Source organism: Moschus berezovskii, chromosome 16, assembly GCF_049115385.1.
Source record: "Moschus berezovskii isolate FMDL1 chromosome 16, NW_MosBer_1.0, whole genome shotgun sequence".
Classification (NCBI taxonomy): domain Eukaryota; kingdom Metazoa; phylum Chordata; class Mammalia; order Artiodactyla; family Moschidae; genus Moschus; species Moschus berezovskii.
This window is the reverse complement of record NC_142475.1, coordinates 2,854,765-2,926,853: the sequence shown is the minus strand read 5'-3', so window position 1 is coordinate 2,926,853 and position 72,089 is coordinate 2,854,765. Positions and strand designations below refer to the sequence as shown.

The window sequence follows — 72,089 nt, the reverse complement described above, 5'->3', positions numbered from 1 at the left end:
TGGAGGCCTTTGGTGCCCGCTTGCCCAGTTCGGTTGTAAACTGGTCAGAGTCAGGCTTCAGGGAGAGTGAGAGACCACGTATCTTAGGCCTGAACAGGGACAGGGCTCTAGGTCATTCTGCCTTGTACACCACCTGGTCCGGCAGGCGTGCTGGAAGACATTTAGGGCCATCTGGGATGGGTAACAGAGAACAGAGAGGATGCTTATCTGCTGAGGTCTCAAGTCTGGGAGAACAGGTACGGGCTGAAGTTCACTTACAGAGTTCCTTAAGAAAAGTTTTTCACTAGAGTATGAAAGAGATGATCTTAGAATGTAAACGAAAGTAAGGAATAACTGAGCACATCAAAATCTGTTGAAGAGTGGGTATCTGCTCTACGCAACGTAGATTTCTCTTTCAGGACAGAAGGCCCTATCCATTCAGCTGCTGGTACATTTTCCTGTCTAACGATGTTTGTGAGTCAGATTTCTACAGCATGTGCCTCAACTGAAGAGGACTGCTTCACTCACCGTCACACTCTTTTCGAGAGGTATCCTGCATCCACTGGCTGGCTACTGAGGGAAGATAAAGCAGGTCCTCTGCAGTGGGGGACCATTCCGGCGGTCTGTCTATTTCCAGCTCTGTCCAAGGCAGGCTAAACCCCTCTGGTGACTGCTCCATGCCCTAACTTCTGCACAATTCCCATTTGTCACTTAATACAGATCCTTATATTGAGAACATTACCTTATTAACATCTGCCTCCATTTCCGTTTTATTTCCAGGGAGCTCAGCCCGTGGCAAAGTCACACTCTACACACGAGTATTTTTCAGCTCTCTCCCTCCTGTGTGCTTTGCCCCAGCTCACTGTCCTTCTCCCTTGCCCTTCCGGAAGCAAGCTAGTTCCACTTCAGGCTTTGTCAGTGCCTTTATGAAGATCTGAGGAGATACTGCTCTTCCAGTATCACTGGGCTTCTAACTGCCTCCTTATCTTTAATCAAATTGTAAAATTCTCTAGTAGGTCTGTTCTGACTATGCTGCACAAACACACACACACACCCCAAAAACACACACCGCAAGCACGTACTCCTAATTCCTTTTTAATTTTCTCTCCGTGTCTCTCTCTTATTTCCATAGCATTTACTATCTTTTAAACACATAGTATAATCCATAATGCATTATTGATTTCTTGTATTTACTGTTCACTGTTTGTTTCCATTCAAAAAAAAAAAAAAAAATATATATATATATAAGCCAAGATAGGGAATGATCTTTGGTTGCTACATTTTTCCTCATTACTGTATTTAAGCACACCAAAATGAGTCCAGGCACACACTGGCACCCAGTACATATTTGTAAAATAAATGGAATCCACTTAGAAATTTCACAAACATTTCCTAATTTACTGGTTCAGATTATCACCCATGAACAAGTTCTCATATGTTCTGCTCCTTTCTTCCTTCTTATACATTAATAATGTGCTAACAAGTGAAAAGGTTGGCTTGAAGCTCAACATTCAGAAAACAAAGATCATGGCATCTGGTCCCATCACTTCATGGGAAATAGATGGGGAAACAGTGGAAACAGTGTCAGACTTTATTTTTTGGGGCTCCAAAATCACTGCAGATGCTGATTGCAGCCATGAAATTAAAAGACACTTACTCCTTGGAAGGAAAGTTATGACCAACCTAGACAGCATATTAAAAAGCAGAGACATTACTTTGCCAACAAAGGTCCATCTAGTCAAGGCTATGGTTTTTCCCGTGGTCATGTATGGATGTGAGAGTTGCACAAGCTGATTGCCGAAGAATTGATGCTTTTGAACTGTGGTTCTGGAGAAGACTCTTGAGAGTCCCTTGGACTGCAAGGAGATCCAACCAGTCCATTCTAAAGGAGATCAATCCTGGGTGTTCATTGGAAGGACTGATGCTAAAGCTGAAACTCCAATACTTTGGCCACTTCATGCAATGAGCTGACTCACTGGAAAAGAGTCTGATGCTGGGAGGGATTGGGGCCGGGAGAAGGGGACGACAGAGAATGAGATGGCTGGATGGCATCACCAACTCGATGGACATGAATTTGGATAAACTCCAGGAGTTGGTGATGGACAGAGAGGCCTGGTGTGCTGTGATTCATGGGGTCGCAAAGAGTCAGACACGACTGAGCGACTGAACTGAACTGAACTGAAAATATCTAGAAATTAGGCAGCTATTCTAGGGGCATATTTGTTTACCTCAATTGCCTTTCCAAATTATTCTCAAATTCTTGTCTATTCCACAGCTATTTCTTTAACCTTGGTTCTCCTGTCTTCCAGGATTAAACATAGTCCAGTTGCTTCCTGTGAAATTGACTTCAAATCTTTACTAATTCTTCTTCTGCAAATAGAACAAAGTTTTCAATGTGTGAGTTTTTAATTTTCTTCTTAATACTCACATCAACATGAATTTCTTATATTTCTAAATCATCCCCTGCCCCCCAAAATAGCATGTACCCTTACAGTCTATCAGTTAAGATGCTTTTGGCTCCCAGAAATCGAATGACAGCCAAATGCAGCTTAAAAGCTAGACATTTGATTGTCTCTCATAATGACCATTTGGAGATGGACAATTCCAAGTTTAGTGCAGCAGTTCCAAAATACCACCGATGACCCAGGTGCTTCATAGCTTCCAGCTTTAATGTTCTTAGTATGCTGGCTTTTGTTCTTGTTCATCCATCCCCAGGCAAGGATGAGTCACATCTTTATGGAAATATCCCATGCGGGAAGGAGTGAATGAAGCATAAATATAGGGCTCCTCCATTTTACCAGAAAATTTAATCTTTCTTAGTAGGCATGTCGTCTCCCTTACATTTTATAAAGTCTTCATCTAAACAAATCATGCACGATAAAGATCAAGCTTACTAAAACCTGCTTAATTAGAAACTTTCAAAATATTTTTATCATAAACTTTAGAAGGAAATTTATTCTCCATATTTACCTTCAAAAAGATATGTTTTAATATTATTGATGTATCTGAGAGGTTCTATGGTATATATATTACTTTATATTTATATATAATATTGACACATACAGATATGAAGAAATAGAATATCAATATTATATTGCTGATGCAATATTACTATAGATTAAAATCTATATTGTACATGATATGATTATAACACGCACATATATATAATTATAAAATATAACTCTAATTGATAAATTCTATCTGATTTTTTCATTGTTGATGAAGGTCAAATCTATTGTTTTAACAATTTGCTGAGTAGAAACTTGTCCTTTTTTTACTTACAGTGGGCAAGAACCAATTGGATTATTTCTAGGGTGGTTTGAGTGGAAGAAAAATTTCTTTCTGCTTGCCCTCATGCATTTTGTTGCTTGAGTGGTATCTGAAAGAAATTTGCAATTCTTTGAGCAATAAAACGGACTGTTGACTCTTTGATAAGAAAATAATCTTGTATACAAAACAAGGCATTTTTTGCATGTACATAATCCGTGGAGAAGGAAATGGCAACCCACTCCAGTGTTCTTGCCTGGAGAATCCCAGGGACGGGGGAGCCTGGTGGGCTGCCGTCTATGGGGTCGCACAGAGTCGGACACGACTGAAGAGACTTAGCAGTAGCAGCAATCCATTTTTAAACCATTTCTTGGTCTAACTGCTAAAACTGTTTCAAAGTCTGGAAGCACTCCATTCTATAAGACTTGATAACCACAAAATGTGTTAACTGTCTTTCTCGTGGTCTCTCACAGTAAATTTTCCTTACTTTTAGGAGTTTAGTGTAACTTATCCTAAGGTCATACTTTTTTCCTTTTTTTAAACCAGACTGTGAGCTTCCTGTGGCTTGACTTATTATTCAATCACTTCTATCTACTCCTCTCTAAACAGAGTGTCTGACATATATATTTAATGTGTTTCATGAGTGTCTGAATTGATACATTTTGGGTGAACTTTTGACATGAAAGTTATTAATATTCCATGATTTTCCATAGTGTAGTGGTGCATACATGTTTTATACTTTGATATACTAAAAAGTGAATTGAATGGAGCAGTTCCCACGGAAGCCCTTCTGATTTAAAAAGTGAACTAGCCCAAACAATTGCCGAAGAATTGATGCTTTTGAACTGTGGTGCTGGAGAAGACTCTTGAGAGTCCTTGGACTGCAAGGAGATCCAACCAGTCCATTCTAAAGGAGATCAGTCCTGGGTGTTCATTGGAAGGACTGATGCTAAAGCTGAAACTCCAACACTTTGGCCACCTCATACGACGAGCTGACTCACTGGAAAAAGAGTCTGATGCTGGGAAGGGTTGGGGGCAGGAGGAGAAGGGGACGACAGAGAATGAGACGGCTGGATGGCATCACTGACTTGATGGACATGAGTTTGAGTGAACTCCGGGATTTGGTGATGGACAGGGAGGCCTGGCGTGCTGTGATTCATGGAGTCACAAAGAGTCAGACACGACTGAGCAACTGAACTGAATTGAACTGAACTGAGCCCAAACGTGTGGCCTCTCAGCTGCATTTTTCTTACCATGGCCTCTAAATTTGGCAAGCACTTCCTTGTTGGTTCAGATGGTAAAGAATCCACCTGCAGCGTGGGAGACCTGGGTTGGATCCCTGGATCAGAAAGATCTCTTGGAATAGGAAATGATAACCCACTCCAGCATTCTTGGCTAGAGAATTCCATAGACAGAGGAGCCCAGCAGGATACAGTCCATGGGGTCCCAAAGAATCAGTCACGACTGAGTGACTTTCACACACACATAAGGAAGGAACAAGTAAAGTTATTGTTTTTAAGTAAGGTACTTAGACATTATGAAGAATAGAAGGATGGATGTAATGCTATTTCATCTATATCACAATTACATACTATGAAACCACTGGCAATCTCAGTATATTGCAATTTGAATACTTATTGATGAGATTTGCTTTTTTGTTTGTTCTAAATAAAATATTAATAAATGTATAGCATCACTTTATGGAATAAATTATATTTTATTTATAATAAAATACTAATGCACACATCTACACACACACACATGCACATTTATAACTAACGCTATATGTTGAAAATAACATGCACTCATAAACAGTGCAAAAAAGGACAGCTAATTGATTGGCCTTGACGTACCCTTTTTTCCCTGAGGGCAGGAAGAGAAGGAGACGACAGAGGATGAGATGGTTGCATGGCATCCCCGAGTCAATGAACATGGGTTTGGGTGGACTCTGGGAGTTGGTGATGGACAGGGAGGCCTGGCGTGCTGCGGTTCATGGGGTCACAAAGAGTTGGACATGACTGAGAGACTGAACTGAACTGAATTGATTGGCATTTTGTGGCATTTGAAGCTATGAAAATAAGGCAACTATTTCTGCCTTCGTAATGTCTAACACAATTGTATTGTTTTTGTTAGTTAAATCAGTATTAAATAGAAAAATTAAAATGGTTGCCTATGTCTAAGTATCTAAGCACTCCAGGGAGTTGAGGTAGATGATAAAGAAGATAATTGGTCTTCATTACATCCAGAATTCCCTAAAAAAATTGGTGTCTTATGCCAATTCTGTTTTGTTCAAAGGTAGGAAATAAAATCATACACATTATTGAATTTCTTTCCAATGGAATTTTTCCTCCCACAAAGGGAAAATAGAAAAAATTCAACCATTTTTTTTAAAGACTTAATGTGTAATTGTTTACTTCATTAAATACTTGTATGCATATTGTTTTATTCAACACAAGCAGTATTTAATTTGTAGACAAGTTGTAATTGCCAAACTATTTCCATGTATGAAATTAGATAATAATAGATAATAAAAGATTATTGTATCTCAATGTGAAGACAAAAATCTCTATTTTGCCAAAAAGCCTGTGGTGACACCTTATAAAATATATGACATGTCTAATCTCACAATAATATATTACTTTACTTCATATTTTCCCCTGCATAATGGTTTAATAACTCTATCAAGGAAATGGAATAAGTCAATGCTTCTCAGAGTTTTGGATTTCCAAAAGATTATAAAGAAATTAAGGGAGTATATAATATAATTGCTAAATTTCCCTTTATTAGGTCAAAGTACTAAAAGTAAGTCAAATATGAAACTCAAAGAAGGAAGAGGAGGAAGAGAAAGATAAGGAAGAGGAGAAAAAAGAAAATAAAAAGAAAAATGTTCACATACCAGCTTTTAAATTGCTAGCCAAGTAATTTGTTGGCATTTTAAGCCTTTTATTTCGGGGGGAAGGGATATGCATTCAAAATACCTCCTCCATTTGGCACTTTTGCTAAACAATGACAGCAAATTCCATCTCCAAAACAAGAAAACACAAAAGCAGACCTTTAAGAGAGCATTTATGACTTGCAGACTCTTTGATGATGGTCAGTCTGACAGGTATGTGGTGATACCTCATTACAGTTTTGATTTACATTTCTCCAGTAATTAGTGATGTTCCGCATCTTTTCACATGCCTGTTGGCCATCTATGTCTGCTTTGGAGAAATGTCTATTTATATCATATTGCTTAGCTGTAAGAAAGAATGAAATAATACCATTAAAAGAACACAGATAGACCTGGAGATCATCACACCAAGTGAAGTAAGACAGATAGTCATTTCATGTGATATCACTCATATGTGGGATCTAGAAAGATGGTAGAAATGAACTTATTTATGAAACAGAAACAGATTCACAGACAGGGAACATAAAATTATGGTTATCAAAGGGAGAAGGAGGGATAAATTAGGAGTTTGGGATTAAAATATACATAGTGACATATATAGGAGAAGGCAATGGCAACCCACTCCAGTACTCCTGCCTAGAAAATCCCTTGGATGGAGGAGCCTGGCAAGCTGCAGTCAATGGGGTCACTATGAGTCGGATGCTACTGAGCGACTTCACTTTCACTTTACACTTTCACGCACTGGAGAAGGAAACGGCAACCCACTCCAGTGTTCTTGCCTGGAGAATCCCAGGGACAGGGGAGCCTGTTGGGTTGCCGTCTATGGGGTCGCACAGAGTTGGACACGACTGAAGCGACTTAGCAGCAGCAGCAGCAGTGACATATATAAAATAAATAACCCACAAGGACTTCCCTGTATTGCACAGAGAAACATGCTCAATATCTTGTAATAACCTATAATGGAAAAGAACCTTTCAAGGAATATATATGTGAAAAAAAAGGAACAGCATCTGGAGAAGTGAACATTTGGAATAAAATGATAAAAATTATGCAAATGGTACATGGGGAGGTTATGTATCAAGAACTCTTTGTATCTCCAGATCACCAAGTGTGAAGTGTCTCTAATGAAGGTTTCTAAAGAAACTGTTCCTTTTCTGCTTTATGCCCATAAATAGCACTGCCACTTCAGGCTATCATAACAATACTGAAGATGATCTAATTATTTCTTTTGTTATGATTTGTTGCAAAGTAATAAACTTTCTGATTATAGCTTATCTTCTGGTATATTCTACAGGAAAAAATGCACAAAGTAATTAGAACTATCTTGTAATCATTCAAACATTTGGAGCTCTCATTGGAAAAAATAAAAGTAAACTTGTTTAATTTGTATCTTGATAGTCGAACATGATCTTCTTTGCCTAGTAAGAAAAACAATTTTTTTTTTCTGGTTGGTGTAAATAACATTTAGAACACATCTGTGTGATAGATACTTCGCAATTTTTATTACACTCTATCTCCTAACTGAAATTTTAATTAGCACCATTATTTTATGTTTGGGAAATGCAAGCTCAGAGGTGTTAAGGTACTGTTTAACAGACAAAAAAATAGGTGGAAGAGCTATAAACTGAAACTTATTCTTTATTATTTACAAGTTTTCTTCTTGTTTAACTTTACACAGGCTGTCTTCCTATCATATTTGTGGCACTATTTATTGGCATCTTCTATAAATTAAGGTGAGCAGTATGTTATTTAACCATTTTATTACTTTTATATGTTTCATTATTTTTTCAGGTAAATAGTTTTCAAGAGGGCAAGAAGCATGTTAAATATATTTTCCTCATGTGGACTTAGACAAGTTCTCATGACCTAATCTGTATCAATTAACTATGATTTTCTGTGATTTGGGGAAGGCCAAATTAATATTAAGTAATGTAATTGAGCTTAATCACAAGCCTATCCATTTTGTTTTGGTAGGCTGTACTGCCAAGTAATCTTTTGCCTAAAACTTTTCACTTATAAACTAGCTATTTTTAGCAACTTTAATTGTAATTTAAAGAGTGAAAGAAAAAAAAAATCACAGATGGTAATTTACAATGAAAGCCATTTATCATTATGGGGTAATTAAAAAATAGCAGCTTTTTCTCATTAGTCTTCTCCCTCAACTTAGTTTCTATTGATTTCTTTGTCTCGAATAGTTGAGAGAAAATTATTACAAATTGTATGCACTCTTGAATGCTTATCTTAAACCAAAGCCTAATTGCTAAATTTTAGCTCTATATACATCAAATTCCACCTGTGCTTGCCAGTTTTTTCTCTCTTGTAATTAGACTCTGTCCAATATCATCAACTCTTCTAAAAGTCTTGAGGAATGTTCTTGGGCTACTTTCTTTTTTAGTTCTCCATTAGGTAAGTGAAGATAGCCTTTAAAAACAAAATAAAAAATCACTGACGTGAGTTTGAGTGTACTCCGGGAGTTGGTGATGGACAGGGAGGCCTGGCGTGCTGTGATTCATGGGGTCGCGGAGAGTCGGACACGACTGAGCGACTGAACTGAACTGAACTGAACTTAAAAAAATCTGATAATAATCTAATATTTTGTACAAATAATTATGTGAACCATGAACTTCCAGATGTTCAAGCAGGTTTTAGAAAAGGCAGAGGCACCAGAGATCAAATTGCCAACATCCGCTGGATCATGGAGAAAGCAAGAGAGTTCCAGAAAAACATCTATTTCTGCTTCATTGACTATGCCAAAGCCTTTGACTGTGTGGATCACAATAAACTGTGGAACATTCTGAAAGAGATGGGAATACCAGACCACCTGACCTGCCTCTTGAGAAACCTGTATGCAGGTCAGGAAGCAACTGTCAGAACTGGCCATGGAACAACAGACTGGTTCCAAATAGGAAAAGGAGTGCATCAAGGTTGTATATTGTCACCCTGCTTATTTAACTTATATGCAGAGTACATCATGAGGAACGCTGGGCTGGAAGAAGCACAAGCTGGAATCAAGATTGCCGGGAGAAATATCAATAACCTCAGACATGCAGGTGACACCACCCTTATGGCAGAAAGTGAAGAGGACCTCAAAAGCCTCTTGATAAAAGTGAAAAAGGAGAGTGAAAAGGTTGGCTTGAAGCTCAACATTCAGAAAACAAAGCTCATGGCCTCTGTTCCCATCACTTCATGGGAAATAGATGGGGAAACAGTGGAAACAGTGTTCGATTTTATTTTTGGGGGCTCCAAAATCACTGCAGATGATGATTGCAGCCATGAAATTAAAAGACGCTTGCTCTTTGGAAGGAAAGTTATGACCAACCTTGATAGTATATTAAAAAGCAGAGACATTACTTTGCAAACAAAGGTCCGTCTAGTCAAGGCTATGGTTTTTCCCGTAGTCATGTATGGATGTGAGAGTTGGACTGTGAAGAAAGATGATCGCTGAAGAATTGATGCTTTTGAACTGTGGTGTTGGAGAAGACTCTTGAGAGTCCCTTGTACCGCAAGGAGATCCAACCAGTCCATTCTAAAGGAGATCAGTCCTGGGTGTTCATTGGAAGGACTGATGCTAAAGCTGAAACTCCAATACTTTGCCCACCTCATGCGACAAGTTGACTCACTGGAATAGACTCTGATGCTGGGAGGGATTGGGGGCAGTAGGGGAAGGGGACGACAGAGAATGAGATGGCTGGATGGCATCACCAACTCGATGGACATGAGTTTGAGTGAACTCCGGGAGTTGGTGATGGACAGGGAGGCCTGGCGTGCTGTGATTCATGGGGTCGCAAAGAGTCAGACACGACTGAATGACTGAACTGAACTGAACTGATCACTATGATTCATAGTAGACTTGTAAATATTATAGAACACTAATGGTGCAAGTGATGGTGACTGCAGCCATGACATAAAAGACACTTGCTCCTTGGAAGAAAAGCTATGACCAACCTAGACAGTGTATTAAAAGGCAGAGACATCACACTGACAATGTCTGTCTAGTCAAGGCTATGGTTTTTCCAGTAGTCATGTACTGACGTGAGAGTTGGACCATAAAGAAAACTGAGCACCAAAGAATTGACACCACCAACTGTGGTGCTGAAGATGAGGCTTGAGAGTCCCTTGGACAGCAAGGAGATCCAACCAGTCCTGAATATTCATTGGACGGACTGATGCTGAAGCTGAAACTCCAATACTTTGGTCATCTGATGTGAAGAACTGACTCATCTGAAAAGACCCTGATGCTGGGAAAGATACAGGAGGAGAAGGGGATGACAGAGGGTGAGATGGTTGAATGGCATCAGTAACTCAATGGACATGAGTTTGAGCAGACTGGGAAATGGTGGACAGGGAAGCCTGGTGTGCTGCTGTCCATGGGGCCACAAAGAACTGGACATGACTGAGTGACTGAACAACAATGTTTCAAGGACATTTAAATATCATCTAGTACAATTGCACATCTAGTACTGGATGCCCTTCTTCACAGTTTCTAAGCCTCCCGTTTGATTCCTAGTCCACTTCTATTGCCCAGGAAGAAAGTACTTCCAGAAAATATTATTATAGTATCTTGTAGCATTTCCACCTATTGTGTGCATGTTAATTTGCTTCTGTTGTGTCTGACTCTTTGCGACCCTATGGACTGTAGCCCTCAAGTTTCCTCAGTCCATGAGATTCTCCAGGCAAGAATACTGGAGTGGGTTGCCATGCCCTTGTCCAGGAGATCTTCCTGACCCAGGGGTTGAACTTGCTCCTCTTGGGTCTCCTGCTTGGCAGGTGTGTTCGTTACTGCTTGCGCCACCTTACCACCTGTTCAGTTCAGTTCAGTTCAGTTCAGTCGCTCAGTCGTGTCCGACTCTCTGCGACCGCATGAATCACAGCACGCCAGGTTAGGCTATAACAAATAAATATAGTATAAATCATTGTTTTCTATTTTATGGTTTCTAGTCAAATAATAAACTTCAAAATAATTGTTAAACAGATTAGCAGCCTTCCTCTTTATATTACAATGGGTAAGTCCAAATTTGAGTTACAATTATCTTCCTTTAGATAAAATGACATATACTATTGCATCCATCGAATATTTATTGATGTTTCCAAAAAAAAAGCATGCATGGTTGGATGACATTTCTGTGTCTTTCAACAGACTTCTAAAATGGCTTAGAAGAGATTGTACATCTTCCGTTGCTTGTTGCAACATCAAGAAAAAAATCCGGTTTGCATCAATACATATAGAAAACAAAACTGGACTCTCACAAGCTTGACATAAAAATTCTGCACGTGTGTGTGTGTGTGCATGCATGCACGCACTGTCAGGAGAATCTAAAGTGTGAAGTTTTATTTCCATTTTTGTCCACACCTTCCCCCCACTTAGTATTTCTTTTTATGGTGGTCAGAAGATAAAAAAGATATAAAATCTGTTTGTCTATGAAATCTCCAGTAGAGTTTCTGATGAGGGAAGGAAACGTACTTAACAAAGGTTTAAATTATTCATGTGTGTGTATGAATATGTGTGTGCCCGTGTTTTGACAAAATGTGTCTCGGTTTGTTGTTCAGAAATTGCTTGCAAACTTTAGGAGTAAAGAATAAAGGAGCGTTCATCTGGTTTGTCAAAGTACAAAACTGGCAGGAATTTGGATAAAATGCTCCTAGGGGATCAAATGGGCTTCCCTGATAGCTCAGTTGGTAAAGAATCCACCTGCAATGCAGGAGACCCTGGTTTGATTCCTGGGTAGGGAAGATCTGCTGGAGAAGGGATAGGCTACCCACTCCAGTATTCTTGTGGCTCAGCTGGTAAAGAATCTGCCTGCAATGAGGGAGACCTGGGTTTGATCCCTGGGTTGGGAAGACTCTCTGGAGAAGGGAAAGGCTTCTTCACTCCAGTATTCTGGCCTGGAAAATTCCATGGACTGCATAGTCCATGGGGTCACAAAGAGTCAGACACGACTGAACGACTTTCACTTCAGGGCAACAAGAATGTATGCATTTACCATGTCTTATAATTTATCTTTTCAAAAAGGTTTAAGTGCAAAAAAAAATACTGAAAAAATATGAAATTTAGGTTTCCAAAATTATGATTTAAAAAACAAAAAGTATCACATAATGGTTCACACAGAGTTTTACAGCATTTTCCACATTCAGTGTTACTGATAATAAAAAAAAAAATCCTGCATTATGAGCTCCTTGAGACTTAAAATTCCCCTTTGTCCTATTATTTTGTGCTCTCCTCAGCCTAAAGTTCTTGATGAGAATAGATCTAAAGACTCTATACAGCCAATACACCTGAGTGACCAGAAACACAAATTTGCTTTCAAAATCAGTCAATCATTTGCCCTATTTTGAAACTAAAATGCTTGGAATATATAAATATGGCATGCTCACATATAATGTCAACTCCTTAAAAATGTAATTTTGCACACATTCAGATAAGGGGCATTTGTGTACTTACGTCTGATTTACATTGTTGTATGGCAGAGGCCAACACAGTATGGTGAAGCAATTATCCTCCAATTAAAAGTAAATTAGAAAAGAAGCAACATTAGAGTACTATGGCATCAAACACAATCCTGAATTGGCTTAATGTTTTAGTTGCATTTTTGATTAGGTATTGTTAATGTGCAAAGGAAAATATTTGAAATCATCATTTCTCTCCAAAATAATGTATTTAGCAAAAGAAGTGAAAGGAAAGAATGGTTTTTATATTGGTTTTTATAATTATTTACACAAATGAATAGAGACTCTAATATTACACAGCAAGACAATGATGACAGCTTGTAAACCACTTTATTTGGATATTTCCCTGTGAGATCCTTTATAAATGCTAGCTGTGGGAAGTTTAAACCTGACTGAATATCGTATGTCCAGGGTGCTGCTGACACAGTGATTGCTAGAATTTTGGGGAAAATATTAGGTTGAATGATAACATGAGGAAAGTTAAGTGCATTCTCTCTCATGTTTTGCATACTAATATTCAGCTGAAGATAGGAAACAAGGTACCCTGTCATTTGCTGCAACTCAAGGAGACCTAGTTTTCTTCTTAAATGAAAGTTGCATTAGCATACACAAAAGACTTCTAGATTTTTCAGTTATTACATCCATTTTAAAAATTAATTTTTTTCTCAGAACACGCTCAGAGAATACAAAATTTGAAAGTACTTACTATTGAAAGAATTTAAGACATTACTACAATTTTTTAGTATTGACTAAAATTATATTTCATTTTGTCTCATTGGTGAATGACAAGCATTTTTTGGATGTTACATTTCTAGAATGACCTTGAATATTTAACATTTTAATATGGAAACATATATTTTAGAGAATGATATGTGATTGGGCTTATATGATTTATTATAAATCATTTACAAAATATTTATAAATGAGTTTGTACTTATTTGGAATTATAGCACAAAACAAAGTTTTAGACCATCTGTATGGCTCTATAAATGGATTATAATTTTGTTTAATAATATATAAACTAAAATCCACCTGTACATAATTTCTGCATATGTTTATTTTCTTTTTGCTAATATAAACCTTGGCAACACTATCTTTAAGTGATTACATACAACAGAAATTAGAAAAATACAACATCAAAATGTTATAACTTTCCAATGTCATATAATTGATCCTTTTTGTTGAAATAAAAAATATTATGCTAAAGACAGCTCAATATCAGAAAAGCAAACAGCTACTCAAAAATAAGCAGGTGAACTTATCAGACAGTTCTTTAAAGAAGAGAGACAGATGGAAAATAAACACATGAAAAAAATGCTCAAAATCATTAATTATTACAGAAATGCAAGTCAAAACTACAATGAGGTATCACTTCGTATAAGTCAGAATGGCAATCATCAAAGAAATCTACAAGCAATAAATGCTGGAGAGGAGGTGGAGAAAAGGGAACCCTCTTGTACTACTGGTGGAAATGCAAGTTGATAAAGCTACTGTGGAGAACGATGCAGAAATTCCTTCAAAACTAGGAATAAAACTGCCATATGACCCAGCAATACCACTACTGGGCATAAAACCCGGAATGAAAGAAAGTGAAGTTGCTCAGTCATGTTTGACTCTTGGTGACCCCACGGACTGTAGCCCGCCAGGCTCCTCTGTCCACGGGATTTTCCAGGCAAGAATACTGGAGTGGGGTGCCGTTGCCTTTTCCAGGGGATATTTCTGACCCAGGGATCGACCCCAAGTCTTCTGCAATGCAGGCAGACTCTTTACTATCTAAACCACCAGGGAAGCCCACAAAATACCCTGAGGAAACCATAATTGAAAAAAGTGCATGTATCCCAGTATTTATAGGAGCACTATTTACAACAGCAAGGATGTGGAAGCAAGCTGGTTGTCTATCAACAGATGAATGGATAAAGAAAATGTGGTACATATATGTTGTACATAAATGTACATATTAGCCTTAAAAAGTACAAATTTCAGTCAATCCTAGTGAGGTGGATGAACTGAGAGCTTCTTTGTTATATAGGGTAAAGTAAGTCCGAAAGAGAAAAACAAATATGATATATTAATGCATATATATGGAATACGCCAAAGCCTTTGACTGTGCGGATTACAACAAACTGTGGAAAATTCTTAAAGAGATGGAATACCAGACCACCTGATCTGCCTCCTGAGAAATCTATATGCAGGTCAGGAAGCAACAGCTAGAACTGGACATGGAACAACAGACTGGTTCCAAATAGGAAAAGGAGTACGTCAAGGCTGTATCTTGTCACCCTGCTTATTTAACTTATATGCAGAGTACATCATGAGGAACACTGGGCTGGAAGAAGCACAAGCTGGAATCAAGATTGCCAGGAGAAATATCAATAACCTCAGATATGCAGATGACACCACCCTTATGGCAGAAAGTGAAGAGGAACTCAAAAGCCTCTTGATGAAAGTGAAAGAGGAGAGTGAAAACGTTGGCTTGAAGCTCAACATTCAGAAAACAAAGATCAAGGCATCTGGTCCCATCATTTCATGGGAAATAGATGGGGAAACAGTGGAAGCAGTGTCAGACTTTGTTTTTTGGGGCTCCAAAATCACTGCAGATGCTGATTGCAGCCAGGAAATTAAAAGATGCTTACTCCTTGGAAGGAAAGTTATGACCAACTTAGACAGCATATGAAAAAGCAGAGACATTACTTTGCCAACAAATGTCCGTCTAGTCAAAGCTATGGGTTTTCCTGTAGTCATGTATGGATGTGAGAGTTGGACCATAAAAAGGCTGAGTGTCGAAGAACTGATGCTTTTGAACTGTGGTGTTGGAGAAGCCTCTAGAGAGTCACTTAGACAGCAAGGAGACCAAGCCAGTCCATCCTAAAGGAAATCAGTCCTGAATATTCATTGGAAGGAGTGACGCTGAAGCTGAAACTCCAATACTTTGGCCACCTGATGCGAAGAAACAACTCACTGGAAAAGACCCTGATGCTGGGAGGGATTGGGGGCAGGAGGAGAAGGGGACGACAGAGGATGAGATGACTGGATGGCATTACCGACTCAGTGGACGTGAGTTTGAGTGAACTCTGGAAATTGGTGATGGACAGGGAGACCTGGCTGCAGTCCATGGGGTCGCAAAGAGTCGGACATGGCTGAGCGACTGAACTGATCCATGGAATCTGGAAAGTTGGTGTTGATGAACCCATTTGCAGAGAAGGAATGGAGATGCAGATAATAAAGAAGGGACTTGTGGATATAGTGGCCAAAGGAAACAGTGGGACGAGCGGAGAAAGAAGCCTCGACATATAATCCCTACCATGTGTGAAAGAGAGCTGATGCGAAGTCACTGTATAACACAGGGAGTCCAGCCTGGTGCCTGGCCATGACCTAGTGGGGCTGGAGGGGGTCATGGAGGGGGGCTCAGGGGCAGGTGACGTTTGTAACAAGGGCTGATTTGCATGGTTGCACAGCAGAAACCAACACAGCATTGTGAAGCGATTTTCTTCCAGTTAAAAAATAAACAAAAATGAATTCAAAAGATACATGTTCAGTTCCGTTCAGTTGCTCAGTCGTGTCCGACTCTCCGTGACCCCATGAATCACCGCACGCCAGGCCTCCCTGTCCATCACCAACTCCCGGAGTTCACTCGAACTCATGTCAACAGAGTCAGTGATGCCATCCAGCCATCTCATTCTCTGTCGTCCCCTTCTCCTCCCGCCCCCAAAAAGGTACATGTAGGCCAAACACAATTAGTGGCAGAGTCCTTTATGGGTATTCCTCTGCAGATAAATGGTCCATGAGTTGTGAGTTTTCCAGGTTATCTGCTGCTGTCCTTCTTTCCAACAGGCCTGTGAAGCTGAACCCTGCCATGAGTTACAATGTATTTGTCAATATTTCTCATCACTTAATTTCACAAACACTCCTCTAAGCTGCTTTTTCCTTGTCACCATCAGGTGTTTAGTGAATAAGGGACTACTTTCTCTACAGTTTTCATAAACATTTGTTTTCTAAGTATTTAGCAAGACTGTTTAGCAATGGCTTCCTGGAGTAATTCTCCAATAAGAGCTCAAAAGCATATTTCCCTGAGGAAAATATCAAACTGCTCAGCTGTTTGACATTCTCGGTTATCATTTTATGTTTAGAATGCTTCTATGCATTAAGACTTCTAAAATAAATTAAATGATTGTCCCCATTAATCACGTCTATGCTCCATTTAAAGACATTATTTATGGCTTGAGTTTGAGTGTTTTCTTAGCATTTCACTAAATATTTATTGTGAAGCATCTGAAAACAGCTTTCCTTTAGGGATTATCGACACTTTTCCTCTTCCCTGTCAGCGAGAGATTTAGCTTTCAAAGTATATTTTCATGCAACCACCTCCTCAGGGTCAAAATTTACAGTTTATCTAAGAATGCTGCAGATTTAATAGGATGTTTTCCTGGGGAATTCTACCCTTTTTCTACTGGAGACAATGTAGCCTTGTTCACAAAGGACGCTAAGCAGTTTACACAAGTGAGAGAAGACATTTGAGAACAAACTCTCATTATAGATTGTGAAAAAGGTTTAACTCAAGTTATGATAAATTTTTCATTAGGAAAAATATAGAGAACCTCTAGAACATTTTAGCGTTGTCTGAAATACATTCAAATATAACTATTACATGTATGAGGTGAGTTCTGCTTCCTTAGATTTATGCTTTTTAATGTTCAGGGCTGTATCCAATTCAGAACCTCAAAGTTTTCACCTCACACCCCACCACACCCCTCGCCTGATCACTCTGGGTTTCTGTTTGTTGGATTTGCTATTCTTGTTTTTCTGTTTTTAGTCTCAGAAATGTCTTAATTTATGGAAGGTTGCTCTATTTTTTCATTATTCTTTTTACAGACATTCACAAATTTACTGAATCTTTTCTCTATTAACTGGATTCATTTCCCAGGATCACAAGAAATATCCTAAATAATTGGGAACTTTGATGTATGTTCTCATAAAACATATAGTTACTTTTATTTATTTACTCTTATGGAAAATAACAAACATACAGAAAGGTGCACTTATCAACATATCCATTTAATCTGCCCCCAGATGAAGAAATAAGGTATCAGCTGATGCTCAGAATCTCCCATATTTCCCATTTCAGCCAATATCCCCAAGAGTAACGTCAATATCAATGTTTACTGGCACAAATTAGTTTTGCAACTTATGTAAATAAAATCATACAACATATACATTTTCTGGCTAGTGTCTTTCTCTTATTATGGGCATATGTACGATGATATTTATCACAGCACTATATGTACCAGCAGATAGAAGTGAATAATCAAAGTGTTCATGATGTGGCCAACCTAGGGAATATTATATAGTTATAAATAGAATGCTAAATCTATATTTTTTCCTGTAAGAAATCTGTTACATACAGTTTTAAATTGGTGTTCAGTCACTAAGTCGTGTCTGACTCTGTGAATCCATGGACTTCAGCACGCCAGGCTTCCCTGTCCTTCACTATCTCCCCAAGTTTGTTCAAATTCACTTCCATTGAGTCAGTGATGCCATCCAACCAGCTCATCTTCTGCAGCTCCCTTCTCCTATGGACTTCAATATTTCCCAGCAACAGGGTCTTTTCCAATGAGTTGGCTCTTTGCCAAATAGTTTTAATATATACTTTCAAATTACTAATTATACTGTGATTCTATTTTTAAGATAACTACATATCTGTATGAATTTTTTACATTTCTATTTGAATAAGTGCATACAATATATGACAGAATGTTAAAATGTCTCAACTCAGAGCAATAGGTTTGGGGAAGTTGTTGGAAGATTATTATCTTTTTAATAAAATTCTATAAATATCTGGCTTGCTAATGTAAACAAGTAGCCATTGTGTGATTTTAAAAACAGCAAATTAATCAAACACACTATTTGCTAAGAATGAAAGAAAAAATAAACTTGGAATATTCCGCATGGAAAAATTGAAATATGAATGGATGACAAAAAAAAATGAAATGATAATCTGGCTTGCTTTGTTTATACTACAAAGACAACCTTAATCAAATTAAAACTAAGACATGAAATAATTAAAAGTGAAACAGTGAAACATGTTTCCATTTTAAGTTTATTATATTTTCTATGATCAGAAAATTGCATTCCAGTAATCTGAAATATTTTACAGTTATGTTGGTATCAAATTTGACAGAATGCAAAATATAAACAAGTATTTAAAAAGACTTAAGGCTATTCTAATTTCCCAAAGATAAAAATTAATTACTAAAATTTCAGAACAAAGAAATCAGTCTCCCCTAAAATCACAAAACCATCGTTGAAAAGATGTTTTACGAGCATTAGAAAGGGGAGTGGTCATCAAGAGTCAGTGTAGATTCAGGAGCAAATTTGCCATGTTAGTCTCCTTTCACCCTAAAGGACTTCCCTGATGGCTCAGATGGTAAAGGATCTGCCTGCAATGCAGGTTCAGACCCAGGTTCAATCCCTGGGTCAGGAAGATTCCCCAGGAGAAGGGATTGGCAACCCACTCCAGTATTCTTGCCTGGAGAATTCCATGGGCAGAGGAGCCTGGAGAGCTATAGGCCAGGGAATTGCAAGAGTTGGACAAAATTGAGCAACTAACACTTTCACTTTCATCCTAAATAACTTCTCTAGTGACATTTTATAGATTCAGTGTGTCTGAATTTCATTATGTTAGTTAGAACAGTCTTTTATAATATCCAAACAGGGTGAGATGAAGACTGTATAATGATTAAGTCAAATTGTTGAACAATTATCTACTCATTGACCAGAAGAGTGGCATGTCACAAGGACAGACATTGGATAGGCTCATTAATTTTTGTAATGACAGCTTGAATGAGAACGTGTATCTGCAGCATCTTTTTTAAATTGAATTTTCTCCTGTTGAAAATCCATGTATCATATTTGCTGGTAAGATCACAGAGCGTGTATGGTTAAATATAACCCAGATTTAAAGTCTCTTATGTAAACAATTGCTCTGCAAGTATTTCTCAATTATTTAGTTCAGTTCAGTCAGTTCAGTTCAGTCGCTCAGTCGTGTCCGACTCTCCGCGACCCCATGAATCACAGCACGCCAGGCCTCCCTGTCCATCACCAACTCCCGAAGTTCACTCAAACTCATGTCCACAGAGTCGGTGATGCCATTAACCCTAACCCTAACCCTAACCCTAACCCTAATTATTTAACATACATTCATTTGCTCAAAACTTTCTATATATTTTCGTGGCAAATCCAACAAAGGATAGGTTTTGCATTTTTATGGTATGAGCATTTGACTAAATTTTTCAAGCCTATAAAGTAGAATTTTGAGTGATTTTTAATAAAGATGAAAGAGGTTTTTAAGTATATATATATTTAGATACCATTATTCTATGCTCTAGAATAAAATAATAATAATAACTTTTAAAAGTTTGAAACTGAACCAAAAACTTCAGATTTTATTAAATAAAATTTAAATGGCTATAGAGTATAAAAAAGATTTATAACAGGAAAATTGTTTATTAAAATCAGGAGGATAATTACCTTGGTAATATAAACAACTATCCAGAAGATAGAATTCAATTCATCACAGATCTCAGTAAGTAAAGTATGGTCCTAGAACTATGTGATATACAAGTACAACAACTTATCTAACCAATATGGCCATAAATAGTGAATTGTGCACATAAATTTTGGTACCAAAACTCAGTAAAATTTATACCACTATTTATACCACTCAATAAAATGTATACCACTGTTGAAGCTAAGGAATAATTCTGTATGTTCTCTTGCTATAAAACAAAAAAGTATGTTTCCACATGTATAGATGTTCAGTTGTATATTCCTGGAATATGTTACATAACAAATGATTGACAGTTTTAATTTCTGGGGACCATACGTTAAGCATTTTGAGTGCACACTTTTTTTTTAACTAATCTACTATCTACCCTATATCGGTTACAGGGTAGACAGGATATTCAGTTTCCATTGAATATCATCCTGTATTGCTTGACTATTTGAAAATGACTTATCTTGTTATCAAATAGGTATAAAACAAAATAAAAATATATACAAAGTACTTTAAGCTTATCCCTGAGGTCTAATGCAGTTCCAAAGTTCTGTGATCACCTAATAATGAAGTGCTAACATACTCATATTATGCAGATTAAAGATGCCTTATCCTCTCTAGTAAGGCCTTGTCTTATCTATATCCATCTTCTGCCCAATTTTCTTATTTCTAATCCAATTTGAGTATTTTATATAAACTGCTGTCTATATATTCCTAAAGCTTAATGAATGGAGATTGATTCTGAAATTTACTTTTACTGATTGATAAAAGGCTTTGTAATTTTGAAGACAGTTATTTAAAACAAGACTCCATTGACTTGTGTTTGTCTCTCAGATGATGAAAAATGTCTGTGAACTCAGGATACTCATAAATGTTACTGTCTTGCTTTCTATGCTATCCACAGCAATTTTTATATTTTGAACAATAGGTCTAAAAACTGATCTTCATAAAATGCATATGGTATTTTATGAATATTTTTTATACCAAGTAATCTCTAGTAAACTCTGCTGTTCATTGTATGTTTATCCGAAATTATAGTTCTCATATCATTTATCTTGCTTAAGGAAACTCAGACCATATTCTAGGGAAATAAGTGAAAGATGTCAACTTTTGGGTAGCTTTTTAAAAAAGATAGAGATCATCATACTATTTACTCTATACACCATACAGTAAGCATTTTGAATGTGTATAGTTTTTTAAATATTCAATTTACTATACATACAATATATTAAGCATTGTTAATAATATTATAAAATGTCACATTTCAAAAGGCAAGCAATATATTGTCCCTTGGTTTGAGTAGCACATTTTTTTAAGCCTAAACCCATATTTAAGGCAAAATATTATTATTTACTTCTCAGTCATTTTCTAAATGACCATTTGTGTAACTTTGTCATCTGAGATAAAGGAAACAAGGACAAAATTATTAAAAAGTAATTACATAAAGATACACAGAAAAAATAAAATATGTCCTTTTGGTAGAAAGTAATGAAAACGTAAGCAATGAAATTCTATGGGATAAGAATATGCCCAAATTCCTACTGGAGGGAAGATGGACAAAACACAGAGTGGGTAGACACCACATTGCTTGGTGCAGGTTTAAACAGACTGACCATCAGAAACTTCACTTTTTAAAAGGACTTTTAAAATTTTACCGAAGAATTGAAACGGCTGAAGGAACTGATGAAATTTCTCACGTGTACATCTAGAGAAAGACTCGTTCTACACCTGGGAGAGGAAACTGGAAATGGACAAGTTTTGAATTGAAAGTGTGTCTAGACTGGAATGTTTAAGAAAGAGCCAAAGGCTGGTCTGGCTACAATTTGTCAAGCCAGAAAGGCAGGCATAGAAGTAGCTACTGGAAAGACTCCAGCTGTACTCAAAGAGTAACAGGAAGTCATTTGCAGAGCTATGGACAGGAGTGGACCGGAACACACGGATGTATTCAGAGGGCTGGGGCAGTAGGGAAGAGGCTAGGGAATCAGTTAGGAGGCCACTGCAACCTAACAAGCCCGGAGGGGATGGGGGTTTCAAACAGCGTGGTAGAGAAGCAGTGGGAAGTGCGGAGATTCTGTATATGTTTTGAAGGTAGACCAGGCAGCGTCCACTGACAGATTAGATACGGAATATGAAGGAAAGAAGTTAGAAGGACTCCAACGTGTCTGGTCTAATTGGCTGGAGGGATAGGACTGCCTTCTACTGAGATTGGGAAGACTGCCATGCAGAAGGTGAGAGTCTGATCAGTGTTTGTGGTCTGAGCGTGCTAAGATACCCAGATGGAGACACTGAATAAGCAGTCTGATAGGAGGTATTAACGTAGGACTTGTCTACAGTTAGACAGTCTTTAAAACTGATGACACTGCATGGGATTATCAAAGAAGTGGGTATAGACAGCAAAACGAAAGTGAGTGAAGTCGCTCAGTCGTGTCCGAGTCTCTGCAACCCCGTGGACTGTAGCCTACCAGGCTTCTCTGTCCATGGGATTCTCCAGGCAAGAATACTGGAGTGGGTTACCGTTTCCTTCTCCAGGGGATCTTCCCAACCCAGGGATCGAACCTGACTGCATTGGAGGCAGATGCTTTAACCTCTGAGCCACCACGAAGGAGAGACAAAAGCAGACTCTAGGCGAGTTCAGTGCTGAAAAGTCAGCAGGAGGAAAGGGTAGAGGAAGGAGGCTGACAAGACCAATCTTGGGGAGATTTCCAACCAGATTCATTGGTTCCTTGAGAGCTAAGTGAAGAAAATAGTTCATAAAGTACAGTGGTTAACTGTGCTCAATTTGTTTGTAGTTCAAAACAAAGATGAAGCATATGAAGCGTGGATATATAAATGTAAAGGCAGAATATTTGTCAACTTTTTTGTACTTAGAGACATTACAAGTCTGAAAATCTGAAAGACATAAATTATTAAGCATTCTCCACACATGTGCTGAATAATGGTATTAACTTCACTTTGGGTGTACTAAGGTTTACGTAATAATGCGTACATAAATGTAGTAAACCATGAATCTAGGTATTTTGTCCCAGGGAGCAACAATTTAGCAATGCACAATTGGAGTGTTGAGATTAGAAGGGTGAGTGGACAATTCAAAAGAATATTTTCTAAAATGTCCTAAGCTTTTTCACAAGTCTACTTTGAATAAAATATTCATAAATGTTTTATGTAGAATGTTTATAGTTCTTCCAAGGATGAAGAGAGGCAAGCGTGACCTTAAACCTTTTATACCAGAGTTGAAAAACTGTTTTTATATCCTTCTAAGAAAAAATCATAGACATGGTAAGTATATTAAATTAATGTTCAGAAGCAAGAATAAATTTTCAATCTTATCTGAAATGAGACATATTTTTTTAAAGCATCAGTAATGCAATTTCTGTCAGACAGTGTTGTATTGAGTGTATCAGGAAAATAGAACAATAAATTTGATCATTTCTCCATAATAACACCTCAGGCCATGATGCTGAATATTAGTCATGTGTGACTTATGGACACTAAAACAAATGGTGCTGATAATTGAGACCTAGGGCAGGATTCAAGGGGCATCATTATTGATAGCGGAAGACTAATTTGAAAAATTCACAAAATCACATTTCTTAACGAAGTCAGTGTGTGAAATAATTTCCCCACCTGTTTTATTTCAGCAAAAGCAACAGGGCAAAGTTTAAGTCCTATGAAATAGCAATAACAGATGCTTGAGAATAAGAAGCTAGGTATCTCAATTTTAACCACATATTTAAAAAAATTAAATGTCTGTTTGCACAAATGAACTTATCAGAAATAACTTTGTGAAAGATATTGGTCAAAATATAACAACAACTCACGAGGAAGATGGGATTTAATGGAACTCCTCCCAGACATGACCTAATTTGCAAGGATCTCTACTACTTGTTTGATTATATATGACTAGAATATATGTCTGACTAGATTAGTCTTTTAAAGAAATTTCAAAATATTATATTTCATTGGAATGGGTTTGATATCTCTATGCCATAGGGTATATTTGCTCCAAATACCCCAGTGTTTTTTTGTTTGTTTATTTTCTCAGGGAACCAACTGGTATTTGAATTAGATAATAACTACCAATGAATCTAATTAAAGGGGATGAAGGAAAGGTTTAACCTTTATTCCACAGTCCCACATACAACTCAAAACAATTTATATGAGAGGAACATTTTGTCTTCTTGTCCCGGGGGGAGGTGGGGGGGCGGATTACAAAACAATAAAATCTCAAACTAGCGCTATAAAAATGGAAATGACAGCTTTGTGCAGTAATGAAATAAAATGGAAAACAGATAAAATATAGGCTCAAAGGAAACAGATATAGATCCAAATCCTTCAGTGGCTTCTTCTGTGACTCTGTCTACTTAAATCCTCAAAGTCTTAATTTCCATATCTGTACAATGAAAATATACTCTTTTGAAATATTGGGAATTTTAAAGTTTGGACTCCAATGGGACTTCTGAAAGCTTAAGATGGTTTTGTTATTGTCTCCCCATAAATGGATTTGATAACGAAGAACAGAAGGAAAAAATAAACAGATTTGTGAATTCTCTTCCCATATTAAGAGTTTCTTTTTCTAATTCTACGTTGGAACTTGAGTTTTCGTTCAGCTTTCTGTTCATGCTTATGCCTATTCTGCTTTTGACCCTGCAATGCATTCAGGTAGATTCTAAAAGAGAAATGTAAGTAGTGGCAGGAGTAACTAATTGCTAGTTTCAGTTCAGTTCAGTTCAGTCGCTCAGTCGTGTCCGACTCTCCGCGACCCCATGAACCACAGCACGCCAGGCCTCCCTGTCCATCACCAACTCCCGGAGTTCACTCAAACTCATGTCCACAGAGTCGGTGATGCCATCCAGCCATCTCATTCTCGGTCGTCCCCTTCTCCTCCCGTCCCCAATCCCTCCCAGCATCAGAGTCTTTTCCAGTGAGTCAACTCGTCGCATGAGGTGGCCAAAGTATTGCAGTTTCAGCTTTAGCATCAGTCCTTCCATTGAACACCCAGGATCGATCTCCCTTAGAATGGACTGGTTGGATCTCCTTGCGGTACAAGCGACTCTCAAGAGTCTTCTCCAACACCACAGTTCAAAAGCATCAATTCTTCGGTGATCAGCTTTCTTCACAGTCCAACTCTCACATCCATACATGACCACGGGAAAAAACATAGCCTTGACTAGACGGACCTTTGTTGGCAAAGTAATGTCTCTGCTTTTTAATATATTATCAAGTTTGCTAGTTAAGTTGTGTCTATTTACTGAAGGACTAGTATAGCTTTGTGAAAGTGAAAGCACTCAGTTGTGTCCGACTTTTTGCGACCACATGGGCTGTAGCCCACCAGACTCTTCCATACATGGGATTTTTCAGGCAAGGGTACTGGAGTGGGTTGCCATTGCCTTCTCCAAGTATAGCTTTGTAGATATTAACAATAACATTTTATAGTATTTTAACCTTGTCTTCAGTTCAGTTCAGTTCAGTCACTCAGTCGTGTCCGACTCTCTGCGACTCCATGAATCACAGCACGCCAGGCCTTCCTGTCCATCACCAACTCCCAGAGTTCACTCAAACTCATGTCCATCGAGTCGGTGATGCCATCCAGCCATCTCATTCTCTGTCGTCCCTGTCTCCTCCTGCCTCCAATCCCTGCCAGCATCAGAGTCTTTGCCAGTGAGTCAATTTTGTTGCATGTGGTGGCCAAAGTATTGAAGTTTCAGCTTTAGCATCAGTCCTTCCAATGAACCCCCAGGACTGATCTCCTTTAGAATGGACTAGTTGGATCTCCTTGCAGTCCAAGGGACTCTCAAGAGTCTTCTCCAGCACCACAGTTCAAAAGCATCAATTCTTCGGCGATCAACTTTCTTCACAGTCCAACTCTCACATCCATACATGACCATGGGAAAAACCATAGCCTTGACTAGATGGACCTTTGTTGGCAAAGTAGTGTCTCTGCTTTTTAACATGCTATCTAGGTTGGTCATAACTTTCCTTCCAAGGAGTAAGCGTCTTTTAATTTCATGGCTGCAATCAGCATCTGCAATGATTTTGGAGCCCAAAAAAATAAAGTCTGACACTGTTTCCACGGTTTCCCCATCTATTTCCCATGAAGTGATGGGACCAGATGCCATGATCTTTGTTTTCTGAATGTTGAGCTTCAAGCCAAACTCTTCACTCTCCTCTCACTTTCATCAAGAGGCTTTTTAGTTCCTCTTCACTTTCTGCCATAAGGGTGGTGTCATCTGCATATCTGAGGTTATTGATATTTCTCCCGGCTATCTTGATTCTAGCTTGTGCTTCCTCCAGCCCATCAAATAAAAATTGTTTATTATACATATGTAAATCCATCCAATTTTAATTTAATTGAAACTATTATTCTGTAGCAAATTGGAACAGATAGCCAACATTTTCTGTGATGTGTCAAAAGACTTTCAAGATTTGAAACCTATGAATTATAAGAGAGGAAAACTTATTTACCCTCTGCCCCCGCAGGGTCTTGGTTGATACACCCATGTAATAAAATACAGATTAACAAACAGAAGTTTAAGAACATGTATACCTCCTGTATACATTGGAGATACCCAGAAAAACATAGTAACTCTCTAAAATGGTCCACTGTTCTGTTCCGTTCCGTTGCTCAGTCCGTGTCCGACTCTTTGCGACCCCGTGGACTGTAGCCTACCAGGCTTCTCCGTCCATGGGATTCTCCAGGAAAGAATACTGGAGTGGGTTACCGTTTCCTTCTCCACACCAACACTTTAAATACTATCTCCAGAAAAAGACAAAAGAAGGTGTCGGGGAGGGGTGAGAAGCCAAGGAAAATATTTTGGGATGGCAAATACTGCTTCCCTTTAGATTATAACTACCTGCAATTTCAATATATATATTTTTTCTTTTAAAAGAAGACAAATCCAGCCAAGCACAACCTCTCATTTTAAGTCATTTCTAGCATAAGATTTTTTTTTTATTCCTCTACATCTTATCTTTATTTTTTTTTAAACAAATTCAATGAAGACTTTATTTTTTTTCCCAGTGAATATATATTTAATTAGGTGACACTGTACATCTTCTGTGTTCCTACATTCATTTACATAAGATTTTATTTTAATTAGAATAGCTCTCAGAATAATTTCTGGAAATTAGAAATAATGTATTTAAAAATGAAGTCCAAATTATTGCTCAACGAATCACATGGAACTATTCTATTACATAAAATTTCACCTACTATAGTCCTTCTTTCCTGTGACCTCATGTGCATACTGCTCAGTCATTCAGTTGTGTCTGATTCTTTGCATCCCCGCAGACTCTTCCCCAATAGAAATACATATTATATTAATTAAATTTCATCTCATAACTCACAAAAACACATATAAAATTAGTGAAATTATTCAGGCCTCTATGAACAAAATACTGATATATTTTTATAGTAAGAATGCACATTAAACATAACACTGAGAAGTACATAAGATACCTAAGACATAAATATTCACATGGTAAGTAAAATAATAAGTAAATAATATATGAAGACATAAACAAAGTAATAATTATCACCTGAATATTGAATTCTTAATTAAATGGTATGCTACCTAACAAATATTTTGAACTAAATGTTGTACATATGGAAATTTATACAAAGAAATCTACAATAATAAAGTTGTTTTTCTCCAATAATATGTCAGTTCAGTCAGTTCAGTCACTCAGTCATGTCCAACTCTTTGCAACCCCATGAATCGCAGCACACCAGGCCTCCCTGTCCATCACCAACTCCCGGAGTCCACCCAAACCCATGTCCATTGAGTCGGTGATGCCGTCCAACCATCTCATCCTCTGTCGTCCCCTTCTCACCATCAGGGTCTTTTCAAATGAATAACCTCTTCATATCAGGTGGCCAAAATATTGGAGTTTCAGCTTCAACATCAGTCCCTCCAATGAACATCCAGCACTGATCTCCTTTAGGATGGACTGGTTGGATCTCCTTGCAGTCCAAGGGACCCTCAAGAGTCTTCTCCAGCACCACAGCTCAAAAGCCTCATTTCTCCGGTGATCAGCTTTCTTTATAGTCCAAATCTCACATCCACACATGACCACTTGAAAAACCATAGCTTTGACTAGATGGACTTTTGTTGGCAAAGTAATGTCTCTGCTAATTAATATGCCGTCTAGATTGGTCATAACATTCATTCCAAGGAGTAAGCGTCTTTTAATTTCATGACTGTAATCACCATGTGCAGTGATTGTAGAGCCCAGAAAAATAAAGTCAGCCACTGTTTCCCCATCTATTTCCCATGAAGTGATGGGAACGGATGCCGTGATCTTAGTTTTCTGAATGTTGAGCTTCAAACCAACTTTTTCACTCTCCTCTATAACCTTCATCAAGATGCTCTTTAGTTCCTCTTCACTTTCTGCCATAAGGGTGGTGTCATCTACATATCTGAGGTTATTTATATTTTCCTGGCAATCTTGATTCCAGCTTGTGCTTCCTCCAGCCCAGCGTTTCTCATGATGTACTCTGCATATGGGTTATATAAGCAGGGTGACAATATACAGCCTTGAGGGACTCCTTTTCCTATTTGGAACCAGTCTGTTGTTCCATGTCCAGTTCTAACTGTTTCTTCCTGACCTGCATACAGGTTTCTCAAGAGGCAGGTCACGTGGTATTATAGCATTATTCATAACTAGAAACAAATGTCAGAGGAAGATAAAGTGACCAAACAAAGTTGATACATGATCATAGCGTATCATTAGCAGTATTGTAAAATACAGTACTTTGGCCACCAGATGCAAAGAGTCAACTCAATAGAAAAAACCCTGATTCTGGGAAAGATTGAGGGCTGGAGGAGGAGGGTTTGACAGAGGCTGGTGTTATCTACTCAGTGGGCATGGAGTTTGAGCAAACTCCTGGAGACAGTGAAGGACAGGGAAGCCTGGCATGCTGCAGTCCACGGGGTCACAAAGAGCTGGACACAACTTAGCAACTGAGCCTTCTGGAGGTGGTTCAGATGGTGAAGAATCTGTCTGCAATTCAGCAGACCTGCGTTCAATCCCTGGGTCAGGAAGATCCCCTGGAGGGCATGGCAACCCACTCCAGTGTTCTTGCCTGGAGAATTCCATGGAGAGAGGAGCCTGGTGGGCTACAGTCCACAGGGTCGCAAGGAGTCAGACACGACTAAATGATTAACAACACTAGCAACTGAATAGCAACAACACAAATATTTAACAAACTAACTACTTGTATTGCACTGTTAAATACAAAAGAGTGTCACAAATTTTTATATAATTCACCTTGCTTATAGTTTCCTTTGCTGTGCAGGAGCTTTTGATTTTAATTAGGCCCCATTTGTTTATTTTTACTTTTATTTCCAATATTCTGGGAGGTGGGTCTTGGAGGATCCTGCTGTGATTTATGTCAGAGAGTGTTTTGCCTACATTCTCCTCTAGGAGTTTTATAGTTTCTGGTCTTACATTTAGCTCTCTAATCCATTTTGAGTTTATTTTGGTGTATGGTGTTAGGAAGTGTTCTAGTTTCATTCTTTTACAAGTGGCTGACCAGTTTTCCCAGCACCACTTGTTAAAGAGACTGTCTTTTCTCCATTTTGTATTCTTGCCTCCTTTGTCAAAGATAAGGTGTCCATAGGTGCGTGGAGCAAGGTGAAAAGACAGCCTTCAGAATGGGAGAAAATAATAGCAAATGAAGCAACTGATAAAGAATTAATCTCAAAAATATACAAGCAGCTCCTGCAGCTCAATTCCAGAAAAATAAATGACCCAATCAAAAAATGGGCCAAAGAACTAAACAGACATTTCTCCAAAGAAGACATAAAGATGGCTAACAAACACATGAAAAAATGTTCAACATCCCTCATAATCAGAGAAATGCAAATCAAAACCACAATGAGATACCATTTCACACCAGTCAGAATGGCTGCTATCCAAAAGTCTACATGCAATAAATGCTGGAGAGGGTGTGGAGAGAAGGGAACCCTCTTACACTGTTGGTGGGAATGCAAACTAGTAGAGCCACTATGGAGAACAGTGTGGAGATTCCTCAAAAAACTGGAAATAGAACTGCCTATGATCCAGCAATCGCACTCCTGGGCATACACACCGAGGAAACCAGAATTGAAAGAGACACACGTACTCCAACGTTCATTGCAGCACTGTTTATAATAGCCAAGACATGGAAGCAACCTAGATGTCCATCTGCAGATGAATGGATAAGAAAGCTTTGGTACATATACACAATGGAGTATTACTCAGCCACTAAAAAGAATGCATTTGAAACAGTTCTAATGAGGTGGATGAAACTAGAGCCTATTATACAGAGTGAAGTAAGCCAGAAAGAAAAACACCAATACAGTATACTAACGCATATATATGGAATTTAGAAAGAGGCAAATGATAACCCTGTATACGAGACAGCAAAAGAGACACAGATGTATAGAACAGTCTTTGGGACTCTGTGGGAGAGGGTGAGGGTGGGATGGTTTGGGAGAATGGCATTGAAGCATGTATGTTGTCATATGTGAAATGAATCTCCAGTTCAGGGTCGATGCATGTTACAGGATGCTCGGGGCTGGCGTGTGGGGATGACCCAGAGGGAGGATAAGGGGAGGAGGGAGGTGGGAGGGGGGTTCGGGAGGGGGAACTCATATACACCAGGGGCAGATTCATGTCAATGTATGACAAAACCAACCAATATAATATTGTAAAATAATTAGCCTCCAATAAAAATTAAAAAGAAATAATGTGAGACAATAAAAAATTTATATAATTTATTTAAAATTTCAAAAATACATTTCCACCTGTACCATGTACATGTGTAAATGTGTATACACATGCTTGCAAATGACTCACAAAATGTTGAGATATTTCCTTTAGGGAAAAGAATTGAAAGTAATTTATGTCTGCCATTTTTTCCTCTGTAGTGATAATATTACTTTGTGCAATGTTTTAAATTATTAAACTAAAGCATTTTGAGGGTATCAGTTCATGGATAATCAAGATTCCTAGTCATTTTTCCCATAATGTGAATATTGAGCACAACTTTAGTTATAATCCTATGAATCTTTAGATCATAACTTGAGTGAATTTTTAACAATCTCTATAAAAGAATTCTTTGGTTAAATATATAGACATAAAGGCTCACAGAAAAGTAGTTCAGAAAAACCCCCTCCATGCGCTATTATTACACATTAAAGTTACCTTGTTAAGATGTGAAAATGAAAATAGATCTCAATGAAAACTTCTTTTTAAAGGACATGTGAAAAGCAAAGTTTGAATGTTTAGAATGTTACCTTTAGTTTCTGAAGTACAGATGTATTTTCTAATATAAATGGTCTGACGGACATACACAACATTAGAGGCTTGGTCCAGAAAGATAATTTTTATAACACATATTATAACCATATTTCTTACATAGTGAACACATATTGAGTAAATCAATTATATTTGGTTTCTCTTTTCTGCCATTTCAATAGGTTAGCTAAAAACATCTATTTATTTGTAAAGAGGGCATCCAAGAAAATTTTTACTTTATCCTTCCAACCTCCCTCCAATAAATTTGGATACCTAAAAAACAGTGTAATGTACTTGGGTAAGAATAGAACTGTAGAGTCAGGATGTCTGGGTTCCTGGTTCAAATCTCTATATCTTACCACCGGGACTAACTTGAGAAAGTCATTTAAGTATGCCTGAAGCTCAGTGTATTAATTTAAATATAAACATATTCAAATATATCATATCAGAAATATTGTAAAAATAAAATAATATGTGTAAGGCTGAGTTTTAAATTTGGAAAAATCATGTTATTGCCTCTGCTGACCCTCTAGATATAACTATTATTCTTTTTGATGATTTAGGCTTTATGGTATCTATGCTTATTTGTCACAGATTATTTAGAATTAGTAATGTAGCACTTCAGTTACGCTCCTTCGCACATCAAGATATAAAAGTCTTCAGTTCTGCTCAGTCACTCAGTCGTGTCCGAATCTTTGCAACCCCATGAATCACAGCACGCCAGGCCTCCCTGTCCATCACCAACTCCCGGAGTTCACTCAAACTCATGTCCACAGAGTCGGTGATGCCATCCAGCCGTCTCATTCTCTGTCATCACCTTCTCCTCCTGCCCCCAATCCCCCCCAGCATCAGAGTCTTTTCCAGTGAGTCAACTCCTCGCATGAGGTGGCCAAAGTATTGGAGTTTCAGCTTTACCATCAGTCCTCCCAAGGAACATCCAGGATTGATCTCCTTTAGAATGGACTGGTTGGATCTCCATGCAGGCCAAGGGGCTCTCAAGAGTCTTCTCCAACACCACAGTTCAAAAGCAATTGTTCTTCGGCAATCAGTTTTCTTCACAGTCCAACTCTCACACCCATACATGACCCCAGGAAAAACCATAGCCCCGACTAGACAGACCTTTGTTTGCAAAGTAATGTCTCTGATTTTTCATATGCTATCTAGGTTGGTCATAACTTTCCTTCCAAGGAGCAAGTGTCTTTTAATTTCATGGCTCCAATCAGCATCCACAGTGATTTTGGAGCCCAAAAAAATAAAGTCTGACACTGTTTCCACGGTTTCCCCATCTATTTCCCATGAAGTGATGGGACCAGATGCCATGATCTTCGTTTTCTGAATGTTGAGCTTCAAGACAACCTTTTCACTCTTCTCTTTCACTTTCATCAAGAGGCTTCTGAGTTCCTCTTCACTTTCTGCCATAGAAAGTGGTGTCACCTGCATATCTGAGGTTATTGATATTTCTCCCAGCAATCTTGATTCCAGCTTGTGCTTCTTCCAGCCCAGCGTTCCTCATGATGTACTCTGTATATAAGATAAATAAGCAGGGTGACAAGATACAGCCTTGACATACTCCCTTTCCTATTTGGAACCAGTCTGTTATTCCATGTACAGTTCTGACTGTTGCTTCCTGACCTGCATACAGGTTTCTCAAGAGGCAGGTCAGGTAGTCTGGTATTCCCAACTCTTTCAGAATTTTCCACAGTTTATTGTGATCCACACAGTCAAAGGCTTTGGCATAGTCAATGAAGCAGAAATAGATGTTTTTCTGGAACTCTCTTGCTTTTTCCATAATCTAGTGGATGTTGGCAATTTGATCTCTGGTGCCTCTGTCTTTTCTAAAACCTGCTTGACCCTCTGGAAGTTCACGGTTCACATATTGCTGAAGCCTGGCTTGGAGAATTTTGAGCATGACTTTATTAGCGTGTGAGACGCGTGCAACTGTGCTGTAGTTTGAGCATTTTTTGACATTGCCTTTCTTTGGGATTGGAATGAAGACTGATCTTTTCCAGTCCTGTGGCCCCTGCGGAGTTTTCTAAATTTGCTGGCATATTGAGTGCAGCACTTTCACAGCATCATCTTCCAGGATTTGAAATAACTCAACTGGAATTCCTTCACCTCCACTAGCTTTGTTCCTAGTGATGCTTTCTAGGGCCCACTTGACTTCACATTCCAAGATGTCTGACTCTAGGTGAGTGATCACGCCATCATGATTACATTGATCATGAAGATCTTTTTTGTCCAGTTCTTCTGTGTATTCTTGCCACCTCTTCTTAATATCTTCTGCTTCTGTTAGGTCCATACCATTTCTGTCCTTTATCGAGCCCATCTTTGCATGAAATGTTCCCTTGGAATCTCTAATTTTCTTGAAGAGATCTCTTGTTTTTCCTATTCTGTTGTTTTCCTCTATTTCTTTGCATTGATCACTGAAGAAGGCTTTCTTATCTCTCCTTACTATTCTTTGGAACTCTGCATTCAGATGCTTATATCTTTCCTTTCCTCCTTTGCTTTTCACTTCTCTTCTTTTCACAGCTATTTGTAAGGCCTCCTCAGACAGCCATTTCGCTCTTTTGCATTTCTTTTCCATGGGGATGGTCTTGGTCCCTGTCTCCTGTACAATGTCACAAACCTCCGTCCAGAGTTCATCAGGCACTCTATCTATCAGATCTAGTCCCTTAAATCTATTTCTCACTTCCACTGTATAATCATAAGGGATTTGATTTAAGTCATATCTAAATGGTCTAGTGGTTTTCCCTACTTTCTTCAATTTAAGTCTGAATTTGGCAATAAGGAGTTCATGATCTGAGCCACAGTCAGCTCCTGGTCTTGTTTTTGCTAACTGTATACAGCTTCTCCATCTTTGGCTGCAAAAAATATAATCACTGTGATTTCGGTGTTGACCATCTGGTGATGTCCATGTGTTCTCTTGTGTTGTCGGAAGAGGGTGTAAGAAAAGTCTTAGGAGAGTATAATTCCATCTTCTTCACACACCCTCATTTGCTTTTATTGTTTTATGTATTATTTTTACTTATAAATCCCACCAAACAATGATATATTATATTTTCTATAATGGATCTTGCATTTGTTATGAAAGTTAAAAAATGTGTAAAAATATTATTTCTATGTACCTAAATGTTTGTGATTTCTGCAGCTTTTCTCTCCATCCTGTTGATTCATGTTTTCATTTGGCTTAATTTCTCTTTGGTCTAAAGATCTTCCTTTAGCATTTCTTACAGAGACGTTCCACTGATGCCAGATTCTCTCTTCTTCAGTTTTATAGCCAACAAGTAACTCATATGTGAAGAGTACTTTCATTGTGTACATAAACATAGGTACAACAGATTTGGGAGAGTTAATATGGTGTTCAGTTTATGAAGAGACTCCCAGACTGTTTTTTGTTCCATTCACTCTTGAACAGAAACGTCCATGCTTTTTTGTTGATAAACCATTTAACGAAGTTACCACTAAGGCAGCAAGCTTTTTCTCCAAAGTCAAGGGGCAAACTGCAGTCTCTCCATCGTTGTGTTTTTCAGATGTAAGAAACAGTTGCCCCTCTAGTTCTAAATCACTTATATTGAGTTTTCTGAACGGTTTCACTACTTAGGGCTTCAGCTCCTGAAGCTCACAGCATCCCGCCTGAGTTACCTTAAAAGTCCTTCCTTTCTTTAATCTCATTTACATGTTGGGGGCAGTTTGTTAGTTAATGGGCCTCTAACTAGTTCTGCAGCATATATCCTGTATGCATTATGAGACAGTCTAGATAGAAACTCACTTTGAAACATGGGTAGTATTTGTTGCACATTTTCGTGGGTATTCATTCAAAACTGGGCTAGAAGGTAGACTATTAATCTCTTGTCATGCCGTTTTTAATAATCTTACTAGAGAGTGGAGATGTGCACATAGGGAGGAGCACTGAGCAGCAGGGAAGTTCGCCGTCATTAAGGAAAAGAGGTAACAAGTACCCGATGCTCTGTGAGAGTTTAAGCCACCGGAGGTCTATTAGTGGGGCCTCAAGTAGAAAACAGAACTTGAGATGTATTTTGTCAGATTGCCAATAGCTGTCAAAGTTTTACCCACCTTTTAGGCTAATATAGTAAACCGAATCTGTATAACGACAGTTCAGTTCAGTCGCTCAGTCGTGTCCAACTCTCCGCGACCCCATGAATCACAGCATGCCAGGCCTCCCTGTCCATCATGCCGAAACTTTGTTCCAGAAGGTGACAGTATTTCTATCCTCAAAGAATCTTTGCTATCCAAATGTCTTTGAAAAGATAACTCAGAACAAAGAGCAGTTAGTATCTTGCTAACTAACAAGACATCCACAAACGTAAGAATTATGTCACACAAGTGGCAAGGTGTCAAAGCATCATTATTAGCTTGAATTAGTTGCTGAGGTGAGAAGCAAAGTTATTCAAAATATTAAACAGAGCATTTGTATACACAGACATTTGCCTAGAGGGCTAGTAGCACAATCATTCAAAGTGTGCGTCAACATGTAGTTGTTCAGTCGTGTCTGACTCTTTGAGATACCAGGGATTGTAGCCCACCAGGATTCTCTGTTCAAGGGCTTCTCCAGGCAAGAATACTGGAGTGGATCGCCATGCCCTCCTTCAGCGGAACTTCCAGACCCAGGGATTGAAACTGGGTCTCTCCCATTGCAGGCAGATTCTTGACAATCTCAGCCACCAGGAAAGCAGAAAGCGCTGTGCCAACTGCCCTGCTTGGTTTGAGCACACTCTTGCCTGGGGGACAATCTGATGATAAGAGTTGTCATATTGGGATAACAGGGGGATGGCTAGCAAATGCAAAATAGTCTCCTAGTATTACCTACCTCAAATGACACTAGTTTGGATTATAGCAAACACACTGCCTACGTTTCAGGGTGAAATACAGAGGACACACCCAGTCATCAGCCCTGGAATGGCGTATCTGTCAGCTTATTAAAACAGACCTGTCTTTTGTCTCTGAAACCTCAGTCTTGACGCTTCCTACGATGTAGGATATTATCTCTCAGTTGCTGCATCCTAAGAAGCTGTGGTTCCCAGGGAAGTGGGCTAGATTCACAGATACAAATATTTTAAGATTTTGGGTGTCCATTCCAGTATGTATTGGCAAATGTGTCTATCTGGGGAATGAGAAGGAAATTAAGATAAATGAGTCAGACAGAATCAGCAAAATTTTTTAATACAGGAATAAAATAATATGTAGGTAAGAAAACACTGTTTATCTGTTGATTGTAGAAGAGAACTTCAGAAATCAGAATTAAAATATATAGAGTGAAATAGTAAAAAAGGGAAGGAGAAGGGAATGGCAACCCACTGCAGGATTTTTGCCTGGGAAATCCCATGGACAGAGGAGCCTGTCGAGCTACAGTCCATGGAGTCACAAAGAGTCAGATACAACTGAGTATCTTACATTTTTTAAAAGAAATTTAGCTATCTGTAAATAAAAGCTCTGATGAAATGCAATTATCTATCAGTTCAGTTCAGTTCAGTTCAGTCGCTCAGTTGTGTCCGACTCTCCACGACCCCATGAATCACAGCACGCCAGGCCTCCCTGTCCATCACCAACTCCCAGAGTTCACTCAAACTCATGTCCACAGAGTCGGTGATGCCATCCAGCCATCTCATTCTCCATCGTCCCCTTCTCCTCCCGCCCCAAACCTTTCCCAGCATCAGAGTCTTTTCCAGTGAGTCAGCTCGTCGCATGAGGTGGCCAAAGTATTGCAGTTTCAGCCTTAGCATCAGTCCTTCCAATGAACACCCAGGATTGATCTCCTTTAGAATGGACTGGTTGGATCTCCTTGCAGTACAAGGGACTCTCAAGAGTCTTCTCCAACACCACAGTTCAAAAGCATCAATTCTTCGGCGATCAGCTTTCTTCACAGTCCAACTCTCACATCCATACATGACCACGGGAGTAACCATAGCCTTGACTACACGGACCTTTGTTTGCAAAGTAATGTCTCTGCTTTTTAATATACTATCTAGGTTGGTCATAACTTTCCTTCCAAGGAGTAAGTGTCTTTTAATTTCATGGCTGCAATCAGCATCTGCAATGATTTTGGAGCCCCAAAAAATAAAGTGTGACACTGTTTCCACTGTTTTTCCATCTATGTCCCATGAAGTGATGGGACCAGATGCCATGATCTTTGTTTTCTGAATGTTGAGCTTTAAGCCAACCTTTTCACTCTCCTCTTTCACTTTCATCAAGAGGCTTTTTAGTTCCTCTTCATTTTCTGCCATAAGGGTAGTGTCATCTGCATATCTGAGATTATTGATATTTCTCCCAGCAATCTTGATTCCAGCTTGTGCTTCTTCCAGCCCAGCATTCCTCATGCTGTACTCTGCATAGAAGTTAAATAAGCAAGGTGACAATATACAGCCTTGACGTACTCCTTTTCCTATTTGGAACCAGTCTGTTGTTCCATGTACAGTTCTGACTGTTGCTTCCTGACCTGCATACAAGTTTCTCAAGAGGCAGGTCAGGTGGTCTGGTATTCCCATCTCTTTCAGAAGTTTCCACAGTTTATTGTGATCCACACATAGGAACACCCTAAAATGAAGATACAGTTTTACCGTTCTGGAAAGAACTTTGGTAATGAATATGCATGGGGAAGCAAGAAAGAGAATAGATTTAGCATAAAGCTGAGAAGCTGGGATAGGAATGCAATGAACAAAGCCTGTTGAAGAATCCCCCTTAGCAAGAAGCACACAGGCAATCAAGATGCAGTCAAGACTATTTATTTATTTGTCTATGAGTTTCTCATTCATTCATTCCAATACAGTAGTGTAAACCTCTCAATAAGTATCTGATATCCATAGGTACAAATTGGACTGCGAAGCAACATTTTCAGCATCCAGTATGAGATAAAAAGACAGAAAAAGAGCAAATGTAGAGTGAGCTGGTTCATAAATGGAACTTATTTAGCAAAACAAGAAATCAAAGCCAAGAGAAAAGTCAGCCTCATGGCAAGATTCTCTCAGAAAGATCAGATGTGCCATGGCACATAGAACGACATCAAGTGAAAAATAAGTCTGAAAGCATAAGATGGTTTGTGTTGACATCAGGGCTTATATATTGTTAATTCACTGGTTTATAAACCAAATTTCTCTCTTAAATGCTCTCATTAAATTCTCCTTGTGAAAGTCGCTTAGTTGTGTCTGACTCTTTACAACCCCATGGACTATATAGTCCATGGAATTCTCCAGGCCAGAATACTGAAGTGAGTAGCCTTTTCCTTCTCCAGGGGATCTTCCCAACCCAGGGATTGAACCCGGGTCTTCCGCACTGTAGGAAGATTCTTTACCAGCTAAGCCACATGGGAAGTCCATTTTTTCTCATTATATTCTTTGCTATATTAATCACAATTATTTCAAATTTCATATTTGATACTTGCAAAATCTCTACTATATCTGAGTACTGTCCTGGTGCTTGACTTACCACTTCCAACTATGTTTTTAAAGTTTAACATGATTTAGCCATAGGAATTCTGTTGATATGGTAATATTTTTGTGTGGAAAGGGAGAAAATATTCTACAATCCTTTGATAAAATCTTAGCATTTAGTGGCCCGTGTCCCTTAGTTATGACCTTCACAATTGTGTATCGTCTTTTATTTCCCTCTTTTGTTGATCTAAAAGTGGCGTTAGTGGGTAAGTTTCCTTCTTCTGCATATGATAAGGATGTATTACATCTTTTTACATACTAATTAGGTCTTTTTCATAAAGAATCCTGGGTAGATTAAAAATACTTTCACTGATCTTTTCCAGAAACGTAAGAGATGCTCTTGGATATTCACCATAAGCGGCTTCCCTGGTGGCTCAGTGGTGAAGAATTCACCTTCCAATGCAGGAGACTTGGATTCGATCCCTGGGTCAGGAAGATCCCCTGGAGTAGGAAATGGCAACCCATTCAAGTAGTATTGCCTGTAAAGTCCCATGGATATAGCGGCCTATGGGGCTACAGTTCATGGGGTTGCAAAGAGCTGGTCACAGCTGAGTTAGCACACACGCATTCACCATAAGAACCTGCTGGGATTGCTGGAGGAAAGTCTATTTACAGTTTAGGAGCTTCCAATACTGCACTCTCCAGGAGTTTCTCTTTCACTGTTCTACACTCTAGCCTTCATACTAGCCTCCAGAAACCAGTCAACTTCAGGTTTAATTGTATCCAACAGTCTATGGTTCCCCATAAGCTGATGTGGCCTGTGGTTTTCTGTATTTGCCCATCTTTCTAGATTTTAGACCAGTGATTTTTTTTTTTTTCATGTGACCTTAATTCTCTGAACAAGAAATGTTATTGATTTCCAGCTTTTTCAGTATTTTTCTTATTATAAAAAGAGTGGTGGTATTAGCTGCTAAGTCATGTCTGACTCTTGTGACCCCATGGACTATAGCCTGCCAGGCTCCTCTGTCCATGGGATTCTCCAGGTAAGAATACTGGGGTGGGTTGCCATTTCCTCATCCAGGGGCCCTTCCTGACCCAGGAATTGAACCTGTGTCCCCTGCATTGAAGGCAGATTCTTTAAAATTGAGCTAAGAGGGAAGCCGTATCTTTCTTATTATAAAAAGGGAGTGATTCCCTTTAAGCTGTTTATTTCTGAAAACTGAACCTGGAAATATTCAGACTATGTTAATGGTCAGTCATTTGATTTAATCTTTGAACAAGGAAGTATCTCAATGTGACAATCTTTCACCAGTAAATGTGAATTCTACATTCTCTATATTTCATGTGTATACTAACTACAGACTAGCCAGATTTTTTTCTGAGCTCACCTATTTAATGTAGACCCCAAATGTAGCAAAGTCAAGTTTTCTGAATTGTGCATGGACATCATCTTACCTAAGTTCCCACAGAGTTTGACATAATTTTTTTTTTAATTAAAATTTCCTTCAGATGACAGTTGTACTACTGTTTTAACACTACATAACAGTTCTCTTCCGGAGAAGGCAATGGCAAGCCACTCCAGTACTATTGCCTAGAAAATCGCATGGACAGAGGAGCCTGGTGGGCTGCAGTCCATGGGGTCACTACTAGCCAGACACGACTGAGCGACTTCACTTTCACTTTCACACATTGGAGAAGGAAATGGCAACCCACTCCAGTGTTCTTGCCTGGAGAATCCCAGGGACAGGGGAGCCTGGTGGGCTGCCATCTATGGGGTCACACAGAGTTGGACACTACTGAAGCGACTTAGCAGCAGCAGCAGCAACAGTTCTCTCCAGACATTTATCACCCAATCCCAAATACGATACTAAAATACAATCCAAAATTCCAAATTACACTGCTGCAATACTTAGATGTTTCTTTATGATGTGCCACTTGTGTGTATTAAATTATGCATTTTTGAGCTTTTGCTGCAAGGTGAACTTCTGAGAAATCTCAGTAGTAAAACAACAAAAATTATTTATATGTTCATTAATATGATTTGTGATTAGGTCAAATCGCCAACATTCCCTGGATCATGGAGAAAGCCAAGGAGTTCCAGAAAAACTTCTACATCTGCCTCATTGAATGTGCTAAAGATTTTGACTGTGTGGATCACAACAGACTGTGGAAAATTCTTCAGGAGATTGAAATACAAGTCTACCTTACCTGTCTCATGAGAAACCTGTATGAAGATCAAGAAGCAACAGTTAGGACTGGACAATTGTTATTGACTGGTTCAAAATTGGTAAAAAAAAAAAAAAAAAAGTACAACAAGGCTGTATATTGTCACTCTGCTTATTTAACTTGTATGCAGAGTACATCATGTGAAATACTGGGCTGGATGAATCACAAACTAAAATCAATATTGCCAGGAGAAATATAAATAATCTCAGATATGCAGATGTTACCACTCTAATGGCAGAAATTGAAGAGCAACTAAAGAGCCTCTTGATGAAGGAGAAAGAGCAGAGTGAAAAAGCTGGTTTGAATCTCAGCATTCAAAAAACTAAGATCATAGCATCTAGTCCCATCACATCATGGCAAATAGATAGGGAAAAGGGAGAAGAAGTGACAGATTTTATTTTATTGGCCCCCCAAATCACTGCAAATGGTGACTGCAGCTATGAAATTAAGATGCTAGCTATGACAAACCTAAAGAGTGTATTAGAAAGCAGAGACATCACTTGGTCAACATCAAAGGTCCATCTAGTCAAAGCTATTATTTTTCCAGTAGTTATGTACAGATGTGAAAGTTGAACCATAAAGAAGCCTGGGAACTGAATAATTAACACTTTTAAATTGTGCTGCTGGAACAGACTCCTGAAAATCCTTTGAACTGTAACAAGATCAAACCAGTAAATGCTAAAGGAAATCAACCCTGGAAGGAGGGATGCTAAAGATGAAGCTCCAATACTTTGGTCACCTAAAGCCAAGAGTTGACTCATTGGAAATTACCCTGATGCTGGGAAAGGTTGAAGGCAAAAGGAGAAGGGGGTGACAGAGGATGAGATGGTTAGATACCATCACTAACTCAATGGACATGAACTTGATCAAACTCCAGGCTTCCCTCCTAGCTCAGTCAGTAAAGAACCTGCCTATAGGTTCAATTCCTGGGACAGGAAGATCCTCTGGAGAAAGTAATGGCAACCCACCCCTGTACTCTTGCCTGGAGAATCCCGTGGACAGAGGAGCCTGGTGGGCTGCACTCCATGGAGTCGTAAGAGTTGGACACGACATAGAGACTAATGCCACCACCTGTAGATAGGGAGGGAAGAGGAGGCTGGCTGCCACAGTCCGTGGGGTCACAAAGAGCCGAACACGACGTAGCAACTGGATGACAATGGCAACAAATCTGATTAGAGCAGTTCATGTGGGGAAGATGTGTTTCAACTCAGTTTGGGTAGCGGAGCTTAACTGAATAACTCTATTCGGTGAAGAATGGAGTTGTTTTGTACCTGGATTGTACCAGGAGGGGAGAGAGGTTATATTGTTCCGTTAATAGTTACAACATGGGGGAGGGAAGGACGAGAGGGGTCTGGTTTTCCCATTCCTACAAACGGGATGACTTGGTGGCCCAGTCTGGATGAACAAACTTGCCAAGGAAAGCATTTTCACACAGTGGTATTTTTGTAAAGACGCAGAGAAAACACTGAATGTTCTGTGGAGAATCTGAAAAGTTATATCACAAATTGTGTGTATATAGGAGGGTTGAAAAATGGCGAGCAAAATTTTTATCCTAAATAAGTGAGACAGCCATTGTATCGATCTGTTAAGCCTGCTGCTCCTGCTGCTGCTGCTAAGTCGCTTCACTTGTGTCCGAATCCGTGTGACCCCATAGACGGAACCCAACCAGGCTCCTCCATCCCTGGGATTCTCCAGGCAAGAACACTGGAGTGGGTTGCCATTATTTCTCCAATGCATGAAAGTGAAAAGCTAAAGTGAAGTCACTCAGTCGTGTCCAACTCCTAGCGACCCCATGGAATGCAGCCCACCAGGCTCTGCCGTCCATGGGATTTTCCAGGCAAAAGCACTGGAGTGGGGTGCCATTGCTTTCTCCCTGTTAAGCCTACTCTGATATAATACATGTAAAATGCCTTGTACAATTAGTGGCATTTGATAAATGAAAATACATGTCAACCATTATTATTTTAAGAAGTAATTTTAAAAAGATTGGATAAAGTAGTCATAGAAACTAAAGTGACTGTGTTTCCGTTCATTTTTTGTGTGCTGAGCTAATGAGTTTCAAGTAGCTAGCTTTCATTTAAAGGGTTTTTTTTTGGAACCTTTATGTTGGCTTCTAATAAATGAGTGTATTTATTCTCCTTTGGACAGCCAGGAGGTCAAGCTGGTCAATCATAAAGGAAATCAACCCTGAATATTCACTAGAAGAACTGATGCTGAAACTAAAGCTCCAGTACTCTGGCCACCTGATGCTAAGAATAGACTCATTGGAAAAGACCCTGATCCTGGGAAAGATTGATGACAAGAGGAGAAGAGGGTAGCAGAGAACAGATGGTTGAATGTCATCACTGACTCAATGGACATGAGTTTGAGCAGACTCTGGGAGACAGTGAAGGACAGGGATGCCTGATGTACTGCAGCTTATGGGATCACAAAGAGTTAGACATGACTTAATGACTGAATAATAACAATATAATAAGGAACATGCCATGCTTACATGCAAATCTCATGAATATTTTATTTTAAGGCTATGCAAAGAATGAGAGGGCTTCCCAGGTGGAGCGAGTGGTAAATAACCTGCTGGCCAATGCAGACGACTCAGGAGATGTGGGTTTGATCTTGGGTTGGAAAGATCCCCTGAAAAAGAAATGGTAACCCATTCCAGTATTCTCGCCTGGAGACTTCCATGGACAGAGGAGCCTGTGGGCTCCAGCCCATGGGGTTGAAAGCGTCGGATGTGATGAAGTGAGTCAGCACACACAGAATGGGAGAAGTATTTGCAGCTTATGCATCCGATAACAATTCAATCTCCAAAATATACAAGAAACACAACTCAAGAGTAAACAAACAACCCCCCCAATAATCTGATTGAAAAAAATGGACTAAGGACTTGAATAAACATTTTTCCAAAGAAGAAAACATTAAACATTTGTCTCTAGTTTTCTCTTGTTTTTCCCTTTCTTCTTGCCTCGAATTCAATAAGAGGACACATTGCCTCAGAGGCAGACTATATAGGGGGAGAAAAGGAAGCATTTTGACACCTTTTGTATTCCTTTGGGGGAAAGGATACTTTAAGGCACATATAAAGCATGTTGGACAGAAATGAAAAGAAATGGAAAAAAGAATTTTCCATCCAATCAATAACAGTGATTAGAAACAAGCAAACAAACCTCGGCAGTGGCAGGGATGAGAGTGAGAAGGAGCAGAGCAAAGGGAAATTGGGACTGAACTTATACTAGGAAGAAATGGCTGGGTAGTACATGTGCATGGAGATGGAACCTTAGACATTTTCATCAGATTTCTTCAACCCAGAGAGGATTCAGAACTCACAGAGAATAGCAACTACTAATGGGGTCACATTAAAATCTGCAACAGAAGTCTCAGTAAACTCATGCAATTGATAATCAGTGCCTGGTGCCTTAATCAGTTCTCTCATACCTGTAGCGGTCCAGGTGCGGGTTGGAAAAGAATTTCGAGACACAAGACAGAGCGAGAAGGAAATAAAGTTTATTTTGAGTGGGAGATGCTATTAGAACAGCTCAAGGGAGTACTGTTGTTGAATAGGGGCCCTTAGTCTACTTGTATACCCGGGGTACAATGATGGGTTAGGGGTCTTGGGGGCCACTTGCCTATTGGACGAGGCACGTATACTGGGTGGAGAGAACAGTAAGGCAGACACCTCCTCCTATGGGGTAGGAGGGGACACAGGCCATACCGTTCCATTAATAGCTACAACATGGGGGAGGGAAGGGCGACAGGGTCTGGCTTCTCCATTCCTGCATTCCAAGACCCTATTTGCTCTTTCCTCCTTGGTCACCACACCTACTGGTATCTGGGCAAATGGAAGTTTCTACAATCAAGGTACAACCCGTGGGATAGAAAAGGATGTCCTGAGGATGACAAAAGTGAAGTTTTCCAACGAAATATCAGAATAGGTATCTGGATTCAGTTTTTTTTTTTTTAATTACATTGTAGATCTTGTTAGGTATTTAGAACAGGAAAAAGGAGTCCAAAATGGCAATGGCTAAAAGACAAAGTAGGGGAAAGCCCACAAAAATAGAACAAAGGAAGGTCCAAAGACCAGAGGGAGGACCTCAGGTAAAACAAACAGCCCTTCTGTCTAGCCCAAATTACATCGGGCAGGCTCAGAGGGAGGAGAAAAAACATAAAAAGAGGAGCCAAAATTGAGCTGGGGTCTTCTCTTCTCTTCATGTATTTTATTTTTTATTGGAGGCTAATTATTTTACAATATTATATTGGTTGGTTTTGCCATATATTGACATGAATTCACCCCAGGTGTACATGTGTTCCCCTTCCTGAACCCCCTCCCACCTCCCTCCTCCCCTTATCCTCCCTCTGGGTCATCCCAGTGCACCAGCCCCGAGCATCCTGTCTCATGCATCGAACGGGGACTGGTGATTAGTTTCACGTATGATAATATACATGTTTCAATGCCATTCTCCCAAACCATCCCACCCTCGCCCTCTCCCACAGAGTCCAAAAGACTGTTCTACACACCTGTGTCTCTTTTGCTGTCTCATTACAAGGTTATCATTACCGTCTTTCTAAATTCCATATATATGCGTTAGTATACTGTATTGGTACTTTTCTTTCTGGCTTACTTCACTCTGTATAATAGACTCCAGTTTCATCCACCTCATTAGAACTGATTCAAATGTATTCTTTTTAATGGTTGAATAATACTCCATTGTGTATATTTACCAAAGCTTTCTTATCCATTCATCTGCAGATGGACATCTAGGTTGCTTCCATGTCCTGGTTATTATAAACAGTGCTGCGATGAACACTGGAGTACATGTGTCTCTTTCAATTCTGGTTTCCTTGGTGTGTATGCCCAGCACTGGGATTGCTGGGTCGTATGGCACTTCTATTTCCAGTTTTTTAAGGAATCTCCACACTGTTCTCCATAGTGGCTGTACTAGTTTGCATTCCCACCAACAGTATAAGAGGGTTCCCTTTTCTCCACACCCTCTCCAGCATTTATTGCATGTAGACTTTTGGATAGCAGCCATTCTGACTGGCGTGAAATGGTATCTCATTGTGGTTTTGATTTGCATTTCTCTGATAATGAGTGATGTTGAGTATCTTTTCATGTGTTTGTTAGCCATCTTTATGTCTTCTTTGGAGAAATGTCTGTTTAGTTCTTTGGCCCATTTTTTGATTGGGTCATTTATTTTTCTGGAATTGAGCTGCAGGAGTTGCTTGTATATTTTGGAGATTAATCCTTTATCCGTTGCTTCATTTGCTATTATTTTCTCCCATTCTGAAGGCTGTCTTTTCACCTTGCTAATAGTTTCCTTTGCTGTGCAGAAGCTTTTAATTTGAATTAGGTCCCATTTGTTTTTGTTTTTATTTCCAATATTCTGTGAGGTGGGTCATGGAGGATCCTGCTGTGACATATCAGAGAGTGTTTTTTGCCTATGTTCTCCTCTAGGAGTTTTATAGTTTCTGGTCTTACATTTAGCTCTCTAATCCATTTTGAGTTTATTTTTGTGTACGGTGTTAGGGAGTGTTCTAGTTTCATTCTTTTACAAGTGGCTGACCAGTTTTTCCCAGCACCACTTGTTAAAGAGATTGTCTTTTCTCCATTGAATATTCTTGTCTCCTTTGTCAAAGATAAGGTGTCCATAGGTGCGTGGATTTATCTCTGGGCTTTCTATTTTGTTCCATTGATCTATATTTCTGTCTTTATGCCAGTACCATACTGTCTTGATGACTGTGGCTTTGTAGTAGAGCCTGAAGTCCGGCAGGTTGATTCTACAAGTTCCATTCTTCTTTCTCAAGACTGCTTTGGCTATTTGAGGTATTTTGTATTTCCACACAAATTGTGAAATTATTTGTTCTAGCTCTGTGAAAAATACCATTGGTAGTTTGATAGGGATTACATTGAACCTATAAATTACTTTGGGAAATATATGTGGAAATGAAAAACTGAAGTGGTTAGTATCATTTTTCTGTAATAATATTCAGTGTTATCATTATTTAGTCACTAAGTCGTGTCCGACTCTTCGTGATTCCATGGGCTGTGTAGCCTACCAGACTCCTATATCCATGGGATTTCCCAGGCAAGAATATTGAAGTGGGTTGCCATTTCCTTCTCCAGGGGATCTTCCTGACCTAGGAATCCAACCTGCATCTCCTGTTTGGCAGGCAGATTCTTTACCACTGAGTTACCTGGGAAGCCCCAGTAAATAATAACATATAGTATCTGACCAATAAAGAATTTCAACCTAAAATTTGGTTGGTTCAAATACTATATATATGTAGAGCGAAAGAGGCGGAACGCGGCAGGGGCAGCGGGCGCCGCCGTCTGGGAGGCGCGGGTGGAGGGTCCGGGGGCAGGAAGACGGATTTTGCGGGAAGAGTTACAGGCCCAAAAACTGCGGCTGGCATACACAAGGAGCTCCCACTATGGTGGCTCTCTGCCCAACGTGAACCAGATTGGCTGTGGCCTAGCTGAGTTCCAGAGCCCCCTCCACTCCCCTCTGGATTCATCTCGGAGTACTCGACATCACGGGCTGGTGGAACGGGTGCAGCGAGATCCCCGAAGAATGGTGTCCCCGCTTCGCCGCTACCCCCGCCACATTGACAGCTCTCCCTATAGTCCTGCCTATTTATCTCCTCCCCCGGAATCCAGCTGGCGGAGGACAATGCCCTGGGGCAATTTCCCTGCAGAGAAGGGGCAGTTGTTTCGACTACCATCTGCACTTAACAGGACAAGCTCTGACTCTGCCCTTCACACAAGCGTGATGAACCCCAGCCCTCAGGACACTTATCCAGGCCCTGCACCCCCCAGTGTCCTGCCGAGCCGCCGTGGAGGTTGTCTGGATGGCGAGATGGACTCCAAAGTCCCTGCTATTGAGGAGAATTTGCTAGATGATAAGCACTTGTTGAAACCATGGGATGCTAAGAAGCTGTCCTCGTCCTCCTCCCGACCTCGGTCCTGTGAAGTCCCTGGAATCAACATCTTCCCGTCTCCTGACCAGCCCGCCACTGTGCCTGTCCTCCCACCTGCCATGAACACGGGAGGCTCCCTACCTGATCTCACCAACCTGCACTTTCCCCCACCGCTGCCCACCCCCCTGGACCCCGAGGAGACAGCCTATCCCAGCCTGAGCGGGGGCAGCAGTACCTCCAATCTGACCCACACCATGACCCACCTGGGCATCAGCGGGGGCCTGGCCCTGGGCCCGGGCTATGATGTGCCAGGACTTCATTCACCTCTCAGCCACCCATCCTTGCAGTCCTCCCTAAGCAACCCTAACCTCCAGGCTTCCCTGAGCAGTCCTCAGCCCCAGCTCCAGGGCTCCCACAGCCACCCCTCACTGCCTGCCTCTTCCTTGGCCCGCCACGCACTGCCCACCGCCTCCCTGGGTCACCCCTCGCTCAGTGCCCCGGCCCTCTCCTCCTCCTCTTCCTCCTCTTCCGCTTCATCGCTGGTGCTGGGGGCCCCCCCTTATCCAGATTCTGCCCCTGGGGCCTCCCCCCGCCACCGCCGTGTGCCCCTCAGTCCCCTGAGTTTGCCCGCGGGCCCAGCCGACGCCAGAAGGTCCCAACAGCAACTGCCCAAACAGTTTTCGCCAACAATGTCACCCACCTTGTCTTCCATCACTCAGGGCGTCCCCCTGGATACCAGTAAGCTGCCCACCGACCAGCGGCTGCCTCCATACCCATACAGCCCCCCAAGTTTGGTTCTGCCCACCCAGCAACCCGCCCCGAAGCCTCTGCAGCAGCCAGGGCTGCCCTCTCAGGCCTGCTCACTGCAGCCCTCAGGGGGTCAGCCCCCAGGCAGGCAGCTGCAGTATGGGACACTGTACCCACCCAGCCCCAGTGGGCATGGGCAACAGTCTTACCACCGGTCGATGAGTGACTTCAGCCTGGGGAACCTGGAGCAGTTCAATATGGAGAACCCATCGACCAGCCTGGCGCTGGATCCCCCTGGCTTTTCCGAAGGGCCCGGCTTCTTAGGGGGTGAGGGACCAGTGAGTGGCCCCCAGGACCCTCACGCCCTCAACCACCAGAACGTAACCCACTGTTCCCGCCATGGCTCAGGGCCTAACATCATCCTCACAGGAGACGCCTCCCCAGGCTTCTCCAAGGAGATTGCAGCAGCCCTGGCCGGAGTGCCGGGCTTCGAGGTGTCAGCAGCTGGGCTGGGGCTGGGGCTGGGGCTGGAGGAGGAGCTGCGCATGGAGCCACTGGGCCTGGAGGGGCTCAGCATGCTGAGCGACCCCTGCGCCCTGCTGCCTGACCCGGCTGTGGAGGACTCGTTCCACAGTGACCGGCTGCAGTGAGGCCACCTCATCGCCACCCCTCTTCTCGGCCCTGTCCCTCGTCCTGTCCCTTTCCTCCCTTCCCCCTGGCCAGTAGAGATGCCACTCTCTGCCCCAGATCCTCTTTCTGACATGAACGAAGGATCCCAAGAATGAGAAAAGGCAAGGGATTTTTTCCAGGTGGCCCCTGAATTCCACACAAGGAGGGGGGCCTGGGGGAGCTCAAGGGAGGGCCTAAAGCACTTGTAACTTTGAATCGTCTGTCTGGAGGTCAGAGCCTGTTGGAAAGTGGGGGGTAGAGGGGAGCCCCGGAGGCAGGGCTTGTCCGGATGCCTAGGGGTGGGCAGTGCCAGCCCCTCCTCACCACTCTTCCCCTTGCAGTGGAGGAGAGAGCCAGAGTGGATATTATTTTTTATTAAATATATTATATGTTAATAAAAAAATCCTATTGAAAAAAAAAAAACAAAAACAAATACTATATATATGTATGGAAAATACATAGTGTGGAAATCTAAATGATTTTCCCTGCTTCCAGACAGATAAGATTTCTTCCCTATCAGAGTTTAAAGGAGATTTGTATATTTAAATCTAATGCCACCAGTCCCAGTAGTTAACAGAATATACTCTCAAAATTTAAAAATAAGTTGTGTCTTAAATTTCCATATTGTTTTATATATACATATATTTATATATATATACATATATATTTATTCACTTTCACAAGGATTTTATTGAGAATGTAACAAGGCCTCTGTCAGGGATTGGTAGTTGTATGTTTAAATCAGTTCTATTTTAAGATGGAAGGATAGAATTTAAAGAAACCACTCACTAGTAAGGCAGTTTGACTAATTCAGTTCAGTCACTCAGTCGTGTCCGACTCTTTGCGACCCCATGAATCACAGCACGCCAGGCCTTCCTGTCCATCACACTCCCGGAGTTCAATAAACTCATGTCCATCGAGTCGGTGATGCCATCCAGCCATCTCATTCTCTGTCGTCCCCTTCTCCTCCCGCCCCCAATCCCTCCCAGCATCAGAGTCTTTTCCAGTGAGTCAACTCGTTGCATGAGGTGGCCAAAGTATTGCAGTTTCAGCTTTAGCATCAGTCCTTCCAATGAACACCCAGGACTGATCTCCTTTAGAATGGACGGGTTGGATCTCCTTGCAGTCCAAGGGACTCTCAAGAGTCTTCTCCAACACCACAGTTCAAAAGCATCAATTCTTCGGTGATCAGCTTTCTTCACAGTCCAACTCTCACATCCATACATGACCACAGGAAAAACCATAGCCTTGGCTAATTAGACATATCTAATTAATTTTACGTACTAGAGAGGGTGTGTACATAGGTAGAAGTAAAATTGAATGTAACGTTTTCAAAATAATATATTGAATTTTATATTAAAACTGATAAGTCAATACTACTTTTATTATAGCGTTTCACACGTGGAAAAATAGAGAAGGTAAAATCATAGAAACTGTAGAGACATCATATTTTATTCAACACAACTGGTGATAAGATGAAAATGGATAAATTATTACTATTCAATATAAAATGTTCTACCATTTGTTACAAGCGATTAAAATTTTCTACCTGATAAATAACAACAAACATGTTAACCTTCACAAAGAATGAATATATTATTTCAAAGTTGAATAAATAGTACCTTGTATTTAACACTGTAGAAATAAATTTATTAAAAAAAGCCAAAGTAAAAATTATTACAATTAAAGAAGGTGTCACCAACATGAATAAACTCCACTTCAGCGCATTAGATTGAAAATGTCTAGTGAACAAGAATGTGTTTTTGGTTTCTATAAAGGTAGAGTTCTTAAAGAAAAAGGAAAATAATCTCTTGAGAGATATGCTTGTTCATCATCGTGGTTGGCTTTCCTTTGCCAACGAACAAACCTGATTACAGCTGGTGATTGATAATAGTTATTACCCCTGGCATCTCTAAACCAAAATTAAGATAAGACTTTATCAAAAAATAGAAACAAAACCAAAACCGAAACCACTCTATCATCTACATAATTTCACCATTATATTTCTGGTTGCTTTTAAAAAGCTTTAAGATACTTCAATGAGCATCTCATTACTGGCAGAAAGCTCTATTTAGCAGAAAATTATTCTTACCCATAGAAATGACACTTTATTCAGACTGCCAAAGTGAGTTTATTATTGTGTCATTAATCATTGCCTTGGGGGTGACACCTGGGGAAAATGATTTAGTGGAGATTAGAGCAATCAAATATGACACTGAAAAATACAATTTATATCCAAAATGGTCAGTGAAATGGATTTCAGTAAATAATGGTACTGATAAACATTTAAATCAGCTAGATTTAATTCTTTTCTACTTATTAATACAACTAGCTTAATTTTATTTAATTAAAAATTATTCAATTGATACATTGTTAAATATATTATAATAATTATAAATTTTAAAAAGCAACATTATTGATTATTCAATTCAGTTCAGTCACTCAGTCGTGTCCTACTCTCCGCAACCCCATGAATCACAGCACGCCAGGCCTCCCTGTCCATCACCAACTCCCAGAGTTCACTCAAACTCATGTCCATCGAGTAGGTGATGCCATCCAGCCATCTCATTCTCTGTCGTCCCCTTCTCCTCCTGTCCCCAATCCTTCCCAGCATCAGAGTCTTTTCCAGTGAGTCAACTCGTTGCATGAGGTGGCCAAAGTATTGGAGCTTCACCTATAGCATCAGTCCTTCCAATGAACACCCAGAACTGATCTCCTCTAGAATGGACTGGTTGGATCTCCATGCAGGCCAAGGGGCTCTCAAGAGGCTTCTCCAGCACCACAGTTCAAAAGCGTCAATTCTTCGGCGATCAGCTTTCTTCACAGTCCAACTCTCACATCCATACATGACCACGGAAAAAACCATAGCCTTGATTAGATGGACCTTGGTTGGCAAAGTAATGTCTCTGCTTTTTAATATACTATCGAGGTTGGTCATAACTTTCCTTCCAAGGAGTAAGCGTCTTTTAATTTCATGGCTGCAATCAGCATCCACAGTGATTTTGGAGCCCAAAAAAATAAAGTCTGACACTGTTTCCACTGTTTCCCCATCTATTTCCCAAGAAGTGATGGGACCAGATGCCATGATCTTAGTTTTCTGAATGTTGAGCTTCAAGCCAACCTTTTCACTCTCCTCTTTCACTTTTATCAAGAGGACTTTGAGTTCCTCTTCACTTTCTGCCAAGAGGGTGGTGTCATCTGCATATCTGAGGTTATTGATATTTCTCCCGCCAGCTTGATTCCAGCTTGTGCTTCTTCCACCCCAGCATTCCTCATGATGTACTCTGCACATAAATTTAAAAAGCAGGGTGACAATATAAAACCTTGACGTACTCCTTTTCCTATTTGGAACCAGTCTGTTGTCCCATGTCCAGTTCTGACTGTTGCTTCCTGACCTGAATACAGGTTTCTCAAGAGGCAGGTCAGGTGGTCTGGTATTCCCATCTCTTTCAGAATGCTCCACAGTTTATAGTGATCCACACAGTCAAAGGCTTTGGCATAGTCAATGAAGCAGAAATAGATGTTTTTCTGGAACTCTCTTGCTTTTTCCATGATCCAGCGGATGTTGGGAATTTGATCTCTGGTGCCTCTGCCTTTTCTAAAACCTGCTTGAACATCTGGAAGTTCACGGTTCACATATTGCAGAAGCCTGGCTTAGAGAATTTTGAGCTTTACTTTGCTAGCGTATGAGATGAGTACAGCTGTGCAGTAGTTTGAGCATTTTTTGACATTGCCTTTCTTTGGGATTGGAATGAAAACTGACTTTTTCCAGTCCTGTGGCCCCTGCTGAGTTTTCCAAATTTGCTGGTATACGGAGTGAAGCACTTTCACAGCATCATCTTTCAGGATTTGAAATAGCTCAGCTGGAATTCCATCACCTCCACTAGCTTTGTTCATAGTGATGCTCTCTAAGGCCCACTTGACTTCACATTCCAGGATGTCTGGCTCTAGGTGAGTGATCACACCATTGTGATTATCTTGGTCGTGAAGATTTTTTTGTATAGTTCTTCTGTGTATTCTTATCACCTCTTCTTAATATCTTCTGCTTCTGTTAGGTCCATACCATTTCTGTCCTTTATCGGGCCCATCTTTGCATGAAATGTTCCTTGATACCTCTAATTTTCTTGAAAAGATCTCTTGTTTTTCCTATTCTGTTGTTTTCCTTTATTTCTTTGCATTGATCGCTAAGGAAGGCTTTCTTATCTCTCCTAGCTATTCTCTGGAACTCTACATTCAGATGCTTATATCTTTCCTTTTCTCCTTTGTTTTTCGCTTCTCTTTTTTTCACAGCTCTTTGTAAGGCCTCCTCCGACAGCCATTTTGCTTTTTTGCGTTTCTTTTCCATGGGGATGGTCTTGGCCCCTGTCTCCTGTACAATGTCACGAATCTCTGTCCAGAGTTCATCAGGCACTCTATCCATCAGATCTAGTCCCTTAAATCTATTTCTTACTTCCACTGTATAAACATAAGGGATTTGATTTAGGTCTTATCTGGATGGTCTAATGATTTTCCCTACTTTCTTCAATTTCAGTCTGAATTTGGCAATGAGGAGTTCATGATCTGAGCCACAGTCAGCTCCTGGTCTTGTTTTTGCTAACTCTATACAGCTTCTCCATCTTTGGCTGCAAAGAATATAATCACTCTGATTTCGGTGTTGACCATCTGGTGATGTCCATGTGTAGAGTCTTCTCTTGTGTTGTTGGAAGAGGGTGTTTGCTATGACCAGTGCGTTCTCTTGGCAAAACTCTATTAGCCTTTGCCCTGTTTCATTCCGTGCTCCAAGGCCAAATTTGCCTGTTACTCCAGGTGTTTCTTGACTTCCTACTTTTGCATTCCAGTCCCCTATAATGAAAAGGACAACTTTTTTGGGTGTTAGTCCTAAAAGGTCTTGTAGGTCTTCATAGAACCATTCAACTTCGGCTTCTTCAGCATTACTGGTTGGGGCATAGACTTGGATTACTGTAATATTGAATGGTTTGCCTTGGAAACCAACAGAAATCATTCTGTCGTTTTTAAGATTGCATCCAAGTACTGCATTTTGGACTCTTTTGTTGACCATGATGACGCAGACGTGAGAGACGCCGGCTCGGTGCAACCGACCAGGCGCAGAAGCATGGTTGAGAGGAGCTACCCCACGTTCAAGGTCAGGGCGGTGGCCGAGAGGAGCTGTCCCACGTCCAAAGTTGGTGGCTGTGCGGGCACAGGAGGGCCGAGAGGAGCTATTCCACGTTCAAGGTCAGGAAGGGTGGCCTTGAGGAGATACCCCTCGTCCAAGGTAAGGTGCAGCGGCTGCACTTCGCTGGAGCAGCTGTGAAGAGATATTCCACGACCAAGGTAAGAGAAACCCAAATAAGACGGTAGGTGTTGGAAGGGGGCATTTGAGTGCAGACACACTGAAATCATAATCACAAAAAACTAGTCGATCTGATCACATGGACCACAGCCTTGTCTAACTCAATGAAACTAAGCCATGCCATGTGGGGCCGCCCAAGACAGATGGGTCATGGTGGAGAGGTCTGACAGAATGTGGTCCACTGGAGAAGGGAATGGCAAACCACTTCAGTATGCTTGCCTTGAGAACCCCATGAACAGTATCAAAAGGCAAAATGTAGGATACTGAATGAGGAATTCCCCAGGTCGGTAGGTGCCCAGTATGCTGCTGGAGATCAGTGGAGAAACAACTCCAGAAAGAATGAAGGGATGGAGCCAAAGCAAAACAAATACCCAGCTGTGGATGTGACTGGTGATAGAGGCAAAGTCCGATGCTGTAAAGAGCAATATTGCATAGGAACCTGGAATGTTAGGTCCATGAATCAAGGCAAATTGGAAGTGATCAAACAGGAGATGGCAAGAGTGAACGTCGACATTCTAGGAATCAGTGAACTAAAATGGACTGGAATGGGTGAATTTAACTCAGATGACCATTATATCTACTACTGTGGGCAAGAATCCCTTAGAAGAAATGGAGTAGCCATCATGGTCAACAAAAGAGTCCGAAATGCAGTACTTGGATGTAATCTTTAAAACGACAGAATGAATATTGATTATTATTTAATACTAAATACAGAAATTCTGTTTACTTTTATTTTTTATTCTCAAATTTTCATATTCTTCTTCTCTTTTTAGAGAAATTTCCTATATCTCATAAAACTCAACTCTTTTTCAAAGTGAGTGAAAACCACTCAGTCGTGTCCGACTCTGCAACTCCATGGACTACACAGTCCATGGAAATCTTCAGGCCAGAATACTGGAGTGGGTAGCTTTTGCCTTCTGCAGGGGATCTTTTGAACCCAGGGATTAAACCCAGGTCTTCCGCATTGCAGGTGGATTCTTTACCAGCTGAGCCATAAGGGAAGCCCAATTCTTTTTCAAAGAGAACTTAAAATGTAATTTTTAAATTGTGACTCATTTTCAAGTTATTATAGTCTTTTACATTTAGTTATTATTATTAATTTTATTATCAACAATTTATTTGTCAATGATTACTTACTGATTTTCCAATATATACCAAGTTATTTGGCTCAGTAATAAAATACGGAATAAAATAAACAAACAAAAATTCCTTACCAATATAAAGTTTACAGACTTCTGGGAAAGTCATCCATTAGTCATGCACTCACACAAAGAAATTTAAATTTGCAAATGTGAGAGCTATTTTGTACTGGCATATATAAATCAATGCTGGAACTTAGAAGGTGTGTATCCTTCACTTAGAGATGGACTTGATTTTTATTGGGGATTGGACAAATGTGTTTTTTGAACCAAATATTTACGTTGATGTTAATTTTTAAAAGTCCTATCCACTTAATTTCTATATAAATAGTTAGACGACATTGACTCTTTTCCACATCCATACAACATGACATTTAAGCTCTGAGGACTCATGATCAGGAAGATAGAGGTTAGGAAAACCTCTATTAGTCATTATCGTCTTTCTCAATATCATCATCATCATCAAAATAACACTTACTAAGTAGCAACTGTTCACCTCCCAGTTCTTAAATGCCTCATACACATTATATGTCAACCCATAAAACAGGAGATTAGTATGTACCTACATTATCATATGAGGAAACAAAAGTTTGGAAATATTAAATTTATTGATCTGTATTATACAGTTAAGTAGCTGAGCCTAGGTTTTCTCCTTTACTACATATAATGTTTATGATTTAACTGTTATCATTTAACGTTATTATTACACTTGTTAATAGTTGCACTAAATATCACACTACAACTTGAAATAATGTTAGGAAAAGAAGAATCCCTCACACTAATTATCTCGCTATCTATTTAGCCATCATTCATCCAGATCTATACTTAAAAAACCTTTCATTCTCTCATATGAATGTAATTGTAGTTCTTAAAGAATATAGCCATGCAGAAGTAACTTTAGGTGGATATAGTGTGCACAAACTAGGGGGTACATTAGGGGTCATTTAATTAATGAAAAACCCATTTCCTGTCTGAATGGTTGCAGCTATGTCTTCAAAGATTTTGATGACTAATAGGTATCTGCCTCACAGTTGTTCTCTTGTTCACAATCTGTCATTTTCCTTTTAACATTTTTTCTTAACAGCAGTGAAATGTCAGGAGCAGTGGGAAGGAGAAGTTAGAAAACAGTACTAATACTACAAAATTTTCCATAAAATAAAATTTCACTTTCCTAAACCATCAATATTTCATTGACCATATTCATAGAGGTTCTGTGTCATAGTCTGTGAGGAAGGAAAATGCCCTAAAGAGTCAGTAAGTGTAGACTGGACTCGTCATATAGGAAATGGTTATACTAACAATCATATCATTTGAATAATACAGTTATATCAGCTGTTTATTTTAAGCTTAGACAACTTAAAGTACAAGATATATTTGTCAGAATTCTCAAAAGAATAAGAGAGAGTAGATTTGACTTTAAACCTGTAGAAAATAAAAAGAATGTACTTGTAATTTTAAGATTTGCTTTCATTGACTCGTCAATTAAAGCTATATTAAAGACCACATGCATCAGTTAACTACGTTAGGTATATTTTGAAAAAATTCTTTATAATATATCTGTATTGAGGGATAAGTTGAATTAAAAATTTAGACTAAATAAGTCTCAAAATCACAACTGTTACTATTTCATGCTATTAATACTGTTAAAAAATTAATACTACTTAAATTTTTTATGAGAGAAACCACAAATATATGTATTTTTAAAAACATGTATATATGTATTTATTTATACAAATAATACATATGTACATATACATATATATTCTGGTTTAAAACTAAGTTATATGTATATCAGTTCAGTTCAGTTCAGTCGCTCAGTCGTGTCCAACTCTCTGCAACCCCATGAATCACAGCACACCAGGCCTCCCTGTCCATCACCAACTCCCAGAGTTCACTCAATTTCATGTCCATAGAGTCGGTGATGTCATTCAGCCACCTCATTCTCTGTCTTCCCCTTCTCCTCCCGCCCCCAATCCCTCCCAGCATCAGAGTCTTTTCCAGTGAGTCAACTCATCAGATGAGGTGGCCAAAGTATTGGAGTTTCAGCTTTAGCATCAGTCCTTCTAATGAACACCCAGGATTGATCTCATTTAGAAGGGACTGGTTGGATCTCCTTGCAGTCCAAGGGACTCTCAAGAGTCTTCTCCAGCACCACAGTTCAAAAGCATCAATTCTTTGGCGATCAGCTTTCTTTACAGTCCAATTCTCATATCCATACATGACTACGGGAAAAACTATAGCCTTGACTAGACGGACCTTGGTTGGCAAAGTAATGTCTCTGCTTTTTAATATACTATCTAGGTTGGTCATAACTTTCCTTCCAAAGAATAAGCGTCTTTTAATTTCCTGGCTGCATTCAGCATCTGCAGTGATTTTGGAGCCCAAAAAATAAAGTCTTACACTGTTTCCACTGTTTCCCCATCTATTTCCCATGAAATGATGGGACCAGATGCCATGATCTTTGTTTTCTGAATGTTGAGCTTCAAGCCAACCTTTTCACTCTCCTCTTTCACTTTCATCAAGAGGCTTTTGAGTTCCTCTTCACTTTCTGCCAATAAGGGTGGTGTCATCTGCATATCTGAGGTTATTGATATTTCTCCCGGCAATCTTGATTCCAGCTTGTGCTTCTTCCAGCCCAGCGTTCCTCATGCATATAAGTTAAATAAGCGGGGTGACAAGATACAGCTTTGACGTACTCCTTTTCCTATTTGGAACCAGTCTGTTGTTCCATGGCCAGTTCTAACTGTTGCTTCCTGACCTGCATACAAGTTTCTCAAGAGGCAGGTCAGGTGGTCTGGTATTCCCATCTCTTTCAGAATTTTCCACAGTCAAAGGCTTTGGCATAGTCAATGAAGCAGAAATAGATGTTTTTCTGGGACTCTCCTGCTTTCTCCATGATCCAGAGGATGTTGGCAATTTGATTTCTGGTGCCTCTGCCTTTTCTAAAACCTGCTTGAACATCTGGAAGTTCACGGTTCACATATTGCTGAAGCCTGGCTTGGAGAATTTTGATCATTACTTTACTAGCCTGTGAGATGAGCGCAACTGTGTGGTAGTTTGAGCATTCTTTAGCATTGCTTTTCTTTGTGATTGGAATGAAGACTGACCTTTTCCAGTCCTGTGGCCACTTCTGACTTTTCCAAATTTGCTGGCATATTGAGTGCAGCACTTTCACAGCATCATCTTTCAAGATTTGAAATAGCTCAACTGGAATTCCTTCACCTCCACTAGCTTTGTTCATAGTGATGCTTTCTAAGGCCCACTTGACTTCACTTTCCAAGATGTTTGGCTCTAGGTGAGTGATCATGCCATCGTGATTATCTTGGTCATGAAGATGTTTTTTGTACAGTTTTTCTGTATGTAGGTAGATATATATATCAGACAAAAGAAAAACATGTGCTATGTATATATAGCATGTCTGATATATATCTACCTATATGTATCACTTATAGATTTGAACTAAAATGTGTGCATAACATGAAGTATTAATAATATCGTCAAGAAATTCCTTAGAAATTGTACAAGATATATTTTCATAATGCCTGAATTATATTTATACATATACTCTCAAAACGCTCACTACATCTCAAATACACAGCAATAAAAATAATATTGCAGTTAGATGTCAGAAAAACAAAATTTTTATTGTCACGATAGATTTTTACATCTTAAAGTCTAATAAAATATAATTGAGTCTCCATGTAACACTGGCAAGAAATTTGGTAAACTAACATATTCAAGTAAAGAGAAAATGAAAGTTTTAGTCACTCAGTGGTGTCTGACTCTTTGAGACCCCCATGGACTGTACCCTGTCAGACTCTTCTGTCCATGGGATTTCCCAAGGAAGAATACTAGAGTGGGTAACCATTCTCTTCTCCAGAGGATCTTTCCTGCCCAGGGATCAAACAGGGGTCTCCTGCACTGCAGTCAGACTCTACCATCTGAAGAAAACATATAAATACTTATATTGTGTGAAAAACATTCAAATGAAAATCCAGAATTTAATAACCCCAACTCAATTAATTGAGATAATTTTAATTACTAGCATACTAATATTTAATTGAATCCATTTTGTTTGATATAATGGTCAGAAATTCATTTATAGCAGCATTATTTCTCAAATAGTGAAATTGTACCTGGATAGACTTTGTTCTGAGGCAGCTGCTGCCTGTTGCTATCACAACCAGAGAAGTTGAAAGAAAAGACGTATATAGTCAAAAGTAGGACGGCTAAAGTTAAACTATGTTTTCCAGTTAGGTTTGCTATACCTGGTGGCTCAGATGAAAGCCTGCAATGCAGGAGACCCGGATTCGATCCCTTTGTCAGGCAGATCCCCTGGAGATGGGAATGGCTACCCGGAACTCCAGTATTCTTGCCTGGAGAATTCCACGGACAGAGGAGTCTGATGTGCTACAGTCCATGGGGATACACAAAGTTGCCATCCTTATTGTAAAACATAAAAATTGGCCTATTAATATTTTCAAAAAATATGCACTCATTTTTTTCACATTAAAACAATTTTCCAGGACCTCCTTAAAGGCCCAGTAGTTAAGATGCTGTATTTTCAGTACAAGAGTGTAGGTTTGATACCTGGTTGAGAAACAAGGAATCCATACCCTGTATATGTGGGTAAATAAATAAAATGAAAACAAAGCTACAGTTCACTAGGTATTTACTTATATTTAATTTTGATATATTTTATAATGGCTATTTTCCACATGAAATCAAAGTAATTTGTTTGAATGTGAATGATTCCATCTTACAAAACTAAACCTCCAAAAGGTGTGATCAGTGATCTGGCGGCTGTTTCAGTTGCTAAGTCGTGTCTGACTCTTGTGACCCCATGAACTGTAGCCTGCCAAGCTCCTCTGTCCGTGGGATTCTTTTCATGGGATTCTTCAGGCAAGAATACTGGAGTGGGTTGCCATTTCCTTCTCCAGGGGATCTTCTCGACCCAGGAAATGAACCCAGATCTCTTGCACTGCAGGCAGAGTCTTTACCGACTGAGCTACGAGGGAAACCCCAAAGTGACAGTTGCTCAATCATGTCGACTCTTTGCAACCCCAAGGACTATACAGTCCATACAATTTTCCAGACCATAATACTGTAGTGGGGAGCCGCTCCCTTCTCCAGGGAATCTTCCCAACCCAGGGATCGAACCCAGGTCTCCTACATTGCAGACAGATTATTTACCAGCTGAGCGACCAGGGAAGCCCAATCTGGTGGGTATATTGAATAAAAGCCAATACTTTGGTCATGTTTGAATACTGAAAGATAAATTAGCTGTTAAATATATTCTTAACTAACTGTCCATTAGGTGTTGTGCATTGCTGATCCTGTTCCAGACGCCAATTGTCTTGCTGTTCACCGAACCCAGGGTAGGCAAGGTGTGAACTAAGAGGCTGTAAGGACACTCCCTCCAGCCTGCTGGAGGAGCAGTAGGAGCTGCGGAAATGTTTCTTCTCTCCTGGTTGGCATGGCAGCCATGACACAGCCTCCCTCCTGGCTGATGCAGCAGCCTTAGCAGCAGCCATAGCATAATCATAGCATAACCTCATGGAGCATAAGCATGATGCCACTGCAATGCAGCCCCAGCAGAGCAGCAGCCAGGGCTTTCATGGTGAAGCTCATGCAGAGGAACAGCACAAACTAGTCCCCGACCAAGCGAGTAACTTGTGCTGCGCATGCGCAGTGCTATAGGCGCGCTCAACTGTTGCGTAATCATTATTTACAAAACATGGGGCAAGATTGAGAGGCTGTGGGGCTAGAAAGTCTGAGCAAGCCATCTTGGCTTATCTGCTCTTTCCCTACATGTTGTAACAATAATATGGTACTGAATAGTCTAAGACTTTTGGTGCAAACTGAATCATTGTGGAAGCACTTATTGTGGTTTGCATTTTTAAGGTTACGATTATTTGGGGAGTCAGCCATTTGTTAGTTATGAGTCCTTCATTTTATGGCTGTATTGCAGTTTAGCCTTTCATCTGTTGGTGGACATTTAGATCCCTGGGTCAGGGAGATCCCCTGGAGGAAGAAATGGCAGCCCACCTCACTATTCTTGCCTGGAGAATCCCATGGACAGAGGAGTCTGGTGGACTACAGTCTCGAGGGCTGCAAAGAGTTGAACACGACTGAGCAGCGGAGCACACACGCACATTTAGCCGCTGTCCAGACTTTTGGATATTGAAAACTGATACGAACACTCACATGCGGGTTTTGTATACACTGATGCTTTTGCTTCTCTTAGGTAAATACATAAAAGTAGAATGATTGAGTATAAATTAGATAAATATAAATAAAAAGAGAGCGCAGAAATAAACCCACACACATGGTCAAATATTTTTCAGAAAAGGAGCTAAGAACATACAATGGGGGAAAGGCTAGTCTCTTCAACAAACGATGTGGAGAAAACTGGATGGCCACATGACAAAGAATGAATCCAGACTCCTGTTGAACACCACAGACAAAAGTCAATTCAAGACGCTTTAAAGATTCAAACATAAAAGCTGAAAACATAAAACTCCTAGATGAAAATATAGGGCATAAGCTCCTTGACATTGGTCTCAGCAATATTTGGGGGGTTTTGATACCTTAGCAAAGCCAATAAAATAAAAAATAAGCAAGTCATCACACTACACAGCAAAGGAAATCTTTAGCAAAAAGAAAACATGATAAGGACTGGGAGGAAATATTTGCAAAAAACATATTTGATAAGTCATTTATATCCAAAATACACAAGAAACTCATAAAACAAATAAACAACAATTACAAAAAGAAAGAAGAAGAAGCAATTGAAAATAAGTGAAGGGCCCTAAGAGACATTTATCCACAGACATCTAATTGGTCAAGGGTATGCAAGAATGTGTTGAACATCACTAAGCATCTGGAAACGTATATCAAAATGACAATGAGATATCTGTTGGCACCTATTCGGGTGGCTTTTATCAGAAAGCAAGAGATAACAAGTGCTGACAAGGATGGAGGGAAAAGAAGACACTTGTATATCGTTGGTGGGGATTTAAGCTCATCCAGTCTTTATGGAAAACAGTACAGAGGTTCTGCAAGAAATTAAAAAATATGATTCAGCAGTTCCACTTCTGAGCATATATATCCAAGGGGAAAAAGATCATTACATTGAATATATATCTGTGCTCCCCAGTTCATTGCAGGATTACTCATACCAGGCAAGATATGGAAACAAGCTGCATATATCCACAGATAAATTGGGATGATATGGTATATAAGCACAATGAAATATTATCCATTCCTAAGAAAGAATAAAAGCCTGTTACTTGCAACAATACATATGAAACTGAAGAGCATAAGGCTAAATGAACTAAGCCCAAGAACAAAAAACATGACATGCCCTCACTTATATGTAAAATCTAAAAGTAAAAAGCAGGAAGCTCATAGAAACACATAGAAAACAGAAGCAACTGCAGAAATGATTGCCAGAGGATGGCAGATGGGGCAAATAGAAGCTGGTAAAAGTGCAAACAGTTTCAGTTATAAGATAAATAAGGGCTGAGGCTCTACTGTCGGACAAGGTTACTGTAGTGTATAACACTGAATGGTCTGACTGAAATTTGCTAAAAGAGTAAAACTCAAACGTTCTCTGTCACACACACATCCATAAAGATACATATGTGAAGCAACTGGTACAACTCAGTATAGGAAATCCTGTCACTTATATACATACAAGTTTCCTTTTGCCTCCTTTCATTATTTTTTTAATGGTAAGAACATTCTGATGCTTTTGAACTGTGGTGCTGGAGAAGACTCTTGAGAGTCTCCTGGGCTGCAAGGAGATCCAACCAGTCCATCCTAAAGGAGATCAGTCCTGGGTGTTCATTGGAAGGACTGATGCTAAAGCTGAAACTCCAATACTTTGGCCACCTGATGCTAAGAGCTGACTCGTTTGAAAAGACCCTGATGCTGGGAAAGATTGAGGACAGGAGGAGAAGGGGAAGACAAAGGATCAGATGGTTGGATGGCATCACCGACTCAACGGACATGAGTTTGAGTAAACTTCAGGAGATGGCGATGGACAGGGAGGCCTGGTGTGCTGCGGTTCATGGGGTTGCAAAGAGTTGGATACAACTGAGCAACTGAACTGAACTGAAAGAACATTTTACATGAGATTTACTTTTTTAAACAAATTTGAAGTATACAATACAGTATTGCTAGCTACAGAAATTCTCCTGTACAGCAGATTTCTGAAACTTACCCATTTTGCATAAATTGGCACATTGTACACTCCATTATCATAATTTTGTCAATTATGCATAGATAAAGTTGAAAAGAAAAAAAAATAAAGAAATAAAAGAAAAATAACTACCACACTATATTCCAAAGTGATTTTTCCATTATACATTCCAACCAACAGTGCATAAGTGAACATAAAAGTTCATATATTTGTATTTTTATTGTCTCAAAGTTTATTTTATTCTGATTTTTAATAAGAATATTATTATCAAACTATTTGTTGAAATTTCCACAAGTCCTCTATTGGACTGCTCAGGAAAGATGCTTAAATGCAGAATTACTTGAAATATAGATATTTTCATGTGATTTTCTATAGCCTGGGTATATGAATGGGAGCTTAGTCAGAACACAAACCTTACATTATTATTTCCTGTGTTTTTTTAAAATGCATTCATATTATCCTGTATTGTTGCTTTTGAAAAGTATCTTGCTTGCTTGATTTGTCTTTCTATTACAAATTATTTAGTCTTTTCAACAGAAGCTCTATGGATTATTCCCCTTAAAGATAATAATTTAAAATATATCTCTCAGATATGGGCCTTTTTAATATGTAAATTCGATTTTCTTTTAGTTCTAGGTACATTTTAAAGTTATAAAGTCAGTGATTTAACTTCTGGGACTCTAGTATTAAGGGGTTGAGTTTATTCTCCCAACTTCTGTTCTATTCCCTTTCTCTCTGATGTTTCTTTATTTTAATTTTCTTAGCTATTTCATGCTTTTCCTCAAAAATTTTCATTACACTTTTCATTTGAGTCTTTTCCAACTCTGTTTCTATGAGTTTGACTCTTTCTGATACCTGATGTAGGTGGAATCATTCAGTATTTGCCATTCTATGACTGGGTTATTTCACGTACCTAATGTCCTCCAGATTCACTCACACTGTCATAAAATGCAAGATTGCCTTCTTTGTAAAAACTAAGTAATATTTCATTGTGCATATGTCCTGTATTTCATCTATTAATTCATCTGTAAATGGACATTTGGGTTGTTTCTATATTTTGGCTATACTGAATAATATTTTAATGTACATAGGAGTGAAGATAATTCTTTGAGAACCTGATTTTGATTATTTTGGACAAATATTCAGAAGTGGGATGGATAGATCAAATGGCACTGTTATTTTTCATATGTTATAGGGACTTTCATACCGTTTTTCAAAGAGGTTATACCATTTTACATACCCACCAACCTTAATATTTTTGACAAATATTAGTCAGATATTTTGAAAAACATCTTTCAATTTGGCTGTGCTTGGTATACTCTCATAATTAGGCTGGCGTTATAGACTTTTTAGAACAATACCAAAGAACTGAAGTGCCCTTTTCATAACACTACATCAAGAGGTACATATTAGCTTGGCTTATTGCTGGTGATTGATACTTTGGTTATTGTTGGTGATTGATAATTCGGCTAATGATGACATGGCTTATTGCTGGTGATTGATAATTCAGTTAATGCAGAGTTTGTCAGTTTCTTCAATTTAAAGCTTACTTTTTTTTAAAATCAAATTTTGCTCATTTTGCCTGTTTGCACTTCCAATTTTATAAGATTTCATTTTAATAACTTTCACTGTTTTTAAATGATATTTGATAATATTAAGACATTGTGTACAATTTTCATCTACTACATATTTGGTTATGGAAATAATTTTGTCATTTGCAACACTTCAATTTTCTTTTTCTGTTTTATCCATAGACAGTCATTGTATAGTTACTCTCTGCTTTTATTTCAAAATATTATGTATTTCCTGGACTTTCAGTAACAATTACATTAAGGCAAGTATTGAGTTTGAGCAGCTTGCTTAATTACTAGTTCTTAGTTGAACTCTTCTCTGTTTTGTTAGTGTAATCAATATTATTCTTGCTTGGCTGTAATTTTCTTGTCTTATTTTCTTTTTTTCTTCTTTCTCTTTCCTATATAGGCTCTAATGATCTTCTCCCTTTTGCAAATTGCTCCACTTCCCCAGAGAATGCTATTCTTCCTACATTGTCATCTAGAATTTTAACCTTTTCTTTACTATTGATGAAAATATGTAGTTCCAGTCAATTATCTGGTTATTGAAGTTGGCTCTGCTGAATTTAGATTTACTTTCCTACTCATGGACTTCCCTTATGGTTCGGCTGGTAAAGAATCCACTTGCAATTCAGGAGACCTGGGTTCCATCCCTGGGCTGGGAAGAACTGGAGAAGGGAAAGGTGACCCACTCCAGTATTTTGGCCTGGAGAATTCCATGGACTGAATAGTCATGGTGTCACAAAGAGTCAGAAATGACTGTGTGACTTTCACTTCACTTCCTGCTCAGAGTTAATTCAGAACTTGTAATAGTCCCCGTATTACTTACTATGCCTAGAGTGTGAATGATATGATATATTCTCCATGTTGTTCTGGGTGGTTTTATTGAAAAATATATGACAAGATTTAGATTTAAGAAACTGCTATTATGTGAAATCTGCTATCGTTCTTCTGCTCTAACAATAGAAGCTCTTTTGAATAATAAAGAACTATTATATTAAAAATAGTAATGATATGTTCTGAATTTTTCAGTCAGTGATTATAAAGACAATGCTTTAAATACAGACTTCAAGGAACTATTTTGTAGGGGAAAAAATATGACACTTCAAGTCAGATGAGTTAATCTTGACTGGTTTTCACATTTCACACATAAAACATTATTAAAGCATGTCAATCCATTTCAATCACTTGTTTAATTATTATTCTCTTTGAAGTGTCCTGACAGAATTGGGAAAAAAAAATATGAAAGCAGTAATATTGCAAATAAAAGCTGTATGGTAGCTTCACAGGTTTATTTTTTTAGCTCACTGCATCATCAAATACCATTTAAATGGCATGATCTTGAAGAATTTTTACCTTGCTCTCTTTCTAGTCAACATTGTTATTCAAGCTTGCTTATTTTGAGGGACGCAAATCCATCAAAAATATATTAGGGAAAAAAAGCAAGCCCCTATTTTATTTAGCAGATATATATCTTTAGTTTGTATATCTGTAATTGTAGTATAGTCAATACCTACCAAAAAATCTTGCAGAATTATTTTATGTTTTTGAGGCTCTTGAGAAGAGGATATCAAAACCTGATTTCCTCAATGTAGAATGAACTATTTCAGTTCCCTATCAACATAAAAATCACCACCACAAGGATGTTACAATGTGAGGAGTGAAGAGACAGGAAGAAGGAAGCTGCAATTCAACGATCTAACAAGAGGCAGACGTGGCAGAGGATCTAAGAAAAAGAGTCAGCCGTCTTGTTGGAAAGTTGTCACATTGTGGATACGACCAATGGAAAGCAGTGTAGAAGAGGATAATAGTATTCATAGCAGAAGGAACAAAAATATTCCATAAACGACACATTTCTTAAAAAAAAAATACTATGTTTTCTATCTAGTGTTTGAAAGATAAACATAGCCTGAAAACCAGAAAACCAGATAATGGAATCTGTATACCAATCCAGAGAGACAAAAAGATGTTACAAATTATTTAAGATAATAGCAGTACGTAACATTAAAATAAAGTATTAGAAAAAAAGGAAACACTACAGTTAACTTCTGAACGCTACTAAAGTAATGCTCAAAATTCTCCAAGCCAGGATTCAACAGTATGTGAACTGTGAACATCAAGATGTTCAAGCTGGATTTAGAAAAGGCAGAGGAACCAGAGATCAAATTGCCAATATGTGCTAGATCATCAAAAAAGCAAGAGTTCCAGAAAAACATCTATTTCTGCTTTATTGACTATGCCAAAGCCTTTGACTGTGTGGATCACAATAAACTGTGGAAAATTCTTAAAGAAATGGGAATACCAGACCACCTGACCTTCCTCCTGAGAAATCTGTATGCAGGTCAGGAAGCAACAGTTAGAACTGGACATGGAACAACAGACTGGTTCCAAATAGGAAAAAGAGTACGTCAAGGCTATATATTGTCACCCTGCTTATTTAACTTATATGCAGAGTACATCATGAGAAACGCTGGGCTGGAAGAAGCACAAGCTGGAATCAAGATTGCTGGGAGAAATATCAACAATCTCAGATATGTAGATGACACCACCCTTACTGCAGAAAGTGAAGAGGAACTAAAGAGTCTCTTGATGAAAGTGAAAGAAGAGAGTGAAAAAGTTGGCTTAAAGTTCAACATTTAGAAAACTAAGATCATGGCATCTGATCCCAACACTTCATTGCAAATAGATGGGGAAACAGTGGAAACATTGGTGGACTTTATTTTATTTTTTTATTTTTGGCTCCAAAATCACTGCAGATGGTGACTGCAGCCATGTAAAAGACACTTACGCCTTGAAAGAAAAGTTATGACCAACCTAGTCAGCTTATTAAAAAGCAGAGACATTACTTTGCCAACAAAGGTCCGTCTAGTCAAGGCTATGGTTTTTCCAGTGGTCTTGTATGGATGTGAGAGTTGGACTATAAAGAAAGCTGAGCGCCGAAGAATTGATGCTTTTGAACTGTGGTACTGGAGAAGACTCTTGAGAGTCCCTTGTACTGCAAGGAGATCCAACCAGTCCATTCTAAAGGAGATCCGTCCTGGGTGTTCATTGGAAGGACTGATGCTGAAGCTGAAACTCCAATACTCTGGCCACCTGATGCGAAGAGCTAACTCATTTGAAAAGACCCTGGTGCTGGGAAAGACTGAAGGCAGGGGAAGGGGACGAGAGAGGATGAGATGGCTGGATGGCTTCACCAACTCAATGGACATGAGTTTGAGTAAGCTCCGGGAGTTGGTGATGGACAGGGAGGGCTGGTTTGCTGCAGTCCATGGGGTCTTGAAGAGTTGGACACGACTATGCGACTGAACTGAACTGAGCTTCTGATCTGTTCTGGAGGAAGTTTCATGAACAATTAAATATGTATTCTGCAGGTTTTAGAAGGAATGTCCTATACATATCTGTTAAGTCCTTTCAGCCTAATATGTCACTTAAGGACTCTGTTTTCTTATGGATTCTCTGTGTGACTGATCTATTTATTAATGTAAGTGCAGTCTTGAAATCCCCTATTATTATTTCCTCGCCATCTGTTTCTCCATTTATATTGCTAACACACGCTTTACATAATATGTGCTCCTCAAATTAGGCGCACTTATGTTTAAAATGTTTACATATTTTTGGATTAACTCCTTTATTATTATATAATGCTGTTTTGTTGCTTTATTATAGACTGCTTTTCTTTAAATGTTTATTTTTAATTGGAGGATAATTGCTTTACAATATTGCGTTGGTTTCTGCCATGCATCAGAATATGTATACATACCATAGACGGAGAAGCCTGGGAGGCTACAGTCCACGGGGTCGCAAAGAGTCGGACATGACCGAGCGACTGAAAGGAACGGAACGGAACGGACCATAGGTATACATATGTCCCCTTCCTCTGAACTTTCCCCCACCCGCGACCCCATCCCACATTAAACACCAGGTTTGAGCCCCTCGAGTCCTACCAGCAAACTGGCAACAGCCACCTGTTTGGCCCGTGGCGATGCGCATGCTCCGGTTCTGCTCACCCGGGCTGCCCCGCCCTCTTCCTCCTGCGCTGTGTCCTCAGGCTGCTCTCTGTGACCTTGTCTCCGGCGCTGCCCTGCAAACAGGTCCGTCAGCCTCATCCTTCTAGACTCCATAAAGTCTACTTTCCTGTGTCAATATTGCCAACTTTGCTTCCTTGTCATTTCCGTTTGAAAGGAGTATCTTTCAGTCTGCATGCATGTGTTTTGAGGTCTGAGGTGAATCTTTTGTAGACAGCACTTCAATTTTTAACCTAATCAGCTATTTGATATTTTTGATGGGAGCATTTAGTCCATTGATATTTAGAGTGATTATCGATAAGTTTGTACTTCTCAACATGTTGTTAGTTTTTTCTGGTTGTCTGTGTAGTTCTTCTCTGTTCTTTTCTGATTTTAGTCTCTTTACTGTGGTTTAACATTTTTCTTTAGTATTATGCTTGTATTCCTTTCTATTATATGTGAAAGTGAAACTGAAAGTCACTCAGTCCTGTCTGTGACCCCAGGGACTGCAGCACGCCAGGCCTCCCTGTCCATCACCAACTTCCGGAGCTTACTCAAACCCATGTCCATCGAGTCGGTGATGCCATCCAACCATCACATTCTCTGTCGCCCCCTTCTGCTCTCACCTTCAATCTTTCCCAGCATCAGGGTCTTTTCCAGTGAGTCAGTTCTTCCCCTCAGGTGGCCAAGGCACTGCAGTTTCAGCTTCAGTATCAGACCTTCCATAATTTGACTGATAAATAGTTCAAGCAATAGTAATAATAATGCTAGCTCAATTTGAGAAAGAAAAGATGAGCACACTGAGAACTTCAGCAAAAAAGAAAAAAACAGCTAGAAAATATAAAAATTAATCAGCCAGAAAGGAGGGACAAAAAAAGATTAGGTGAAACTGTTACCTGTCTAGATCCTGAATGCATGTCCTTGGGAGGGAGCATCCCTATGCAATCTGCTCGTGTGTCTGGCTGAGTCTTCCTTTGGGGTGCTTGCTGACTGCTGCCAGGTGTGAGGAAGGGCTCTTGGGCTCATTGTCCGTCCCTGCCCTGACAGTGACTCGGGCCTGAGGTCCCGGAACAGGGGTTCTCAGGGGATTTGACTTCCCCCTGGTACAACAGCAGTGTCTGCCTTAGGAGAGGGTGTGGCCAGGGCCCCAGGCTTTGGGACTACAGTTGTGAGCTGCTTCCACTTTTCCTGAGGTGTGTGTGCCTTAGTTAGGAGCCGAGTAAAAGTTAAGAGGTAGAGTGGCACCGCTGAGCTGTTTCTGTACCTTCCTAAGAGTGAAGAAGCACACCTTCCAGCAACGCCAATCTCTCCCCGGCTGGCGGCGGTCAGGGCCCACGCTGGCTTAGTGCGCGCCACGTATACGCACACCTGTTGGCAACTGGCTTCTGCTCTAGTGGAAGCAGTGCAGGGACAGGACAGGCAGAAGCAGGAAGCCAGCGCGCTTCGAGGGGCGCGCAGGCGGGCCCTGCAGAGCACTGGGCAGTTTGCAGTCTGCGGCCTCCTTGCTGGGATGCTACGCAAGCAAATCTGTGCGTGCTCTCTCCAGGAGCGGAGGCTGTCTCTTCCAGCCCTCTGATAGGCCCTACTGGTCTTCTAACCAACTAAAGGTACTCACATTTTGGCATTGAACCCCAGTGCTGAGGTGCTTAATATGTAGCTCAAATCCCTCACTCTCCAGGGAGAAGCCTTCAGCCTGCGACATTTCCCTCCCCTGTGGCTGACCTGCAGTGGTTTGGGTCCTGACTGTGTTTTTTATTCCTTCTACCAGACCTCTTATGCATCGTTTTTTTACAGCCTTGTTGGTGTAAGAACTGTTCTAGTCTGCATATGTTTCTCAGCAAGGCCTGTTGTATCTGAAGTTGTAATTCTGATGTGTCTCTAAGCGGAAGTGAGTTCAGGGTCCTCCTATTCTTCCATGTTGATCCCTCTTCCCGTCTATTTATTTTTTAAGACAGTAACTTTAGCAAAGGTGAGAGACAGAGCTTAAAGACACTGTGCATGTGTAGGGGCCTAAGTCACTTCAACTGAGTCTGACCCTCTGACCCAATGGACTGTAGCCCACCAGGCTCCTCTGTCTGTGGGATTCTCCAGGCAAGAATACTGGAGGGAGTTGTCATGCCCTCCTCCAGGGGATCTTCTCATCCCAGGGATAGAACCTGCGTCTCTTATATCCCTTGCCTTGGCAGGTGGGTTCTTTACCACTGGCACCACCTGGGGAGCCCTAAAGACGTGGGAGGAGTAGGGAAAGGCAATTGAACAGTAGGTGAGTTGATGTATATCATTCAGATTGAATTGTGCCCAAACCAAAGCACATATATAGGGTGATATTATACAAACTGTGTTTTATATATTACACAAAATAATTTAATGATAATCACAACTTTATTTATATAAAGCCTTGTCATATCTTTATTATTTACAACCTAATGAAATAATTGGCTAAATCAAAAGTAGCACAGTGA

General features: G+C 39.7%; 1 pseudogene; it reads left to right on the top strand.

Annotated features, from left to right (window-relative positions):
* Window positions 1-35,266: 35,266 nt before the first annotated feature.
* LOC129560523 (CREB-regulated transcription coactivator 2 pseudogene) lies at window positions 35,267-49,399 on the top strand (annotated as a pseudogene).
* Window positions 49,400-72,089: the final 22,690 nt, after the last annotated feature.